Source organism: Phalaenopsis equestris, unplaced genomic scaffold (assembly GCF_001263595.1).
Source record: "Phalaenopsis equestris unplaced genomic scaffold, ASM126359v1 Scaffold000237, whole genome shotgun sequence".
Classification (NCBI taxonomy): Eukaryota; Viridiplantae; Streptophyta; class Magnoliopsida; order Asparagales; family Orchidaceae; genus Phalaenopsis; species Phalaenopsis equestris.
In genome coordinates this window covers 629,173-697,210 of record NW_018164679.1, presented here as the reverse complement: position 1 = coordinate 697,210, position 68,038 = coordinate 629,173, and the positions used below count along the sequence as shown (strand labels likewise).

The 68,038-nt window shown below is 34.2% G+C and overlaps 2 protein-coding genes and 1 pseudogene across 2 annotated transcripts in view; 2 read left to right on the top strand and 1 right to left on the bottom strand.

Moving 5' to 3' along the window:
- LOC110023945 overlaps positions 1 to 1,166 on the top strand; it is an 8,711-nt pseudogene extending 7,545 nt beyond the window's left edge.
- An 18,883-nt stretch (positions 1,167 to 20,049) lies between these two features.
- On the top strand, positions 20,050 to 49,035 carry LOC110023972 (mRNA-decapping enzyme subunit 2). Its single transcript, XM_020723653.1, has 8 exons — positions 20,050 to 20,372; positions 24,239 to 24,390; positions 28,447 to 28,574; positions 29,472 to 29,570; positions 38,834 to 38,986; positions 40,990 to 41,093; positions 41,182 to 41,249; positions 48,733 to 49,035. Exons 1-8 carry the CDS (start codon positions 20,287 to 20,289, stop codon positions 48,927 to 48,929), a joined length of 987 nt encoding a protein of 328 aa, XP_020579312.1. The 5' UTR covers positions 20,050 to 20,286; the 3' UTR covers positions 48,930 to 49,035.
- A 9,614-nt stretch (positions 49,036 to 58,649) lies between these two features.
- Positions 58,650 to 68,038, bottom strand: part of LOC110023938 (pentatricopeptide repeat-containing protein At1g71210) — a 21,209-nt gene continuing 11,820 nt past the window's right edge. Inside the window, exon 2 of the mRNA XM_020723599.1 lies at positions 58,650 to 59,304. The gene's annotated coding sequence lies outside the window, so the exon portion shown is untranslated. The remainder of the gene's footprint in view (positions 59,305 to 68,038) is intronic.

Here is a 68,038-nt window from a genome sequence, read left to right as displayed (position 1 = left end):
ATGCTTCTATTATAGAGAGATGATTTATTGAATTAATTTTACTTTTAATTCACTTAAAGTGTGATTAATTTATTGGTACATCTAATGTGTCTTGACAAGTGCATGTTTTAGGAAACTTATCAGTAAGACCCTTGAAGAACTTGGTACTAAATATGTTGTGATATTGCTGGTCATGCCTATTTGTAGGTTATTGATAATTATGCTCTGAGGGATTACATCTACACTCATCCTTCCAGCAAAAACAAAAATGGAACAATTTTTTTCTCAAGTGGAAGTCATGAATGAAGCTATGTCATTGTACAGTGAAATAGAATAGCATAATTTCTCCAAGTATCATGCTTGGAGTTTTTTTTTAATCAAAGCGGCATTTACGTACAGACCCCTCAAATCATATGTATTTGCATATCTAACGCCCAAACTTTAATTCTTGCTTACATACCACTTAGGTACGAAAGGTTTACTTTGTTTGTTAAAAGTTAAAATTGTGGTATTTTTTAATTTATATGAAACTTTTGGGTGGTATCAATGTAACAAATAAAAGTTAGTTGTTAGATATGTAAATATATAGGAATTAGGTGGTGTGTATGTAAATGTTGTTGTCTAGAGATATGAGTTTGTTAGTAAATTATTTGATTGTTTACACGTTATTTTTTGTTTTCTTTCTCAAAGTATGAATTTTGTAAAGAGATTTAATTATAATTCTATCCAATATTTGTGATTATTTTGATGGAATCATGTGGGAGATTATATATTGGTATGTTGAATGTATGTGAGCATCATTTTGATTGCAAAGGTTCAATAATTGGAGGCTTTGTCTGTAAGCCTCCGGTGGCAGCCCCGGCCCCATTGTCATCGACTTAGGAACTTTATGGCGGCAGTCGGGAACGGCGATTTGCTTTTCCGGTGAAAGAATGAATTCAAAGAAGGTTGGTGGCAGATCTCCTTCAGCTGCTGGTACTTATTTTAAGAAAGCAAACTACTTTCAAGCATCCCGTTGTGTTAGCAGTTATCCTAATCTTGAACAATTTAATGGTGACATGGGAAATTTGACCACTGATCCTATAGAGAATGATGAATGGGAAGTAGCTGGGAAAAAGAAGAATAAAGTTGGGGCTGTGGCTTGGAAGCAATGGAGTTCAAGTTCTGTTCCTAAAACATTGGTTTAGTCTGGAAATGTGAAATCTTGTACTGGTTAGGCTGATATTGCTGATTCTCAAGCAGCAGTTCTCAGGGATTAGAAATTGTGTAACTGCTATGACTCCACATTGTCTCACTGTACTGGAGTGCAAAAATACTGTTGTGTATGTGACCCAGAGCTGCATGAAACCAGTGAAGATAACAGGATTGTAAGGCTTAGAACTAAGATGCAACAGGAAGAGAGCAAAGAAATGATGGATTTTCAAGAACAATTTTTTAAAGTCTCAAATAGATAAAATGCACAAGCACACTGAGGAGAAGGAAAGGCAATATGAGAAGTTGCTTCAAGAGGAGCGTGCCAAGGGCAAATCTGCTGATTCAAACTCTGGATATGGCAGAGATTGCAACTTGAGCAAGAAGAGTGAAAAGTTTATAGAAAGCAAGGCAAAAGATGTGGAAGCATTTGAGAGTAGAAGGGAGAAGCTGATTAAAACATATGATGAGAAGAAGAGTTGGAAGAGGTCGAACTCGAGGCGGAGTTTCATGCTGAGCTCACCATATTGATGGAGGAGCATGCACCAAGTTCCTTTCTGAACTCAGCCACTGATTATCAGTTTCCATATTATGTAGGGTTGTGAGGAGGATTGGTTATTGTCACTTAAGAAGCTAAATGTGACGAGGACTCATGCAGTTTTTACATAAAATGGTGCAAAAGAAGAATTTCAAAAAAAAAAAAAATTGAAATAGATATTTCTGTTAACAAAAAGGAATCATCATTCATATTGTCAAACTGATTGAAATGTCAATTTTAAGGTTGGTTTGATCCCGTCACTAAATTATGTGTTACTCATGTGTTATTCAAATTATATACTATTGGTACCATTAGAAAGCTAACATAATTCTATTTTGATGCTCTCCTGGTTGGTCAATTTTATTAGCAGAAGAAGTTGCAAATTTTGTGTAATTTGAAACAATGATAGAAAGAAAGTGCAGAGAAATCTTAAAAGTGATTGCTTGTCAGAAAAAAAAAGAAGGGGATGTGGAGAAGGGAGAAGAAGAGGTCAGACACAAAAGGGCTAAAGCCAACAGAACAGGACTGAAGGGAACTTGTGAACCAGCGTTAAGAGCTCACAAGCAATCACCTAATTTCTCAAACACTATCAAAATCTTCATTTTCAACACTCTTAAATGCAGCACTTGACAATTATTTGTCCCTTTATTTTTAAAATAGTCACAACTGTAATGAAATAGTAGTTAAGCACAGGTTAAACATGTGGATGCCTTCTTTTATGAGTGCAATGAATCATCTTTTGATGAGCAATAATTGATCACTAAAATAATTTTTCTTCTACCACAATCAATACAATATTGTGGATAATGTGGTGGCTAAAACCAACGTCGTATCATGCAGCTGCGGCAGCGGTTTAAAAATCGTTGTCGTAGGATTTTGCGGCACTAGGTATCGGCAGCGGTTTTGTAGTGGTTTTTTAACTGCTGCTAGATTTTTATTGGTGGCTAAATTAACATGGCATTCTACACAATCATTTGATGAAACAAAGGGCATTAATTCATAGGAAACAGGAGGGCATTCTAGGAAGCAATATTTCGTATGAATTAATGCTTATAGAAACAGAAAAGGAACATTTCAATACATACCACACAACTCTTATGAAAACTAAAAGTCCAAATAATAATAATAATAATAATAATAATAAAAGCACTACAAAATTGAAATTTTTAGATAAATTATGTGATACCTAAATTTGATTAGTGATTTTACATATTTCTTTTTACATTTACACCACCCAAATCTTCCATAGAACATTGAAGATATTACTGTCTAAGGGTCCGTTTGGGGCAACTTGTGCGTTTTAGGATAAGCTATTTATCCTAAAACGCAGCCCGCGGGCCGGCCGCAGGGGTCTATCCGCGGTCTGCGTTTAGTATAAAAATCAAACGCAGTTTCGGAAAAGCTGACAAAACACGCGAACCAAACGATACGGCGGCGTTATGAAAACGCAGTCCACACTTATAAGCTGTCCCAAACAGACCTTAAATCTTCTCCAGCACAAAATTAATTTAAGATTGATTTGAAAATGTCATGCTGTAAACATCCAATTCAATTAAGATTTAAATATTTATGCCATCTGAGCATCTTTTCAGCAACGATCTCAATAGGCTGCACGACCAATAATGTAATTTTTTTTTGTTAAGTTTGTCTCTGTAGCATTATGGGGCAAGAACACCTTATGAGAGGTACAATTGAGGCAAAGGAAAATGTAGAGAAAAGTACCTGAAACTCTTTCTCTCTTCATCTCCTCTATTCATCTCAAAGGGACTCTTGGGGATTGTATAAATTGCTTTTGGTTAGGGGGTCTGAATAAACGTAGCCATTCGTTGGGATTGACAGTCCCTTATCAGCTTGAAAACTTCTATAGCCAGACTCAATCCATTGTACTTTGATATTAGTTATCAATCTTTCTTAAAAAGGAAATTTTCAATATCATTAAATACGGTGCATGAACTAAGAGCTTAATTTTTTCTTTTTTTAGTTTGTAGCCTTTATACATTTTCTACATTTTAAGGGCAAGTGTGCTTTTATGATATGTACAATTTATGTAACCTCTATGGTTCACTGATAATATATGAGTTGCTGCTTCATGAAAGATTGCTTCCACTTTCAAGTAGGAACCTCATTTTGGTAAACTAAAATGTCTAACATCTGAGTTACTCTCCAAAGTTGACAATTTAAATGAATTAGAAGAGAAAATTTTATAGCCTCTAATTTCTTTCAATGGTGCAAATCTAATATTCAGTTGTAAATGTCATGAAATAGTTGGAACACCTACTTCAAATAAACAACCTATGGAAGATTATGTGTGAGAACAAAAAAGGATGAATAAAAAACAATACTATCTAATTTCAAAGCACAAAGAACATACAATCATGCACAAGAGCAATGCTGAAATCATGAAACCAACCCTGGAAATCACATGTAAGCAAATCTTCCATAAATGAATCCTTGAGTCCCTATTAAATAATCAAATAATCATGGAGAATCATGGAGATAAACAAAGCCTTATATAGTTTCTTCCTTCGACCTTTTGATTCGAATGGGAATTGCCTTAGCATGAGAAAGAGGCTAACAACATAATCATTTGAAGCATAACTGTAACGAAATTAGGATGTACCAGAAAGTAGAGAAAATTCTTACCATCCTCCATAACCAAGAAACCAAGCGCAGCAATCAAGGATACCACTGCAATTGCGAAAAATGAAGAAGGGCCTCATACAGGTGGATGAATAAAAAAAAGGAGCAATTTAAAGCATTATAAGACTTTAGCTGCTAAAATTTTTTTGCCGATTTGCCCCACAACTTTAGCATCATCTATCCATAAGCATATCCATATACAGATCCGATAGAAAAGCAAAAATCTAAGAACACCTAACTAGGATAGTCGCTGCAATTTTAACACATTAAATCACTTTCTTGTAAAGTCGGTCAAGCATCTGAGAATAAAATTAAAGCGTTTGTAAGCCAAACAAAAAAATGAAAAAAAAAAAAAAAAAGAAATCTTCTCCTCGGATTGTCGCTAAATGTTTTGTCTGATGGCTTACCAGACTTTGAATTTTAAAAACCAATGTTAAATCATGCAGAGAATATCATTTCAGAAAAAAACAGTGGTTTCTTGCATATCCACATGCCATCCAATCTGCTCTAGCACCAATGCAAAAAAAGAAAAGAGCTTTGCAACATTATGAGCAAAGAAGCACCATCTTAAGCATTTTGAAAACAGGGAAAGATCGGATTATGAAATGTAATTCATCTTCATCGCCCTTCAGAGATAGAAAGAAAACCAGAGGAAACTTCAAGGTTAGTGGAGATTTGATTCAATTAGCATGTGAAGCAATAATACCCAAAAATTAATAAAACGTCCAAATTGAGATAAACCCAAAATGCTGAAAAAAGCTGAAAAAAAATCTATAAATTAATAAAGTATGTGGACCGCTAAAAATTCTAAAAATACACCAAAATATAAATTTGAAATCACTACATATTCAAACGTTCAAGATAAAATTCTAAGAAGTATCAATCGAACAAAGTTAAGCCCTCATTCATCCCCAAAGAACTAAGTCACTATTTTAGCTTACTCCGCATCCACCTAGACTTCGACTCCATAGACTTCGAGAGAAATGCATGAATCATTGTTGTGTTCTTCGATAATTTATCAAAAAGAATGTCAGTTTCTTCCTCTAAGAATCCTGAAATATTAGGCAACTCTGTTGTTAACTCGATAAACATTTTTCTATCTACTGAGGCTATTGTTGTACTTTTTATAACACTAGCAACTCCACTAACACTATTGAGCATCATAGCAATGTAGTCATGAATGTTGTGATCATTAGTATAACTTCTTTGTTTTTTGTTTTTTTTTGAGCCGCACCCCTTCAGGGAGATAATATATCTCGCTTCATCATTTTCTTGCTACCTTCTTCTACTTTCACTTCAGGCAACTGCATAGGAATTGATGCATCTCCTCCATTCTCTCCAAAAGCTTCAATCCAACCATAATCCAAATTTATTTGTTGGGTGTCAAGAGGAGTTTCACTTTCCAGACTTAGCCCAATCTTCAGTAGCATGACCTTCACAACATACCTTCTCCAACTCTACATAATTTGCAATGGAAATATTTAGGAGGGTTGTATCTCTATAAAAAGCATATGACAATAAACATAAATTAGGAAATTTATTTCATTTTCTTATTTGTTAAAAAAAATATTTTATTAAAAATAATACTTGAATATGAGATATGTATTCCTCGCGACTCATTAATATTAACCCAAAACTTGCCAGATTTTTTTTTCCTTTTTTTCTTGAATATGAATCGATAAAGTTCTTTGGTATCAAATTTGGTTCTTACAATTCATCCCCTCTAACTTCAATTCTAAATTTCTCTTTCAGCTTTTGAGCAACTCTTTGGTAAACAGACTTCTTAAATCTTTGGGCAATTTGCATATTCAAATCAACATATTCAACCATGATTTGTAACAAACTAATGACCCACTCAGGCTTTAAGTTCCACATAAAATTTTTTCTTTACTTGTTCTTTGAAGTAGCTGGAGTGGTTGATTGTTGTGTATTCATGATTTCTGTCAATAATAAACAACATGCTACAAATACATAACTAAAAATATGCTAAGAATATTTACAACGCCGCAATAAATTCAGGATATACTCTTTAGTGAAAAAATATAAAATAAAAAAAGTTACTTGCAAAGAAAACATATAAAGAACATAAAAGAACAAATTTCTTCATAAAAAATAAAATATTTTTTAAAATTTAAAACTATCAAAATCCAAAAGTGAGACTTTTCTAATTCAAAAAATAAAAGTTAAAAATATTTCAACTAATTGGCAATAGTATTTATGTGATTCCAGATGGAAACAGATATTTGATCTCTTTTTTTCTAGCCACACTTGAAATTCATCTAAAATGTGTTCATATATTCTTCTAGCACGGCCTCGTCTAACCCATTCACCTTATGAGATAATAAAATTTTCTCAGCTTTCAGTGGGAATCCAGTTATGCAATATGCAACAGACAACTACAATACCAACTTGGTTTTATAATGGAAAATACATCTTGCTCTTTAAAATTGCAATTTGGCACTTCATTGAACCGAAAGCACGATCCACAGTTGTGCGTAGAGATAAGTGTTGAAGATTGAATAACTCCTTATAACTTTGCTGGTATAATTCCACTAAACACTTTTAAGTGATATCTTGTTGCACGATATGAAGAGATAAAATCTTTTTTGGTTGAGTAACTATCATTAGCTAAGTAATATTTGCCTGCAATAATTAATAATTTATATCAGTTAAAAAATTTGACTATTTATGATATCCGATTTGAATGATATGAACCTAATTTATATACCTTCTGGAACACGTAAACCATCAGGTTGTTCTAATGCATTTCTAATGATGGTAGCATCATGGTTCGAACCTTCCCACCCTGCTAAAACATAGGTAAATCTTAAGTTGAAGTTCATTACCACTAACACATTTTGACTTGAATATGGTTTTCTTCCTCCAAAAGTGGAATTATAATTCTTTGGTACTTCTGCCTTAATGTTTGTACCATCTATGGCCCAAACACAATCCTATTCAAGTAAATATTTTATGAAAAAAAGCTACAAGAATGTAACATGAAAAGCTATTTGTGAATGTACCTTGCAAAAGAGCATAAACCTAGAATTTGCTTGTATTTTATATGAAGTTTGGAGTGTCGGAGGCTTAATCATTTTATGTTGCATCTCTTCAATTGCATATAATACATTATTGAAGTGCCTACAAATAGGTTCTCCTGATCTTTGAAATTTGAACTGTATGACTCGATTACAAATACTATGACCAACTATATGTTGAAACATAGCAATTTATTCTTCAATGCGCATATAGCTTTTATCAACAAACAGTCATCTTATTCGCAGTAAGTTCCACAACTTGAAAAAAAAAAATTTCTTATTCATACCATGTTTACACAATTAGAACCAGAATTAAGATATAATCTTGAGATATATATTTGATGTTGGATATTTAATTCAGGATTATAATTTGTTATTTGACTTCTTGTCTCATCTAATATCAAGTATATGTTACTCACTGGGGTAGTGACAACTGTAAAAATATTTGAATGATATATTTTTTTAATAGTCCGACAAGTTATCAAAATTGGATAACTCTTCTTCATTGTATTCTACTCGTTCATCCATTTCTATAATACATGCAAATACATGATCAAATTAGTTTATATACTAAAATATTCCATTCTAAGATAAAATATAAAATCATTGTAACGTCTCATCCAACACTTATCAAATATTTTCAACACATTCGGGTTAGATTGTAGGATGTTGTATATATGGAGTTTCTTACTATGAACAAAACTTATGTTTATGAAATGAGAAGTTAATTTTTAAAACTAATTATATGTCTTGTTATCAAGCCATAACTTTTCTTATTTAAGCTTGAAATATCTAATCAGGGAAATTCCAAAAAAAATAATAATAATAAAGTCTACTTAAATCTTTAAGGAAAAAATGTTACTTCAATCTATGCATATATATGAAAATTCACAGGAAAGTTCAAATCATCCATATTTGGTCATTTGAAGCTACACTATGATACCACTTACAATTGGAAGTTGAAAACAGCTTCTGAGATCATAATCAATAAAAAATTTGAGCATTTGGATCGCCATCTTATCATCATAATGCAGAGAAATGCTATCAAAACCAAAAAAAAAAAAAACTAAATTACTACTTTTAGAAAAAGTAATTATGTTTATCTCTTTTTGCAGCCAAATCAACCTAGAATGAGGCTGATTGGACTAAGGTGTCCTAACCAAAATATCTGTAAGATAAATTTTGACTTTCAATGACAATTTATGTGGTAAAAGAATAGATGAGAAAGTGCTAAACCATAAAATAGGAAAATATGCAAAAGATATAACACAAATTTCTAAGCCATGCAAGTATATTTTCCTCAATTAATACTTATATTGGAAAAATTAATGGATATGATGAACCTTTTTGAAAATCTTTAAAATTAACAGAAGTAGCTATATAGCCATACCATTATAAAAGAAGATATAATTTGCCTTGTAATAAATGTTGTGCTGGTTTCAAAATTATCCCAAGGACCTCTATTTGTTCAATACATTAGACAAAAATACAGATTCAAACTTAGATCAAACTAAGACAGATAAAAAAAATGAGAGCAAACTAAAATATAATGACCAACCATGGTATTACTCTATGTAAGAAAGGTCTTGCATTTAACATTCAGAAATACTAAACATGAAACAAAAGTCAATCGTCTGGAAAAAGTGGAATATCTATCATGACCTTTAAATAGATTTTGAGAGCCAGTGTCTAAGAAAGGAACGAAAATGAGTCATCCAATCACAATTATATACTCTTATAATGATACTATTTCATTAAAAATTATTTTATCTGCAAAAATATATTAAATTTAAGGAATTACAAAAAAACAAATAATGGTTGTTATGATTGTTGCAACAAGTGGAATAATAAAAGTATGTCTTTGATATGGATCTTTTCAAGGGTGTGCAACATAGGCAAGGTCAGATATTGATGAGATATTATTTTGAGAAAGGACAATAAATGCATCAAGCTATTGATGAGATGTCTTCACAGTTTAAATTATATGTATTTCAGATATCAAAGGAACCATCAAATAGGCATGATACATGTTATCTCAATGATAAAGAGTATCAAGCAACGACATTATACGTCTTACTAAATCGTTATGATGTCCAACCATTTATACACCAAGATTTCTACTAATCAAATTTTTTTTATTGAGTTAAAAGTGATATGAGTATGTTGTTAACTGTTAGTTCAGACATAGAGGATGACTATGCATAAGCCAAAAGATTGAAGTAATTTTTTTTTACATAGTTCAAATTATAAATATGTTGAAGTAACTCTTCAATTCATCAATACATAATGTAATTTTTATGCTCAAAGTAAAACTAATTATATTTTGACACTTCTTCTCATTTCATAATTAAGGAAACTAAGTTACAGATAAGAGATTATTAGATCTTTCTTGAGAGTTTAATCACAATGTCACCACATGATAAATATTTGATGTGGGTAGTCATAAATTTCACATGAGTTTCTGGTGTAAGGGGAAGAAGATACATAATTATTGTATTTCTGTCAGAAGAAACGCACACCCAGATAGTGATATCAATTATTATGACATACTTGAAGTAGTGTAGTTGTAATACATGGTTTATGTTTTGCATAATGTACATCTGTTTAAGTATGAGTGGTTTGGTCTTGTTCCTAATCAATGATCAAGAACACAAAATCTATTTGATATTATCAAAGTAAAATGAACATAAGATATGCAAAATTTGATAAATCTATTCTAGCGATCAAGCTAGCCAAGTTGATTTCCTTCTATACCATGGTAGTGCAAAAGATATAATTGTTTGGGTCGTTGTTATAAAAAATAAACAAAGATGAACTATTGAGATACAATATTATTGAACCCATCCATAAATAGCAAGAAATGCCTGGTTTTCAAATTGACGGGTATATTGAGCCCAAGGAAGACTCATAAGTTAACTTTTATATTATAGAACGTTCAATGATATTTTTTGTAACTTATATTTCTATTTCCGACCCTACCATTCTTGGCAGCTCGTCATGCATATCACTGAGATCATCATGAATAGATAGGGTTCTCCATATATATTCTAGAAGAAGGTCCTGATCGCAACTTAAGACATGTGGTTTAAGGAGTTAAGGTTAAAATAGATTATTTGAAATTATAACTATAATTTCATGTTATTTTTTATACTAATAATTGTTGACCTCACTTTTGGTGGAGGTCTAGTTTTTTCCTTAGAAGCCTATGATATAGCCATAGGACTTTCCTGTTGACTATTCCTAGAGGACTAGTGATGGAACTCTCACCAATAGAAATTCTAAAACTATTTTTTACTCATCTTGAAGTTCTTCATGTTGGTTCTATCCTCTAGCACTTAGTAGGTGGGACCAATATGGGGGAGCTCAAGAGGAGTCCTCATAAGACTGTTTGACCTTAAGGTTAGCTCTGGGTAGTGTGGTCTTGGTCAGTCTTGCACACACACACTTGCACCTGCACTCACAACCTAAAACCTAACCCAAATATGCTTAGCTTGATCCCTTACTATTACTATATTGGAAACTCATGTGGATGGTTCCTCAAACCCTTAGCCCTAGGCTAAGGTTTGGCTAAGAACAGCACATGGAGGATCCAAAATGGGATTTTCCTTGGTCTTATGGCTCAATAGAGTGACCTCATGATTAACATCCTCGATCAATCCCAATTTTTCCAAATTCCCAATTTTGACCCTTCTTGGCCCTAAACTTCACCAAATTACCAAATTGCCCTTAAATCTTAGATTTTCCAAAAGTTCCCAAAATTACCCAAATTCTCAAAATCTCTTAAAAAAACATTTCAAGCCATTCCAAATCACTTAAATTGACCAAAATACCTCAAATTTTCCAAAATTTCCAAAATCCCCAAAATTACCAAATTACCCTTTATACTCCAAAAATTCCAAAAATTCCCAAAATCTCCAAAATCACTCCAAATGTCCCCAAAATCAATTTGAACCACTTCATTGAGCCCAATTTGACCAAATTGACCATTTTGACCGAAATCCTCAAATTATCCTTAAATGTCTAAATTCCCCAATTCACCCCCAATTTCCACCAAATTGACTTCAATCTCACCCAATTTCAATTCTAAACTCAAATTCATCATATTCAATCCCATTTGAAACCAAAACTAAGTCCAACTGAACCCATCTAAAGCCCAATTTCAATCCCAAATCCTAAAATCCCAAATTTGCACTTAAGTCCAAATCTCCCAAATTGAACCTCATAACTCCAATTTTTTTACCGAATTGATATCGAAAAGTCTTCATTAAAAACCCTTGGACCAATTTGAACCATAAATTTAGCCTAACTTAGACCCTAGCCCAATCCAAACCCAAGTCTAGTCCAAATGTCCCAAAATTGACCATGAACTGAATTCCACTAAATTGAACCCCCAAATCAATTCAAAATCCCCCTATTGGTATCCAAAACTTCTTATGACAATTATCCAAGACAATTTGATCGATCACTTGACACAAATCCTAGCCCAAACCCAAACTAGACACAAGTTGAAACAAAACCCAAACTTTAGACCCAAACACCAAATTTGACCAAATCAACCCAAATTGACCAACCCAAGCCCACCACAACCAACATTTTGACCTTAGAAACCAACTTAGATCTACCTAGCCCAACCTAGTTGATCCATGGACCAAGGGTCCCATAAAATAGGGGATTTCATCCCGTTTTGGGCTAAACCATAGATATCTTTGCCACCAGCCATCCCCAAGCCATCTTATTCACCATTAATCTTCCTCTGGCTCACCTGGTCCCCCTAGCTACCAACTCAGGCCTGACCGGCCGGCCTAGTAGCTGGAGAACCCCAAAATCGAGAGCCACCCCATCTTAAACCAAACCCATTAAACCCATCCAATTTGTCCAGCTTCAATTGGTCATTGGCGCTGCTCAGCCCTCCACACAAGCAGTTGATTGCACCTGAATTGAAGCCCAACCAGCCACCTTAAGCCCCTCTATTTAAGCATCACCCCTCCACGACCAACTAAGGATAAGACACAAAACCTAGGGGAAACTTTATTAAATTTCTTCCAGAGACTCTCCCAGCCTTCCTAAGCTTAACCAAGCCATTTTCCAGCCACCTCCATCACTGTCTGAGCTCAATTTTAGAGCTCAAAATCAGGCCAAAAACATGACATCTCACCACACTCCACCAAACCTCAAATTAACCATTCATGAGCTTCACTAGAGCTAGAGAGGAAGTTTTCCACTGAAAGCCCCATCTCCTTGCACCTCTACACCAGACTTTCTCCTCAGCCTTCCCTCCTGTAGGAAGAACTCTTGCACAAAAAATTCACCAGAGCCCAACAACACTTCCAGGAGCTTTGTCAGATCCCAATGAAGCTTTTGCAAGCACCTGATTGAGGCAACGCCTCTCAGGGAAAGGTATTGAATTCTTCTCCTCAAATTGAGCTTGATTTGGTATTTTATGAAGAAAATTTTAATTTCATAGTTGATAAATCGTATGGATATGTTTGTCTAGACTAGATAAAGGTGTAGGAACAAATTTGAAGTGAGTTGGTTGAATCTAGGTAGAGATCCTAAGGTTTTAAGATGGACGGTTCTAGGGTTAGGACGATTGGGGACGATGACAGAGAGTCATTGGATCACGCTTGTATCGTTTGGACGGCTGAGATCGCGATGGACGGAAGGATGAAACATGAACCGCGGGCCGCGTGGCAGCTGACTCGGATGGCAGCGACAAATCAAATGACTCTGCGTGGTCTTTCGGAGCCACCGTAGGATGAGTTGGCGGTGACTGTGTTAAGTAGAAAATTAAGGGATTTTTTATTTATTTTAATTCTAGAACTTAGAAAATGCATAACTCGGTGTACAAAAATTATAAAAATAAAATAAAAATATCCTCTTGCTCAGTGAATAGAAGAAAATAATGTGGAATAAAAATAAAATTTTTTAATGTGTCTCTAATTTTTAATTAATTAAATACTCTTTGTAATGTTTTCCTTTTAATTAGCTAAATAATAATCACCATGACTTGAAGTTTTAGGGGTTGATTCCTCATGTTAATAGGGATATTCTCTGATTTTTCCAAGGTCAGAGAACATCTCTATATTTGAATGGTTATTTTTGCTTGAAATAATTTTATTAACAAAAATATAAATAAAAAAATTATGGGATTAATTTTGGTAGGTTTCCCTAGTTATAGAATCATACGAAAAATATAAAACAGATTTAAGTAATTTTGTGCATTTTTATAGTTAATTAAATGTATAAAATTTATAATAAATTAATTAAATAATTTTTTATTCAAAATTTAACAAAATTAATTTCACATTGTAAAGAATAATTACATTAACTCATTGTAAAAAATTGAAGTATATTTATCACTAAAGTTGATTTTCTAAGTAAAATGATATTTTTGTATTAAAATAATTATATTAAATTAAATATAATTAGGAAGATTATGAAAAATAGTTTTTTGAGTTCCTTGTGATGAGGAACATTTAGGAATAATAAAATTTATATTAAAGTAAATACTTTATTTTTGAGCTTATTTTTGAATTAAAAATAATTAAAAATCTCAAAAATACAAAAATAGTCTAAAATATTCCTAATTGCTTCTTGATCACTTGAGACTCGTTAAAATATTTTTCCTAATTTTTATAAGTTAATTAAAACTTTATAAAGGCTAAATATGTAATTTCTCTAATTTTCTATTAAAATAATTATAATAAATAAACCAAAAAAAAAAAAAAAAAATTTTTTGAGTTTTATGGACTCAAGGTGATTTAATATAAAAAAAGTGATTTTTAAAATTAAAACATATTTTATATTTTAATTAATCACAAAAATCAATAAATAATTATAATAATTAAAATATAATTTCAAAAATTATGACATTTTTTTCAAGTGGTCCTTTGACCTAGGCGAACCTCCAATAATTTTTCCATGAACAAAGATTTTATTATAATTAGTTAAATAAATTAATATTAAAAATATTATTTTTGAGTTAAAATAATTATATAAATTAAATAAAAATTGCAAAAATCACATTTTCTCCTTTGATATTTTAATTGACCCATGAGTGGGGTACCATATAAATTTTAAAGTCATTTGAGTTATATTTGATGAGTTATGAAGTGAGGAGCTCTAGGGACAAAATAGTAATTTTGAATTCTCAATGCCTTAATTAAATTTTAGGATTGATTAAAAAGGGTAAAAGGATAATTTTGATTATATCAAATTCTTTTGGATGATTGAAATATAAGGGACTAAAATAGTAGAAACCAATTTCTCACTCTTTTGCAATAAAATTATAATTATAATTTTCCTTAATTGTTTTAATTTGGACGTCAGTTAAATTAAGTGTTTCTAAGGTGGTGTGCTCGTGTTAAGAAGATGATAATTCACTAATCTAAAGCCCTTATTGGTGATTTGATGATAAGATATGATTTTGATAAAGAATTGAATTTCACCTAATTTAATATTTAATCACTGTAAGTTCTTTTTAAATGTTGGACCCTAAGGGCTTAGTAGTGCACTAGGTTCAACTTGAATTTGCTTAATGAGGATTAGGAAAGAAAATATAATTAACATTTTGAAAACACTACGGGCCCAACTTTACCTGTGAGTATGAAATTCTTAATAACCTAATCTTGCCCTTAAGGGCACCCATTTATATAACTCTTAAATGAAACATCAATTAATTAATTGAGTACCCTTCTCATGAAATAATTAAAATATCAGGCTCACTAAGTATAAAGTGCATTAATTCATTTAATTCATTTGAAACTAAATTTAAAATTTGTGATGATTGATTGAACAACATAATAGGTTCAAATGAACTCAACACATTTCAAAAGGATTTAAAGGTTGTTAGGGATTTCTCCCCATAACACTTTTATGACTTTTTGAATATTTTTGAAGGACAATTGAACTTATTATTCTTTGCTCAAGAAAATCATTCATTAAAACATTTAGGGACTCATCAAGTCCTGACTTGGGGTTTGGTAACTACACCTTCAACTGATCTTCTTTTTTTCTTAGTCCTGCAAAATCATATATATGCTGCAAAAGCTAATCTTTCAGCAGGAGCAGGAGTGCGAGAAGATGACAGACACGCATTTACATTTGGTAATGCAAATTTTGTTTTCTTTACAACACTTTCTTGCTTTACCTGTTTACTTTGCTCTGCAAAACTTGAAACAAATCTCCATGAGACATCAAAAACACAAAAGTAACTTTTTCAAAACCAATCAACTCTTTTTTTCAAAATTAATAAAAAATTTTCAAAATAAAATTAAACCCTTCCAAAGATAACCATAATTTTTTTTGAATTTACGGGAGTCCCTCGAATGAGGTAACCAACGGTTGCTAACGAGATCTCCCCTATTTAAATGGGTTTAACAACTCGTTTAAGCTAAGTAAATTCAAAAAAAAAAATAATGATACCAGAACGAGGGAACCGTGGGATCCTAACCGATGTCGCCCTAATCAACTTTAACCCCCCCTCTCAATAATGGTTGAACTGAATTTGTCATTTAAACCTTTGAACCTTTAGACTTTAGGACTACTACTTCGCTGAGGAGCTTGGAGCTAACTCTGTGAGCAGCCTTCTACAACAACAAGTGAATCTACAACAACAAATTCCCTTAGAATAAAACAAGTCATAGGACTTCGAGGTTGTCCGTCTAGTGCGACGTAATTCCTCAACTCATCTTTAGGTTTTTGCATGATCATGTCGTGCAATCTAAGCCCTATCTAGTTTTAGAATTTTGAGATTATTATTCTTTACGACATAAACCCTCCTATCTTTCAGGCTATTTGTATGATTGTGTCATGCAAATGTAAGCCCTAACTAACTAAATTAACATGATGAAATACTCAATAATTTTCTTTTTGAAACTGAAGCAAAAAATGTGACAACTTTGGAAGTCATTGAGGTTCTCCTCAAGATCTATGAGACCCCCTAGTTTCCTTCCTTTGGATTTCATAATAATGTTCCAAATTTGAGCCTCTCCCATTTGACACTTATTGGTCCGATCTTTGAAAAGTCCTATCCTTTGGAATTCTTGGAGACAATATTTTCTAATCTAAATTGAGATATTTCTTAAGTGACCTCGATCATTTAAGATGTAATTAACTATAAGGGGTTGACTCTATATGGAGCTTTAAGAACCCGGGTAATATAAACCTTACCTAATCTTCCATTTTAGGTAGAGGAATTTGTCGGTCAAAATAAAAATGATTTTTTTCAGGCTAAAACAGATGTCATAAATTCTTTAGTCTAAAGAATTGAGCACCACCAACAAGTAGTCTATCTATCCTTTGAGGCAGATATATTGCTTGCGGTGTTGTGCCCGTTCATTTAAACAATTGCAGATATGAGATTAGTTCGGTATTGTATTTTCAAAAACTAAAATATTAATTTTCTAAATTATATATATATATATATATATTAAAAATCAAACATCTTTTAAAATCGGGCGTCAAGATATCCATTTCGGAGACCGACAATTTCTAATTTGGCAACCAACAATTTTCTTGTGACTTCGCTGGGGAATAACTCTACTCTCCATTATGATCAGAAAATTTTGTTTTCATATATCGGTAATGTGTTCATGTCCCTCATGAACCATATTACCCTCCTTCCGTTGACATGTTTTGATTATTTCTTTCTTGGGCAAGTACAGTCAACTCTTCTGGATTCCAGGACCGTCTATATAACCATCTTTAAACAGAGAGGTTCAAGAGCCCTTTAGGAATTTACCTTTTTGTGTGGGGTCGGACCCCCAATAGGTGTGTTGGTGGACTAGTTCCGCCAGGGCGATGTGCATTATGAAGTTGGTTCTTTACTGGGTCTTAAACTTCGCCATTTCTGCGTATCTTTCGGGTTTGGTTTACTATTCTACAAATCAAGCCAATTTGTTACGTCTCTTTGCCCTCGTTTAATTTTTTAATTGAAACTATTTAATGCTATAATCATAAATAAACAATAAATTTAAAAATTAAAATAAGAAAGGACGTACCCAGTTCATAGAATGACCTTTGTCAATTTTTAGTGTTCGCAGTGAAATTACAAAGTGATGGCCGATACTAACCCTCAGAACTTTTTCTTTGAGGCTGCTACGATGGTGTTCCCAACTCTCACCATCTCCTGCAATTTGCCAACCAACTGCAATGCCCGCAACATCGCCCCCACGATCAAGTTTGGTGTCGGATATAATAAACTTGAGGTTATCCTCGGAAAAGCCCCATTTTTCATCATGAAGGTTGCCTCCCCAGAAGTACAAGAACCATCTGTTGAGTTCAACTTGAACTGCCTCCAAGATTTCCCTTCTTGCAAGAAGGCGAAGGTCACCGTCCTCCTGACATCTTTTAAGTCTGCATTCTTGTGCTCGTTCGCTTGAGAGTAGTTACACTAACTGCCGCTGGATTCACTATTACCGTGCCCGCCGTACCGTCTGTCAAGGGAAAGGAAAAGGAAGTTATGAGTATAGAAGATCCGATTGACGGATTTACTACCCCGTTGTCAATATTTGAGATTGGTTCCAATTTGAAGACTGTACCATTAACCAGACCACAAAAAAACAACTGTAGCTGATGGATTCAAAGGACTTTTTAAGGCCCAAGTTACAGAAATAACACCCGTTGATGAGATTCCTCACCAAGAGGAACTTGGATTGCCTGAGACCTCTCCTCTCCTTCGAGGGAGTAGGATTCATCCATTGATGGATACCATCAGATATGAGAGAATTCATAGGATTACTGCTGCTCTGTCATTACCCCATGGTCATGGTGAGGGAAGGGAGAAGCACACTCCTATCACCATACTTCGTACATTATTTGAAAGATTGACTGCTAAGGAAGGGTGTTCAGTCACTGAGTTACTCAAGCTGGTAGGATGCGCAATATAGCCTTGGATGAAGAAAGAGATTGTGAAAGATGTCAGAGCTGCCTGTCAGCCCCAAAGATCAGTTGAGGTTCCGCCAGCTTGTATTCCTATTAGATTCCGCCTGAGAAGCTGAGTAAGCACCGTTTCAGATACCGCTGCTATTGCTCCAGGCCATGTAGGACATCAACTGATCAAGTGACATCTGGGTCCAAGAATACTACCTGTTCTTGTTCATGAATATGTTCCGAAGAAAGATAAGGGGAAGAAGTCACTCGATGAAGTACTTGGTCTGCACCGCATGGAGCATGCCTTTCTTCGACATAACGATACCTCTGTCGAGAAACTTCGTCTTAAGATATCATCGTCAAAGAAGAAGGTATGGATACCCAAGGTTGTCACACCAATACCATTTGACGAGCCCGCAGGGCGAGTTTGTGGAATGAAGCAAAGGTCTGAAGTATCAAATGTTGTCTCGTGGGCTCGACTTCTAGGGGCATGACAGCTTCTCATCGAATCTTACCACTTGGGCTTGACTTTCAGGAGTATCGTAACTTCCCATTGAGTCTTTCCTATTGGGCTCGACTTATAGGGGCATGGTAGCTTATGATCGAGTATTGCCTTCTGGGCTTGACTTTCAGGAGTACCGTATCTTCCCGCCGAGTCTTGCATGTTGGGCTCGACTTCCAGGGGCATGGTAGCTCTTTTTCTCAAGGGGGCTTTCTATATAAAAATTCAAGGTGTCTCCTCTTGCTTACTTCTCTTATTTTATCTATGCGTGTTGAATTCTTGTACAAAGCTAAAACTATAATTTGTTACCATACCACCGCAGATTTACAAGCACGCATCAATGCTATAAGAATGATTGCAGTAAGAGAGCTACCACTTTGTTAGCATGATGATAAAAACTATTGAATTTCTAGTTTGACTTAATGTGCTAAATGATTTAAATCAAGAGCTTTCTGAACAAATCAACGAGTAAAAAAAAAGTCGAAGAGACAACCACAATTCAAGAAAATAACCGTGCTATTAAACAAGGAGATCTCTACATGTATAAGCTTCGAGCCCTTAACAGCCAAGGAAGAATAATTCAAAATTTATAAGCTTTAATAAGCCAAGTTAGAAATTGCAAGTCTGTCATGGCTCAGGCTTGAGTATGACCCGAGCAAAGTCTAAACATGATTTAGACATGGCTCGTGCAAAATTTCAACAATATTCAAAAATGATTTGCAGAAGTTGCAATATAACGAGCATTTAAGATTTGCTTGCTTGCTTTTATGAGTAGAATCATATAATTGACTAATTTCGCAATTAACTGACAAGTTTTCATAGTCGAAACAATTAGGATTTAGCTCTAGCATTTCCTTACACTTTTTTTGTCTACATTATATTTTACGTACATTTGTTTTTGTCTGTCAATATGTTATAAGGCATGAAACATCTCATTCTAGTACAAAGTGTTCGGGCTACATATGAGAAGAGAAAGAATTTGTGTGACAAAACTAGCTTATAAAAACAATGAATGATCAAAGATGTGAGATAAAACTTGTTAGGTTCAAATGATAGAATTAGAACAATTCAACTTTTTTTCAAATTTTTTTTTTCTAAAGTGTTTCAAAGGACAATTTATGAAAATAAGTGGGATAATTTCCTATCAAATAAACTTTCAAATTAATTCTTTCAAGAAAATAATTGATGAATTTATCTTTCAAGTTTTAACTATAATGAGACATATAAAATTAAAATTTTTAAATAAAGATCAATATTTCATTAGGCCTATTTTAGCATAGGTTGATCACGAAACGTTTGCCTCAAGCTTGCGTTAGTGATTTGTGTTCATGTCGACAACCCCGGTGGGTTCACTCCAGGTGTCGTGAACCTTTTGATTCTCACTGACTCTCGCAGCCACCGTCGCCAACTCCGGCGATCTCGCCTTCAATAGCTTCTTTGGAAACAGAGGCGGCCCGGAGCCCTATAAATCAGATTCCTTTCCTAGTGATCTTCGCTTTCTAGCCTTCGACAGGCCTTGAAGTTTAATGGCTGGCAACACTATCCATCGGACCTCCAGCGCCCCTATGAAAACAATTCTCCCCCCTCAAGAGCTCCTCGACGATCTCTGCAGGTTAGTCTATTTCCCCGCCTTTGTCTCCACTTTCCACGTTTTTTTCGATATTTACGTTTCAATTTCAGCGAGTTCTTTGATTCTTTGATGAAGTGCTTGCTCTATGTTTGCACCTTTATTTAAATGAGAAGGATTGTGCATGGCTCGAATTTGAATGTTTCTGTGAAGTTTCCCATGACAGCAATGATGATTTCTCAACAAGACACCTGTATCTTGTCCCAGAGATTCGAAACTGCGATAAATGGTTCACTGTGAAGCAATTGACAAGGGGCATGTCGACTCATCTTAAATTTTATGCTTCAAAATTTATCTCAAGATCCTAAAGTCATTAAGAGATTTTGGAATGTTCGTATTCCAACTTTTTTGACCTAGTCAGATTGTTGTGAGAAGTAGGATAAAATTATCAGGATGTCATTTGTAAATGACGCGCTACAAACTTAATCCATTGTAGTGAACAGAAGGAAACTTTAATTAGGATATTGCTTTCAAATGATGTATCAAAACTTATCCCATTTGTGATGAAAAGTGTGAAAGAGTTGTTGATCTATAAAATTAAGCCTAATTTTGCTGCATGTTATTCTATGGCTTTTAAGGTAAGCCAAGATATGTAGTGGGGAAAACAATTAGAAGAAGAATCGACATCACTTTTTTCCAAGAACTAAATGGAAAGTGAAGCAATGACTGAATTCTAGGTGAAGTTATAAGATATTTATGTCAAGCGGGTTAACCAAAAGAGTGAAGTCGATATAATTGTGAATATCGAGTCAGAAGATAAAGTGTTTTATGTTAATAAAGGTATTAAAATGGTGATTGTTACTTATGCTCTTCAAGTTGAATTTGAAGGTAGTTAAAAAAGAAAAAAAAAAAGAAGACATGGATGAATTATTATAAAACATGTTTGTTGAAGTGAGTTGAGGCAATTTAAATAAGCATATATATATATTCTATTGGATAATATATGAGAGGATTTATGGTCGGCATGAACTGATTTATGATTGAGAAGTTGTATGATTAAGTACCATTTGAACTTATTTATGTGTGAAATTAGTAAAGTTATATATAATGGAGCTTTGATTAGTATTAAAAATAGTTGTAGAGGGACTACAAAGATCTTAATCATGATAGATTTATGTTAATGATCAAAATTAATGCCTTTTTTATTCTATTGATTATTGAGATCCACATAAAAGATATTCATAGAGAAGCTTTTTATAGGTGATATTTCTAATTGGTGATACCCTTATTAAAGTAAATGAAAATTTAGAATTGTGGAGAAAATCATAGAAGATAGAGGAATCAGTTGAATAAAGACAGAATATATGATATGCAATCTTAGTCGACGTGGTAGTACTAAGTCTAGAAGATAAAATGATATTTTGTTGTGATTTTTTTTATCTCTTGTATTTATTTCAGAGAGTAATGTGGATATAAATAATGATATAATTTTGAGAGCTAATATTGAGTTGTTAAAATGGAGAAGCGCCTTATGCATCTTACTCGATTAGAATACCATGAGAAGAAAGTTTTGTTTTATAAAACTATAATTAGTTAAATTTTGTTTTATGGATTTGAGTGTTTATTAGTAAATAACTTATCAATAAAGAAGTCGAGCTCGGCAAGAAATGAAAATATTAAGATGGTTGCGTTACAAAACTATGAATGATAGATTGAAAAATGACTATACATGAGGGAGAATGTGAATAACATTTAATATGGTGAAAATTGAATTAGGTGGTTTTGCTTTGTATATGGAAGGGTAGAAGACACACTAATAAGATTTATTCATGAAATTCATGTAAAATAATTGAAAACAAAAATGAATTAGCTTTATGATACCTTGTACATAATCCCATAAAGATTTTTACAATTTTTTTAAGTGTCCAAGGGCTAGTGGAGTCTTCAATGCTAGTACGTGTATTTGACACTTTATTATTCGTCAGTCAAGTTATCATTTATCATTTACATAATTTTACTCTTCAACTTTCCTCCTCAAGCTTTCATGATTAATAATTCATCAACAAATTGTTATCCTCAGCCACGAACGTCGAAGCATCTTGAGCAAGAAACATTTCAAATTCAAATTTAAGACCATTTGGCAAATTTATAATTAAATTGAGCTTGTTGACAAGATGAACCTAATGATGTTGAAAATGATCCAATCCGAGTTTAAATCAATCAAGATTGAACACTTAAAGACTTTGATGCATCAGTTAGAATGCCAAACAATATTAAAATTTGACATGCTTATAGTCAAATCGAGTATCTTGATCTGAATAATCCAACGAGTTGAAAACTATTCAATTTTGATGTCATTAAGACACTTAAATGTTGAAAAAATTAACTATGATCAAATGAATCAATGTAAACTGTCTGATAAAGTTCTTTGAGAGATTTATCATATTTACCGAAATGCCCCTCTTAAAAACTATAGATATACCCCTATTCTGCACTTGAGAGGGGGGAGGAGTGAGGAGAGGAGAATAGTGAGCTCACTACTAAAGCTTAACTCTTGAAGTCCCGACAGTTGTTGCCAACCACCATAATCCACGGCCAACTACCAGAGTTTGCTTTAGACCACCACCAACATTTGCTAGAGCCAAATATGACTATTATAACCTCCAACTACAAATGTTTTAGCCTTTTACTATGGCATATGCCTCCAACTACAGCTTTTGTTAACACCAACTATAGCTTTTGTATCCAACTATGAATATTATAGCCCAACCATGAATTTTGAAGTCAGACTTAAAATTTATAAACAAATTATCTTTTTTAAAATTATATCTGTTTGGTTATTATTTTGATTTCAAGGTTATCTTGTAATCCCATCTTCTCTAATTTAGGTGAAGATTGGACTCTATACTCTTGATTACATAATGGATTATTGTAATTGTCATACCCCATGGTTTTTTTTTTTTTCTTTTCAGGTTTTTTTCATGTATTTTCATGTAAAAACCCTTGAGTTCTTCTCTTGTTACTTTTCTTTTATTTGTATGTGTGTTGGATCTTTGTGCAATGCTATAACGTTAAATTATCACTTAGTCACTGTGAATTTTCTAGGACACAACAATGATGATAACATTGATTGTAACACATAATGGGGAAGGCACATGCCCCTTGTTTCCAAAATTTCTATCACTGTAATTGGGACTTTCTTCTAGAGTTTTTATTGGCTTCAAATCTCATTGAGTTAATGACGCATGAATTTCTATATCTGCATGTACTCTTTTATTGCTGCAGCTTAAAATATTTAGCTAGATACTTTGCAAAAAAAATTTGTATTTCACTACTATATGGTTATTTTGTTCCTTTACTTTCTTATTTTAAGGATTTACACCTGAATCTAGTAAGTTAGACGACTGCTGGGATGCTACATCAACACCAAGGTCTTCACTTTATGTTGAAACTTGCCATTGCTTATGTTCCCTATTTTTTTATTTGCAACAAAGGTGGGTATAAAATGAATCATCTGATTAAGGGGACCTTTGCAAATGCAAATTAAGCCACTATGACCCAATGCTAAGCCATTGAGTTTTGATGAAATGAAAATTTTAAATATCAACTAATAATTTCTAGAAAAATCAGTCAATCACAAATCAGTTAAATTTGAGAACAATTATCAAGAAAATTACTATTTTAAATCCACATGCATGTTGTATTCCGACCAAAAAAAGCATCATTACTCTTAAATATTGCTTTGCAAAAGGGAGAGATAACACAAAATCTGATATCAAGCCTAAATTTTGCCATAGAAATTGTTTTGGCTACTCTATTAGAGCAAATTTTTTTTTCATACATCATATTTTAGGATTTTTCTTGTTCTTTATCATCTATTATTGTCATTGAAAAGTTTGCATCTCTTGCAGCCGGTTTGTTTTGAATGTTCCACAAGAAGATCTGGAGTCATTTGAGAGGATTTTTTTTCTTCTTGAACAAGCACATTGGTTTTATGAAGACAATTCAGTGGAACAAAATCCAGCCCTGAAGTCGCTTTCCTTCAAAGAGTTCACATCTTTGATTATCCAGCTCATTAACTTATATTTTTTCGTCATGAATACATCCTAATTTCCAAGATGCACTGCTAGTGTTTATCATCTTATTTTTTTGGTTCATATATGGAAATGCAGATTAATGTGAAATATAATAATTAATCCTTACTCATAAATGGCATGATCTCAAGTGAAATTGGATACTAATACGATGCAGATCATATTCATGAAAAAAAAGGATGTCGAGGTTATTGTAGATAACAAAATTTACATTACCAAATTCTTTTCAGAGCAATGATAACTATCAATATTTAATTACCATTTCATTATAATAGATGATATTTAAATTGTGGGAAATTTTCATGATTTTGGTCTAATGTAGCTTTTCAAATATAATCTTATTATTTATGTGTGAAATGACCACTCATGAATTATCAATCAGTACAAGAAATGCGAGTGATTGCTTATCGGCATTATTAATATCATCACAACAAGCATAGTTCTAACTAATTGGGCTTGGTTTAATGAATCCTTATTTTCTATTGTTTTTCGTTTAGTGTTGCATAAGATGTTAAAATCTATTATTCACAACGTCTTTAAACACAACTTCTTCTATTGGGTCTATCCAATTCTTTCTTAATCTTTCAACCTGAATTTTGTTTGTTCATTTGATCAATTCAATTTTTACATTTCTGTTTTTTGTTTCCAAACCATTTAAGTCTATTTTCAACTACTTCACCTTCAATATCTACCAACCCATTCTTCTTGTTATACAATCTTTCGTTAATTTATATTTGCTAATTTTTTATACATTGGTTTGTCTTGATATTCTTATTTCCTCTTTGTTTCATTGACCTTTTTTGTTTAAATTTACCTTTAAGTATCCATAGTATCCTTTGAGTTTCCATAATTCTTTCAAACGAAAGGTTTGTGGTCTATTTGAAGCCACATTGCAGATACCTCTTCTAAATACTTTCATGAAAAATAATCATAACACTAACATGTATCGTCCATTATGGTAATTAATGATAATCAAACCGTTTCACAATAGCTGGAATCACTTGCTTTCTTTTAAGCTTGGTTGGCTTAGTTGCTGTTCCCGATTGTCAGGTAATGACAATCTGCCCTACTTTTTCCAGTCTTATACTTAGGTGGTATAATTATAAAAAAAAATATTACTTTAGGTGTTAAATATGTAAATAAATAGAATTTGGGTGGTATGCATGTAAAGTGTTACATATTTAAATATAAGTATTAACAAAGATTTGTAATTCAAAACATGTTTTCTTTGTAAATAGAATTCTTGTAATGATTTATTATTTTTAAAGGTGGTTTGAATGAATTATTTTTAGTTTAGTAACTTATATCAAAATTAAGAAGCTATAAATATAATTATTTTGTATTTAAAATTCATATAAATATCTATTTTTTAAAATTTTAAACTAGAGATGAATAAATTTAAACTATATCACACATCTTCATTTTCGTACGACTGACACTTTATTTTCATTTGTTCTACTTTGGATTGAAAGATTTTTTCTTTTGAAGTAATTATTTATTTATCACCAATGCACTTGTTAAGCTTACATTACAAGTTGTGAGATGTAAATATGAAGGACGACGGAGCAGGGAACCAGGACTACATCACGGGTGGAACTAGGTTAATCCCACATGGTGAGTTAGACAAAAGTTTTTGTGAGAAAAGTTTTTTAAAAGAGGAAGGGAAGAAATTTTTTGACAAGGAAGTTGTGCGGTGTGGATGTGTTGTGTGAAATCCAAAACATATACATTAAAATAAATTTTTATTTTACTAATATTGATTTAATTAATTAACTCTTTTGGCCATGTTTGAATTAAATTCGAGTTGAACACGAGCCTAATTCGAACAAATAAATTTGAATCGAGCCCAACACGAATAAGCTTCTAACAAACTATTTCGAACACGAACAAAAAAATAATTGAACAGGCAGGACACAAGCAAGCCTTAGGCTCGCTCAAGCTTGCCTTGTTTAGATCCCTAGGGCTTGGATAATAAATCATGAGCAGGTGCAGGGAAATTGTAATAATTGGGCTAGCATCCCACGAAGGAATTGATTCTAAGGCAGGATCCATAGTTGGTTCGAAGTTTAAAATACAAATTATATCAGAAGCAATCAAAACTACGACCATCGCATTAGAAGACTTTTATTTCGATTGAGATTCTCTACTGCCATGATTTTGAAATTTTGTAGCTCTATGTATGCCTTGAAGCATTCTGAAAAATTTTGATAAAATATTTTGCAAGAAGAACAATAAGAAGGAATACTATCAAACTCAATCTTCTGACAATATCCATTACATGTGAAATCAAGTTAAATTGGTTTCTCTAGAGCGGTAATAACATACAATTTGACGGTAGCAGCATCCACTTGAAGTTGTTTACCAAAAATTAACCATAAATGTGGATTAACAATCTCAAACAGAAGTACTAGAGGGTTGCACAAAGCAATCAAAATGAAGTGACTACAAACATACGTATTTGGAACCATCCATTTAGTATATTATCCAAGAAAAGAGTCTAGCAATTAGATTTTTTGTGATAGTTTGATAAAAATATGAAAATAACTGATAAGTCCAACATTATTATAATCCCTAATCAAATGCAGTCCCGATTGTAATATCTAAGACACCTCCAATTTGGGATTGATCTTAGAGAAATGTGTTACCGAAGTAGTGAAAAAACGACAAAGCCAATTCAAAAATTATATGCGGATTGATTTATCTTGAAAGGAGGATGGTAGCATGTGAGGAGTAGTTTCAGGTCCTTGTCGAGAATGTGTGGGAGAAATAAGTGGAATTAATCATAGGATCGTGATCCTTGTTCTCCCCTAACAGCCTTAGCGAAGGATCAGGGAATGCACAACAGTGATCTTATAGAGGGAGAAGCCCTATGAATGGGAGCATTGATAGGATAGCAGTTGTTAACATAGATGGAATGGGCCTTGGGGAAAGAGTAGGAGTGAGATAGCATGCCTTGGAAGCAAGAAGTGAAGCATAAATTGATAAGAATTGAACTAGGCAGAAATAGCATGGGTGTTATCCTTGGCTCTAAATTTGAAAACGGCGTGATCAACAATATAAAATTTTTTAATAGAAGTTCCAATTTCAGACCAGTGTTCAGAATAGAATGATGCTGGGAGACACAGGGAGGTGCAGTTGCATTGGGACGTGCTGGTGGGGTGAGTTGGGCATGAGCTGCAATGGGACAATAGGACGCACAAGGTCACACTCATAGGAAGCATGTAAATCTCTTGCACATGAAGTAAAGCGTAAATTGATAAGAATCGAACTAGGCAGAAATAGCATGGTTGTTATCCTTGGCTCTAAATCTGAAAACAGCATAATCAACAATATAAAAAAATTTTAATAGAGGTACCAATTTCAGGTCAGTGTTCAGAAACGAATGATGCTGGGAGACAGAGAGGCGCAGTGGCATTGGGAGGTGCTGGTAGGGTGAGTTGGGTATGATCTGCAATGGGACAATTGGACACACAAGGTCACACATATGGAGCATGTAAATCTCTTGCACAAAACGTGCTTACATGGAGGTTGGAGAATTTCTTTATGATGAGATGCTTTCAGGTTTAACACCTAATATATTTTACTATTCAGAAAGCTTTTTTTTTTTTTTTGGTTAAAATATCTTAGCGTAATTTAGTTTTATAATTCAACTCCAGAATTACCATCGTTTTAGGAGTGGGGCATTGCACTTCCAATTATTATGCATTGACATTTTTAGTTCTACTTTTGAAACTTTTCTATTGTATTTGATATTTCTTTGAGAGATTGAAATACCCATTCATTCCAAGTACCTTTTATCATGTGAACATTGCAGGTTGCTTCTAACTGAGTATTCTTTATGCAATACTTTATTCTTCACCTGCCTATGAACATATTAGTTTATTTTTATGATTGTTGCTTTCAGTAACTGAATGCTAATATCTTATTCTTGATGGATATGCATTGTTGTCATTCATTAGATTGCTTGAGAATTTCTTTTTTTCCCAACCTTTCTTTGTCTTATTGTCTTCCTTAATGGTTCATAGTGTTTAATAATTGTGCTGCTTTAAGACCATATATCAATCATATTGATGACATCTACAAGGACTTTACTACCTACAAGTTTCGAGTTCCAGTTAGTGGGGCAATCATATTAGACGAGTCTTATGAAAGGGTTAGTTGATCTGATCATGAAAAAACTTTATTCTTCATTTCTTTTCATAACTTTGCTAATCTGTCTTTTATAGTGATCTCCGGGTCCTCAAGTCTTAATTAATTCCTTGACATAGTGATTCATACTAGAGGACAGAAAAAGAGAAAGACATAGGAATACGGGAACTGCATTGATTTTCCTATTTTTTTTATACTGAAATTATAACTTAGGCATTCATTCATTAACGCAAGTCTTATGTTGTTTGCTTTCTTTGGTCACAGATAACCATGTATGAATTAAGACAAAAATGTTAACTTGAAGTCTTGAACTATGTAGTGCCGTTAAGTTTGATGTGGAGCATTGTGTTTTTTTCTTATGTAGTTAGCCTCTCAGATTATTTAAGTTTCATTCGATGATTGAATTGAGTATCAAAGTATGTCAAACTTTGGCATGTGTAGAACTCATCTTAGAATGAGTCTGAAGAAAAGAGGGACTACTTCTAGGTCAATGGAGGATCTTAAATAATAAATATTAAATTTATTCAGAGGACTTTAAGGACACTTGATAGAGCAACTATGCAAGAAGAGACATGTGAGAGAATAAGTTTTTCTTTTTAGGGTGGGGATTGATTGTAGGTTTTGGAGGGTGAGGATAGTAGGTCTGACTACTTACATTGTCAACCTGTAACTATGTTCTTTTAAACTATCATATTTTCTTTCTTTTTAAATTCCAGCTGTTCTTTTCATATTTTCATTTCTAGATCCTGTTTTATAGACCCTTGTGGAATAGACAATATGATCCTTTAATTAGCTTTGTATATCATTATGCTTAGTTCTTGTGGAACTCATAAGAAGCATTAGACCTATTCTATGTATTCATTTATGTCGAGTATATTTACATATGTAATCTCTTTTGCAGTGTTTACTTGTCAAAGGTTGGAAGATCGGAGCTAGTTGGAGCTTTCCTCGTGGTAAAAAGAGCAAGGATGAGGAAGATCATACGTGTGCATATCGTGAAGTAATTTCTAATGACAATTTCCCAAATTATCTTCTTATCACATAAATGATGCTTTAGTACAACAATGTAATGTATTCCTTGTTGTTGGACTCGTGCGTGAAACTGTGGTGTTAGTTAGGATATAACCTTTTTTTTAGGAAAGTTCCCATCTTGTTGGTGTTTTCATTAAAATTGTTTGTCTTGATTCACTATTATATCTACAAGCAATTATACTTTGATAAACCCCTACATATTATCATTTTTCAGTCCTCCTCCCAAATTTCTACTGCAAGATCTTGTGATTTGCATGCTAAACTAGCTCTCATTGGCTTCAATGAAGTTGGTGTCAAGTCAAGCTCCTTCTTGGCAGTTAGAGAGAGTTGCGATGCTAGTAGTTCTAAGCTTCTTCTGTAGTGGAAGGGCTATTATTTCTTCATGACGTTCCTCTTCCCATGGTGCCTCTATCTGATGGCCAAACTTAGTTAGGCACATCTATGACCAGGAGCTTGACCATATTAACATGGAGGCATGGTGTGCCTCATAAGCAAAGGTTTCTTTGAGTAAAAAAAAACACTTTTTTTCATACCTCGCCTATAAAATAAGAGTAGTTTATGCTATAAAAGTATTTAATAATTATTTTTAAAAAAATATTAGGATACTCCAAAATTTTACCTGATAAGTCAGATATTGATCTTGTTGGGAAAAGCTAGAACCATCACTTAGGATGGGTGAACTCTTTTCCTTACATCAAGCATTTCTAATTTTAAAGATGTCTATTTAGATTTTAGAGAGGTCAAGGCTCAAATTGTATTCGCCTTTATGATTTTTCATTGATGGTTGAGTCGAAGCATGTGAATAAGGCATGTCATGCATTCTATCATTGGCTGAGGAAAATATAATGATCAATTTGTTCTTCTCTTTTTTTTTCCTTTTTTTTTCTGTCTTCTCAACCATCTTGTTCTTATTCTAGAGTGCCCATTTCTTCTTTGGTTTTGCATATTGTTTTTTTTACTATTGTTTTTCTTCTCTTGACCTTCTGCTGTCATCTTTTTTGTCCTTTGCCAAACAAATAGTTTGACTCAGCTCTAGGCGTGTAGTTCAGTGAAGCCAACCTGTAAACTTGTTTGAGCTTGACTTGATAAATAGTTCTTGAGCTAAGCTCGATGGGCTAACAATTCAAACTTGATTCAACCTCAATTCAATTAATTAGCTCGTGAGCTAACTATTTTAAAAATTTTAAATATAAAATTCTCTTAAAGTATAAAATGTTTTTAAATTATAAAGTTAAAATATTTAAAAGATTAAGTACCAAAATAATCCCTTAACCATTCATATGTTGCCAATTTAGTCTCTTGATTATACCAAAAAAATGATTCAAAATGACCCCCTCATGTAGAAATTGTGATACAAAATTGAGTCCAATTTAAACCATAGACTATACAAAGTCATAGCTATTTAGTCTTTGAGGGATCATTTTGAATTAGTTTTGTATAGTCGAGGGATTAAATCGGAAAAGTGTGATATGCTGAGATTAATGGACTATGCACTATCAGGTAAGAGACCATTTTGCGATTTAACGCAATTTAAAAATTATATCGTTTATATTATATTACGTAATTTTGTATTATTTCTCTTTCAAGTTGTTAGCCTTTTTTCAATGTTATCACAACAACTATTTGAACCAAAATTAATTTTTCTTTTTCATAATAAATAAACCGGCTTGTGAATCAACTCAAACTGATAGAATTGAACTCAACTCAAGCTCGAGCTTGATCATACCAAGGATCAAGTTAAAGGCAGCTTTAGCTTGATTTGTTGTTTACACCCATACGTTTTTTATTCTTATCATGCATGATGTTCTCTTGATGCGAAGTGATGAAAATATGATGGAAGTGTTTATCTTGCTAGATGGTAAGTTCTCACTTTTATTGGTCTGGCCGAGTCTCTTTTTGATTTGGAGAATTCATTCTATCAAAACCCGATCGAAGCTAATGTCCTGGATTCCTTGCTTCATGCAATAACTGGGTGGTACCTTTTAGGCAACATACTTCATGAGACTGAAGTAACAAAAAGCTAATCACACATATTTGGATTCTTAAGCTGAGCTAAGGGTCCTACCTTTAATATATGATGACCATGAAGGTAAAAAGAACCTAGTGGATATCTTGGAAGGATAACTATCTTCAGCTTTAAACCAAGTTTAATGGTTGGAGATGACATGTAGCGAAACTTGGGTCGAGTTTATTCCTTTTTTATGATGTCAGTATGATACAAGTTCAAATTGAAGCTCAAATAGAGGTTGTTGTCCGTAATATGAGCTTGCCAAGATTTTGAGAAAATTTGAGTTGGAGAAGTTGGCTTGTATTAAGGCTGAGGAGATGTTTATGCTGAGGATAGGATGGCTGAGCTAACTTCCCTTGACATTAAGAAGGTCATTGAGTTGAATCGCAAGAGTACAATGTATGAAGCAAACATGAACTTGCTAGCCAAGCATGGCTACAAGCAATTGAAAGAAAGCATCTTAAGTGTCAACTCGTTGATTCATTTGCACTTGAGCAAGTCTTCTTTGATGGGATCTATGCTGATGAGTTTTTTGAAGAGTAACTTAAGTGTCATTCTTGCTTTTTTGCTTCTCATTTTTTTATATATCACATCAACTCCGGGTTATATTTCTTTTCTTATTTACACTTAAGTTTGTTTGAATGTTCTTGCTTGCCTAGCTTCGTATTTCAATTATACTAAATGCAAAATATCTTTAAAGCAATTGACCTACTTGGGTTACGGCCAAGGTTGGTACAACTCTATGAACTAACATGTACTTATGTAAGTCATTTTAGTAAACCTGTAGGCTTGTATTTGTATTTTGTAATCATACCTTAGTGATAAAACTACACATTTGGTTTGACCACTCGACTTATACCAAGATGACAAGACACTCACCTTTCGAAACTGTACTTTTTTAACTCAGCTTGTTGCAATGCTACTTAATAGATGTATTGGGTTAGAATGTCATAATGAATGCTTCATGGGAAGATGCTTAATAGAAAACTATCTTGCAAGCTAACTTGGTTTGGAAATTACTTTTTAAGAGTGAACTAATATAAGAATTTCAGTAAGTGTTTTTAGGCTTCCTAGGCCTTCTCAAATGGTCGTAAGTTTTTCCAGTTATTGACAACATTATATAGTATGTTAAGCAGCTTGTTCTAAACAATGCTATGGTAGCACATTCTCAACTCAATCAAGCCTCCTTATATTGTGGCAATGTCGAGCCGGTTTAAAAACTTGACTACAATTGGTAGGCAGATAAAAAACATAAAAGTTTTGTGGGGTGTTGTTTCCAATATTGTTTTGTATGTTGATGAGTGCCCTTGGCACTATAAGTTTGCTTATTTTGACTTGTGCAGCATTTTCCACCTCATAGGATCATGAGAGTAACAAACCTACGGGTACCCTTGTTTCTCTAGAGAAGGCATCAGGGTACCCTCATAGGGATCCATATTCTTATCATGTTACCCAGTTCCTCCAATTTGTGGAGGAGATTTAAATCTATTGATCATCTTAAGTTGATGAGCAATCAATGCATCTCAAAATTATTTGTCTCTGCTTTTATGAGCATTTGTGCCACATTATCGATATTGTTATTTGGCTCATTAAGTTGTGCTTGGGCTGCAAATACTACTCTAGAGATTCTTTGACAACTCAGTAAGGATTGGACCATTTGGTGAGGCTATGATAGCCTAGCCTCCTCATTGACTCTTGGTCTTCTTTTTATTTTGCTCATAATATCTCAACACAAGCACAAACATTGTAAACATCTTTTGGAATGCTTAAATTTCATAAGGAGATTGATGTGCATGTCCTTTGAACAGATGAGAGATGCAAAGGAAGGCAGAAACTGGATATCCCAAGGCCTTTTAATGGCGTCGCTTGAACAAAGAACCCTTTCATCTTAGGGTTCTCTTAGGATCACTAAAAAAAAATCCCTCATAAGATATTTATAAATATAAAACATATTTTTGCTGAATTTTCTCCTTTAATTTTAGTGATTATTGGTTACGAACTTAACCTAACAACATTCTTGAACTGTCATTGGCATCATTTTCACATCTGAGTAGCGAAATTCTTGAGGGGAAGTCGGAAACATCTCCTTGGATGCTAAAATTGTGAGCAATCATTTGATTCATGCTCTACATTGACCTACTTTGTAGATTTTCTCCTTCCACATTTGAGTGTCTTGATTTTTCTCCATCATTAGAGAAGCATCTTCATCTGGACGAGCCAAGTAGTGAGAATTTTGAGGCTATGGGAGGTTGACTTATTTGAGTCCTTAGAGCTATTCTAGTGCTGATTTTGATTGCTGAGGGGGTCAAGGTATGTTAAAGTCAATTTGATTCTTCATGCTGAGTGGAATGTGGTCCATGTTATCGACTTGGTTTGGCATGACTGATCTTCCATATAATGCTAGCTCGGTTGAACTGAGTCAGCCATCATTGAGACTTCGGTGCGATAGTGCCACCTGCATCGCATTGATTGCATCTTGGAAAGGGGACGATCCTATGACCCCAAGTCTCGTAGAATATCTTAGAATATTTAAAGTCGTGGTGTTCTTGATTAGCTTTGAATATTTTAGTGTCCAACATGCCACCTGACACCACACAATGGCCTTTGAGAACTGTTTTATTTCATTTTAGCTTTAGTGGAACTCTTATTTTTTCTTCCTTGCAGGATTTTGATAGTGAGGATTATCTTTGACATTTTCATTATTCTATCCGCCTCATACTTGAAAGCATGGCTAAAAACAAAATTTTACTATAATATAGAAGAGAAACTTTGCAGCTTCGTCTTTAGCATTATTCTAAAGGGAACTTTACATATGTAGCACACAATTCTTATGTATTTACATATCTCAAACCTAAGCTTTCATATTTACATACATAGTACTTTGGGGTTTTATGTCTATACATGAAAAGGTGTTTTTCACTTTTAAAAAGTCATAATAATGCTATTTTTGACGTGATATTATAGATTTGAATGTTATCAGTGTAAATATGAAAGTTTAGATGTGAGATATGTAAATACATAGCAATTGTATGTTATGTATGTAAATGCCCCTACTCTAAATCACGTTGGGTATTGTTCTTCTTCTACCAAAACACTTCTCAGTGTTGTTATTTTTTCATTCTATTTATTTATAAGAGTGATACCGACAATTGGTATAGGTGCAAAATTCAACAATAAAGTAATAAAAAAAACTAGGAGATTAACAAGAAAATAGAGATACGAAGAATATAAATCGGAAACCAGAAAAGTTGAAAATCAAGGAAAATATGATAGAAAATACAAAGGAGACACTAATCAAATAAAAATATAAGATACAAAAGTTTTCTACTCTGTAATCGATCAGGATACAGAAATCACCACCTGAAAGATTGACGAAGGAAGAAGACCCGACATGCTACCACCAACTACGAAGGGATATAGTTGCCACCACTTGACGTCATGGATGCAAACACATTCCCATCGAAGAACCTACGGAGCCCAAATCTTTCACATATTTCTACCTTATTATAAAAGTCTCAACAGGGATGATAGCGGCTCAACAGGAGCAGATATCTACCTCCTGGAACCGAAATCTACAGTTGTTGGCAACAAGCGTCGGTGCTGGATAGCAAATAATAGGCACCACAAACACGCCCAGGGAGGGTTGAACTCTAGTTACAGACCAAACAATAGGTTTCCCTAAGAAAACCCCACTCTTTGCATCAAGGAAGAGATAAAAATGATCTCCCAAAATTTCCCCTTATCATTAAAGTAGCTTGCCTTATGTAGGAGAAATGTAGGAATACAATTGGATAGTCCAAAAAGACTGCTATACCCTTTAAAAGACAAAAAAACACTAAAAACATAAAGAAGACTAAAAGAATACTAGGACTATCCTAGATTGCTTCTGCATCTTTCTTCCGGGGTTGGAGAAGTCTCTTCTTTTTATCCAATGTTTTAGTCTTCTGCATAGTGAGGAGTCAAATCATATGCATATATTAGGGCAAACAAGAGTAGCTTCATGTAGATGAACAAAAGGAAAAATCCAAAGATCCCAAAAATAAAAATGATATAGTTGCCTAGTGAATTCCAGTATTAAATAATTTATGACATGAAGACTGATTCAAGGCATACAATCGAGGGCAACTAAGTAATGCATGGGCCATGTTGGTGCTCCTTATTGCCAATTTTGAAGCTGAGGGTGTCTAATTGCAACACGGTGTATAGGACACTTAACAATGTTAAGTTCACACAATCAACCTTGTTGTATAGATATCTTTTTTTTTTTTTTAATATTCTAGGAAAAGTGAGCCCAAAGGGCAATGTATATGATTCGAAACCGCGACCTTAAGGTGAGAAACTCCATCCTCAACTATTATGTCATAGGTAAGTGCACTATATAAGAATCACTTGAAAATAATTACCACACGAGGAATTATAAATACTTAAACTGTCCTATGAATGAATTATAAAGACTTAAACTGTTTAATGGAAGACAATTAATCAAAGCTTGGAAGAAGCCATTAACAAGTTGTCCTTTCCCCAGATGTAAAGTTTCAAGCAATGCCATTACTTTAAAATTAAGAATGCCGACATCAAGCACTCCGAATAAATTGACCTCAATTGCATTTGAATTGTAGTGACAGGGCTCCTTTGTTGACCTCTTATAGGATGGAGGGTTAGGAACGATCGAACCAGGTATGAGTTCAATGCGTGTTGTATTTCTCACAAAGGAGGTAAACTGGCTGGAATTTTCTTTGGAAAAATGTCTGAAATTTGTTGTAACCATGGCTCTATAGCTGCTAGAATATCTATCTAACAATCTCAATTTTAAGAAATCAGCAGGTAATCCTTCCTTGTATCCTTCATCTCTTGCTGTAATAACCTAGCAGCCAGACTACTGCTTGTAGTAGCTCAACTACTGTTTGCAACAACCAGACTACTATCTTCAGCTTTGTTTCGTGCCTCTTTCATTGGAACCAAAGTTGTTTGTCTTCCATCCTTAGCAAAAGAGTTGGTGTTGGCATACCTTTGTAGTCGGTCCGTAGTCATATTGTTAGGGTCTTCGAAGCAACAAATAACAAGCATTCATGGGAATGACGTCGCATTGAACTTCCTCATAGAACTTTAGGCCAATAGAAATTTGTAGTAGACATTGTCTAGCTTCTTAAGACATATAAGTTGATAAGGATGTGGATGTGATTGTTGATCAATCAAATTTCTCTACCATTGTAGCAGAAGCTATGTTTTCACAATTTTCACCATCGAAGATGAGATTTCAAACTTTATCCCCCACCATGCATCATATGCTAAAGATATTGTGATGATGCCATTTTGGATTAAGAATGGGCTCAATAGTCAAGAGCCTACGAAGGACCAATAGTTCCTTTCATCCATGTGCAACACCTGCTCTCCTATAGGGCCTCCGGAACTTCTTCCCTTTATGGATTGTTTTCTTCCACCAACTAAATGATTAGGTGGTTAGGACAATTAGATGCTATATGTCCAAACCCATGCACTTAAAACACCTTCTTGAAGAAGGGTTTGCAAACGTTTTTGTTGTTCCTCATGGCTGAATGACAATTTGACTGCTGCTTGATTCGCTTTTCTTCTCACTTAGTTGGACCCCAGTATGTCTAGTTCTGGACTGAATCGATTTCTCTCCCATGGGGTGGTGTAATCATGCAATTTTACTCCATTTCTGTTGTCGTTCAACCTTGACAGCAAGGTTGAGGACATCTTGGAGGGTCCAAAAAGGTTGTAGTTATATCATGTGGCCTATGATTGGCTTTAGCCCACCCAAGAACCGTGCAATGGATTGCTCTTACGGTTCAATTATGTTGCAATTCAGCCCAAGTCGTTCGAATTCCATTGTATATTTCTCCATTGTTAAGTCTTGTTATTGGAGATTATATAACTTTAAGAAAACCTCATCTATAATGTTCTGACAAGAATATTCTTTGTAATTCTTTCCTCATTTTATCCCATGTTGCAATTTTTGATTGCCCCTCTCTTTGCCTTATTCTCTTTAAGTTCTCCCATCAAAGTGATGAATTCTTTTTGAGTTTGATTGCCACCAACTCGATCACATGTTCTTGTGGAACTTCTTTGTAATGAAGAATTCACTCCACTGTGTGTAGCCAATTGATGAATTTTTCTCAGTCTAATCTTCCATTGAAATCAGGAATATCAGCCATAATTCCAAATTCTGAATTTTGGCAAGGTTGTCTCCTTCTATAGGTGTGGCTTGGCCTATCTTCCTCACTGAATACTTCTCAGAAAAAAAGATTTTCTTCCTTTTCTTCAACTGCCTCCTTGCCACCATTTTTTTGGTTTCCAATTTCCAGAATTTTGCTGTTCAAGAACATCAGGCCTTTCTTGCAAATGCCAAATTTCTTGCTGCAGTCCTTCTACCATCATTTCTTGATTGTCTTGCAAGATTTTGACAAGGTGGCATTTCTAGAAACTGAAATAAGTACAACAGTGGATGGAACAACAGCCTTCTGCTAGTGGACAGTGGACAAGAGGGAGGATTGCAATGGAAACTTCTTGCCACGGTAGAATGCACCGGAGAACACTTCCAAGAACCAGGATTCGACATTGCAAGAAGAGTTTCTGCTCTAGCCAAATAACCCAAGAAAAAAAACTTGCTCTAGTACCAAGATGATAGCAGCACAAAAGGGAAAACATCTGATTAAGCAGCTATCTCCCACCTGGAACCGAAATCTGCAGTTGCTGGCAGTAGACATCGGTCTTGGACAACAGATAACAGGCCTCACAAACACCCCCAGGGAGGGCCGAACCCTGGTTACAGACCAAACAGCAGGTTTCCTGAGGGAACCCTACTCTTGGCGCAAAGGAAGAGATAGAAGTGATCACCCAAAAGTCTCCTTTACGTTAAAGAAGCCTGCCTTATATAGGAGATAAGTAGGAATACACTTGGACAGTAAAAACAAACCACTATACCCTTTAAAAGCAAAGAAAACAGTAAAAAACGTAAAAAAAAAAGTCTAAAAACAAATACTAGGACTATTCTAGATTGCTGCTGCATCAAGAAGGGCTTATTATCTTGTTGAATCTCATGTTCAAACATGAGCTATTAGTTTTTTACTGTGGAATATATTTAAATATCGCAGAGATTCCTTATTGTTTTGGATATTTTTGGTTTTCTTAACCATCTTGCATGTCTGCAGGGTTTCAGATTTGTCTAAAATGGCCTTTTTATGCCATATAATTGATGGCAGGTATTAGAGGAAACTGGATTTGATATTTCAAATCTCTTGAATTTGGATGACTATATTGAAGTTGTAATTGGAGAACAGAGGGTTAGACTCTACATAATAGCAGGTGTGAAGGAAGATACTGCATTTGCACCTCTGACCAAGAAAGAGATCAGTGTATGTTGTGTGTGTTCATCCTGGTCATTTCATTGTACGGAAAGTTACATACACGCCACACAATTCAGATGTATTTACATATTTAACACCTAACTTTTGACATTTACATTTGTATCACTTTGGTATTATAAACTTATGCATTAAAACGTGTATTTCACTTTTAAAAAGTTTGTAACTGTAATATTTTTATGTTATGTTAAAGATTTAAGAGGTATGCATGTAAATATCAACTTTTAGATATTATCTATGTAAATATGTAAGGATTGCGAGGTAGGTATGTAAGTAAATGCCCCTTCATAGTATTGAAGTACATGTGTTTGAATTACAATAGTTGCACTGCTTTTTCCTGTCGGTATTTTTTGCTCTATTTAATTTTTGTTGATCATCCTTTTTTTGTTGAGGTGTTTCAGTTTTGTCTGAACCTGCAACTTCAACAGTTTAGTTTGTGTCATGTCTCAAAAATGTTCTGCAGATTTAGATATGCTTCTTGTATTGTCTCTCCTTTTCTTGTCAGTGAAAAAAATACCTAAAAACTAACGTTGTTCCTCATTGTTGGTACGGATTTTTGTCATGAATAAGAAAGAAGCCTGGCTTATGTTTAACTTAATTATTAGGAATACAAACTACACCTTTAAGGTTTTTTTTTGGATACTGAAGTAGATGCATCAGACCCTTGACTTATGAAGGTTCATGTGAAACTAAAGTACAGAACGCATCCCTTTTTTTTAAAGCATGATTGTCGAACTATAAAATGATATTAGTGCAACAAGGGAGAGTTTGAATGGAAAAAAAAAGGTAAAATGGGGATCATTAACCCCCATTTTACCTTTCTTTTTCCCTTAATGGGGGGCATTTTCTTTAATTTATGCATACATACAATACATATTATTATTATTATTACATCATTTTGTACATACAGATTTATATGCATGTGTGTGGTCTCTATGAATTCTATCTATCTTTCTTGCCTCTCCTTATAAACAAGCTAATTTTCAACTCTTCTACAATATTAAGCAAATGGAAGGCTCTATCTGTTGGTTGACCTTTCATTACAAGCTATGGATGGATTAGTATCTGCAATTGTCCCCTAGGTCTAAAATTAGTCTTCTCTTTCTACTCTTCAAGCGCACACTTTTTAATTCTAAAACATTGACTGGTTTCTGTATAACTTTTCTTTGACAAATTTTTTCCACAACTTGAGCAAAATCAAGCAATTCCTCTATTTGGTGACTGGTTCTTTCTTGATTTTGTTGAAATCAAACATAAACTTTTTTCCACGAGAACAACTTGTGTAGACACCTCCCTTCCCTTCTTTCTTTTGCTATTCTACATTTATTGTTGTATCTCAATCATGTCATTCTCAATTAATCTTCTTTCTTTCTTTACCAAGTTTTGACGGCTATCAATGGTTACCTGAGATTATCACGTATTCCTTTCAAAAATATATAATTTTTTTTTGGAGTGCTGATGAATTATACTGTATCTTATCAAAGTTGGTTGTAAGTTACCATGGTCAAGATACTTTTAATCACTTAATAGTATTGTCCTATCTTAAACTAAGTAGCATTCTTCACTAATTTGCTCGAAATGAAATATGTTTAGGAGTGCATTTCAGTGATCTTTATTATAACTCTGAAAATTGGGATTGAGTGACAAATTTTGGAGGGTTCATATCTAACACCTAAACTTCACTTTTTTACATTTATACCACCCAAATCTTTCATATTACATAAAAAAAAACCACCATTTTAACTTTTAAAAAGGGAAATGCACTTTTTCATGCATAGGTAAGGTGGTATATTTGTAAAAAGTAAAGTTTAGGTGTTAGATATGTAAATTTCCCCTTTTTTTCACTTTAAGAAAAAATAGTGGGGATTTGAAGGATTCCAAGTTGGGGCAGATCTTATGTGAATACTTTGCCCCACATAAATCCATATAAAAGCATTTCTCATGCTTCAGATTTATAGCTGGTTTCTTTGCATTGATTTGTCCATTCTACGCAGGAAATCTCATGGCACCGACTCGATGAAATTCTTCCAGCAAGCGATGAAGTTTTTTCACGCGGAACAAATGGCTTGAAGCTTTACATGGTTGCACCATTCCAAACGTTAGTATTTCTGAAATTTTGTGGCATTGTTTGATTTTGAATATTGTTTCTCCTGCTAATCCTAGCCCCCCCCCCGGATTTTCTGCAGTGCATTAAAAGCATGGATTGCAGCTCATCCTCCTCCCCCCGGCCAGAAAACGGAGGCATCTGCAAAAGGTTACAGTAATCCTCCTATTTTCCTTTAAGGGCATTTACATACCATCAATATCCTATGTATTTATATATCAAACGCCTAAACTTTATCTTTTACATTTATACAACTGATCTTTATATCACATAAAAAAATACCAATATTTTACTTTTAAAAAGTGAATACACGTTTTCATGCATGAGTAAGGTGGTATCTATGTAAAAATTGGAGTTTAGGCGTTAGATATGCAAATACATAGGAATTGAGTGGTATGTATGTAAATTTTCCATCCATTTTTATGCTTTAATTTTCAGTTGGTATGTTAGCTGTAACTCAACGGGAACGCTTATTGGACAACTGAATAACTTTATAAAGATTTAATTTTCACCAGTTTAAAGGAAACTTTTAGGATGTAAAGCCTTGAACCAACCTCAAAATATGATGCATGTGCTCAGATGTGTAGCAGTGGTCGGAAATAAAGTGTAGAATCCCATTGGATCAGGTTCAAGTGCTCGTCTTGCCTGAATTGATAATAATTATAATAAAACTTAAAAAAAAACTTGAAATATGCTACATGCTGTAGCAACTTCATCGTAAGGTTGATTTAGGGTTTAGCCTAACTAATGCAAACTTGTGGGTCTGGCTGACTTTGAGGTGCCTTCTTTCAAGTTCCTGTTTCTTTTGTGGGCCTGACCATTATTGTCTTATGAGATATGCTTACATTTTTTGTATTAACACACATAAATCTTTAGTATTAATGCATACTTTTTATCTGATGGCTCAATCCTGCTAGGCTTATTGTTTAGAACTTCATCCATGTAGTAAGAGTTTGTTTGGGGCAGCTGCAGCTTATTAATAAGCTGATATGCATCAACTGCCCGAGAAAGCTGCTGCGCAGAAGCTGTTTTGGATAAGTTGGTTGATCGTTTGTTTATTGTTATTTGAAAACAGCTGTAATACAACTGTTTCTAAACAAATGATCATTTTGTCACTGTGTAGTAATATTTTTTGCAACATAACTGGTATAACAATATATTTGATATTTTAGAAGCAAAAATCACTTCAAAATAGTGCAAAAAATAAGGCTCTGTTTGGGGCCGCGTATTTCGCGTGGCGTGGCACCAAATCGCGAAGCTGATAAAAAAATTTCTGTTTGGATGTGCGTTCGCGGCCGCTCGCTACTAAAATAGGCGGAACACGGGCCGCAGGATCGACCCTGCGGCCCGCGTTATCGATCGGCTTTTCCCTCTTTTACCCCGTGCTCTCCAGTCTCTCGCGATCAAGCAAAATGTTTTCTTTGGTGAACGAGAGAGGGAAAGTGAGTGAGGCAGAGGCGAGGTGAGGAAGAAGAAAAATAAGAATGAAGAGGAATACTCTCCTTCTAGGGATGAGTCGAATGCGACGACGTCCCTGATCGCTGAACAGAGGAGACGAGGTGTTAGCGTTCGGCGTGGACAACAAAGATTGCTATTGATCCAAATGCTTCCGAAATGCTTCGAGAAGTGCAGAGAAGAAGGGCGAACTGGCTACGTCGGTGCACCTGCAAGTGAAGGAGGAAGGGACGACAGAAATAATTATAAGCTGTTTTACTTATAATGTAATTTTAATATAGTAAGCGAAGGGTGAACTTAGGGAAAAATAAAGTAAGCCATTCTATAGTATTTAAGTTGTTTTACTTAGAATGTAATGTTAATATTTTTAATTAATAGTTATGTATATATTTTATAATATGATATAGAAATATGAGAGAAATAACATTTAATTTACTTTTCTTAAAAATATATTGTATTTTAAAATATATATTTTAAAAAATGTAGCTTACACAAGTTACATAAAAAATATACATTTTTTTTATTTTATACAAAATAATAGGTATTATTATAATTAGAAAGAAATTGTAAGCACTTTGGGGGCTTACTAAAGTTCCAAAAAAATGATTGTTATACTCTTCTTTTAAACAGTTTTACCAAATAAGGGCAGTATGGCCTTTTTTTCATAAACAACTGTCCGACAGCTGGTTTCACACAACTGCACCAAACAGACATTCAACTTTCTCGCAGCTGCTTCCCCACAGCTGCTTCCTGGGGCAACACAGTTGCAGCTGAAAAGCTGCAGCTACGCTAAACAGAGCCTGAAATATATATCACTTAGCAGTGAGTATCATCATTACTAAAATAAAGAGAAGACTATTAAATAACATTTAATCATATAATAATATTATTTTTAAAATGGAGACGGTGTATGTCACGAGTCAGATGTCCTCCAGGGCTACTATTCATTCCCGATCACTCTCAACAGTGGAATTTGCTAAGCCTGTTTGCCCATCGGAAAAAGTCGCTTGTCCGTGATTTTCTGCTGACATCTGTAGAACTGTTTCCCGTAGTTATGTGTCTGACGTGATGTGAGCAGGGAACTTAGTCCGCAGTAGCATAGCACACCTCGGGAGGTTCCTGAAATCCGTGAACTCATCTTCCCTGAATACTTCAAAAGACAATCCATTAGTCATAACATAAGTAGAAACTGATAAAAGAAATAAGTAATTACAGTTTTGTGCAAGCAAGAGGTCTTAGTTTACTCAGTATACGAACCAACGAATCTGTCACTACAAAAAGGCAGCAGACCTTATAAAACAGGAGTTTTTGGTTGTCTTTAACTCAGGTAATACCAAACTCGTGTGTGTCACATATGCTTATAACCCAAAAAGACCATCAAAAAGAACCTTAAAAATCGTATCGCCGAAAAAAAAGGGAAGAACTTGGTTGTCTTCAAAAAGATTTAACATGTGACACCAACCAATGCTGACAATCAGACGATCCAGAAGAACCCATAAGACCTAACATCTCATCATGGACCTCTCAACCCCACCGAAAGAAAAACAAACGAAAGGAAAGAAGGAAAAAAATACTTACAAATGCAGAAAAAATCCTAACAATCATAATCAAATGTACAGGGAATGAAAATAAATATGAACTGTATAAAATAAACAATCAAAATTGACAAACGAAGTGATTAATTATATTATTGGATACACGTCCATTCACTTTGGTTCCCTTGATTGCTTCAATACAGTTCAGACAAATTAAATAAAGTTATGTTAATTACGCTACTTATTTTGACTTCTAAATATGAGTAAAAAAAATTTACCTTAAAAAATGGCATATACCGCGGGTCATCTAAAATTTTTTTTGGAGTTCTCTTGAATGTTGGATGATCTGTCTTAATAATCTATGTCGACAAACTAACAAGAGCCTTCAACCCTACTGAGAAATATCTGGCGATGGTCTTCGATGAATGCTGAAATCGCTTCATCGCTCATCTCATTGATTCATTCTGTGATAAAATGTAGAAGGTTATTGCTAGCACTTCTCTGGTTGTCATTCTTAAGGAGCCATGAAGTTCATGGTTCCTATGTAGTTCATCAAACAGTTCCATAAATATAGGCTGTCATACGAAACATGTTAATAAATTTTGTAAGGTGTCCTTGTAGTAGCTCTCCAACCCATTTATCATCAATGTAAGTAGATTTCATGATGGGAGTTTGATCTACGTATGAGTTGTATTCGTACAACATACAAACTGCTGTCACAATTTTCCTTTTGCGACTCTATTTGTGAATCTATGCTAAAGAAATGCTCTGTTCAAGTATTACATGTCAATCAAACAACATTAAAAAACAACGAAAATCGAATCACAAAGCGTACAATAAGAAAACATAAATATAGAATAACATATAGATTGTTCATACGAGAAAGAATAAACTTCAAATAAGAAATCCGATAAAAATATAAGAAAATAATTCCAAGTAGTACAACAATAACTACATAAAATCAAGTGTTCTGCTGTCGAAAAAAAACGCAAATAAGTAACCTTGCGATCAAAGGCTATCTTCATGAAGATCTGTCTACTGTTGGGGTCCTCCATCAAACTTGAAGGAGTTCAGATATAACATGTCTTCATAAATTTTGGGAGTTTCCTCCAGAACTCGGATAAAGTCGTCTACGGAGGTCGCATGTGAAGTTTCAGGTTTATTAGTGCATGAAGCGACCATTTTTGATATTTGACTTCTGATGAAAGCAGCTCATTTTTCTCTTTTTTCTCCACCCTAGGACACTTTGACCTGCATATGGATTTCAATTCATTTTGTTTTAGGCTTGGGCCTTCACCAGAGCTAGTTACCTGCTCGACATCCAAGTCCTTTGGTATGCCTGCAGCCCCATGCTCACTTGGGGTCTAAGCATGAGACCCGTTGCCACAATCCCACCAAACATACAGTCCATTTTTTCTTCCAGCTCAGGTTGAATTTCGTTGAATTTGAATTTGTTGGCGGTTGGAACTAGGGGAGTAAACGAGCCGAACACGAGCGAGCCCAAGCTCAGCTCGTGTTCGGCTCGTTTATATTTCGAGCTCAAAAAGTGTGTTCGTGTTCGGCTCTTTTGCTTAGCGAGCCGAACACAAGTCGTTCATGAACAAAGAGTCATTTTGACAACCCTATTCACGTAGTCATAAGATTTTAAGGAATTGGGCAAGATTTAAAACATCATTTGAATCTAATTTAATAATTTTTATTCTATTTTCTTCATTAATACTTTTAATTGATTATAACTCTTTGTAGCCTTGTAGTTAATTAAATTTTTTTAAAATACTACTCATCAAAGATATATATATAATTGATTAGAAGTATTTCGAGCCAAAACGAGCCGAACACGAACGAACAAATATTTGTTTATGTTGTTTGTGTTCGGCTCGTTAACTTAGCGAACGAGCTGAACACGAGCTGTTCGCGAACAACGAGCCGTTTTGATAACCCTAGTTGGCACTGCCTGCGATATACAGGCAATTTTATTTTTTCAAATAGTTTAGGAGGATAAAGTCATGAAAATCAAGTCTTTCATGGACAAGTTGCTATCTCTAATTTTGCAGTCCACCATTCCTCTGAAGCATCAATAGTCCGTTTGATTGGATTCCAACCTAAGCCTATAGGTCTTTGTTTTAATTCCTTTCATATTTTTCACTCATTCTACTAATCCCACTTGTTTTTAAGTTACAACCTATCGTACTCGCTTTCTGTCATTTCATTGTACTTCATTATATTTTGTCACCCTTGTTAAAATAGGTGGTGGGCTTATTTCCCAGCTTAATACCCTAAGACGCAGGTAGTAAAATATGAGTTTGACTTCCCTATCACACATGACCGATGCATCGACTTCTTTAGTCTTAACCATTGCGTTATTAGCCCAGAAAAAATAAAACATTAATATTAGACTGCAACCACAACACACATTAACCACCACAACCAAACAAACACAACTCACAACCACAATCACCACAGTTTAAAACACAACTCCACAACCACCTAAGCCACTACCACCACACCACAACCCATAACACAATCAGAGCCACTACAGCACAAGCAAAGCCACCACATCACAACCAGAGCAACCACCCATTTATCAACCATCACAACCCACAACACATCCAGACCCACAACCACCCAGACCATAACTACCCTGACCACAACCACCCAACCACACAGCCCACAATAACCACTCTACAATACACAACACCACAACCACCTAACCCACGGCATAGCCAGCACAACCACGCATATCACAACCACAACACCTGAAGAGAATTCTTTGTAGACTTATTTGATTGCTTAAAGTTAGCAAAATATGCTTTGAATTTCCACTAACAAAATGATTTTGTTTTCCTGTTGCATTTTATTATTCTGGGGATGTATAAGAATTTATTTGCAGCCTTCTCCTATAGATAATGATGATGATGTCTACATGTTATTGATGATAATCACTAAAAAGTACTTTTTGAATCTTTCCTGAAAGAATTTATCAAAGCAAATCAATGGACTATCAAAGCACAATACAATTTTCACCACCACACATAACACAACCAACACAGCCCACAACATAGTCATCACAACCCACACACACCATAACCGCCCAATACCTAATTGCAATATTCTCCTAGTGATAATGAAGATGGTGTCTACATGTTATTGATGATGATCACTGAAAAGTATTCTTTGAACCTTTCCTTAAAAATTTTGTCAAAGAAAATCTAGGGGCTATCAAAGCATAATACAATTTCCACCACTACACATAGCATAACTATCACAGCCCACAATGCAGCCACCACAATCTACACACACCACAACCACCCAAGAATTTATTTACAGTCATCTCCTGGAGATAATGAAGATGATGTCTACATGTTATTGATGATGATCACTGAAAAGTACTCTTTGAATATTTCCTTAAAGAATTTATCAAAGCAAATCTAGGGGCTATCAAATCACAATACAATTTCTACCAACAACACACCACAAAATCACATGATTTGCAAAAACTAACATCGCATAAATTACAAAATCCAACAGCAGTGAACAACTAATCAAAAATCACCGACCGAATTGAGCTCAGAAACCATCGCAAAATCATATTGTCAGGGAAAAGTTTGAAAAAAAACGCAGGCCGAAGGAGAGCGAAGGATCCAAGCAGAGACAAAGCACGGCTCACGGATCGGACGGGAGGAGGGGTGCAGGATCTTACCTCAAGGGTGAAAAGAGAGAGAGAAGCTCGGTCACGAGAGAGGGGAGAGAGAAGCTCGGCTCCATCGCGAGAGAGGGGAAGGAGAAGGTCTGTCGCAAGAGAGGCGAGCGAGGGGATAGGGTAGCAAAAAGCGACCGAGTAGTTAATACAAGACATTGGCCGCGGAGTTGAACCCGCGGCTCACGGTTTGTTCGATTTTATTAAAAAAGCCACCGCGGCGTAGTTTTCAAATGAACAAAAAAATGTAAAACGCGGTTTGGGACCGTGCCACGTGAAAAAAGCGCCCCAAATGGACCCTAAATCTTAGTTTCCAATTCCTTACCAATGAGCATATAATCTTCTACCTTTCAGCCTAAACATATATCCTAGTTGGAAAATTTGCAAGAATACCACACAATTCTTACATATTTACATATCCAGGTCCTAAAGCTTGTTATTTATATATATGAATATTTCTTGTGTATTTATACATCTAACATCTAAATTTCAAGTTTTACATATATGCAACCTTACTCATATGAAAATGTGTATTTCACATTGTAAATGTTAAAATAATAATATTTTTTGATATGATATTAAAGATTTGGGTGATATAAATGTGAAAAAATAAAATTTAGTTGTTAGATATGTAATTACTTAAGAATCGGGTGGTATGCTTGTAAATGCCCCTTATATATATAACATTTTAGTGTCATAATCACGTCAAAATCTATGGACGAAAAGGTGAAAGAGCAATTCAGGTAAGAATCATTTAAATACTTGATATTCTTTGGTATCCTAATTTGTGTCCTATATGTATTATAAAACTCTCTCTCTCTCTCTCTCTCTCTCTCTCTCTCTCTCTCTCTCTCTCTCTCTCATGTTAAAGTCTTAATTGCCGAAAACTGATTGACCTGATATCAAATATTTCGATACTGACAACCATCAAATCGAACTTAAGCAGCTATGTGTGTGTGGAAAGTGAAGAGCAGCAATTTAGGTGGTGGCGCTTCCACTGCTGATAACCAATTGCAGAAAGCAGGATCTGATGCTCAGGATGCCGCTGATGTTAGGCCTGGTAGAAGCTTCAGAAATTTCAGATTTGATGTTCCAAGCATTCTGCAGTCCATTGATGCTGCTTTCTCTGCTAATGAGAATTAGATTGGGTTTCTTAGCATGGATAGATAAGAGAACTTTGTATGTGGATTAGGAGAAATGAAATGGTGAAGACTTTTATGAAATGATTTCTTGGTTGCACTTGCTTCAATATGATCTTCTCATTGGTTGGGTTTACTGTTGTTCTTAAGGGTACAAATATCCATTTGCCTGATATGGTCCAGAAAGATGAGTTTCTAAGTTGTAGTATATCTTTTTGGGTGTTTTGGTTGATTTTCATGCATAACACAATTCTGTATTTGTATGTCTTGACACCCAATGGTCGACAATACACTTTTAATATACGTTTATACGGTGATACTGATAAATATTATAAATGAAATAAATTAAAATAAATGAAAAATTGATTTCATACTAGTTTTTTTTTTTTTTTACTGCTTACAATTTTTTTTCTTTTTATTGTATTTTTATAATATACTTTTAAAATGGGAATTATTGTAATTTTAAAATATTTTTTCACTAATTAGTTAACTCATACCTTTAGTTAATATTTTTAAAGAAAATTTGTTTTAGAATAAATGAATTATAGAGTGTGTACAAACGCCGATAAGCTCAGATTGGTAGGCAATATTTCATTTTCTTTGTTTTTGTCGGTCGTAAAAATTTCAAAATTGTATGAACTATTTGCAAATTAAAATTTTATAAAACAAAATTGCTCTTTTTATGTTTTTTTATTAGATTTAGTAATGAAACAAAAATATTTAGATAGTTTCCTTCGTCATATTGTCTATTTCCACATTATTATTTCAAGCTATTGGGTCGCAATAAGAGTGGTATTAGGAAGAAGGCTATCTAAAAGAATTATTAGGAAAATCATTAATTATTATTAAGAAAGTTAAATAATAAATCTAATGTTTGTAAAAAGGACAATGGATATGATTTAGAATATTACAAAGGTGAACACTAGGAAGGCTAGAGTTGTTGGATAGTAGAATATGCACCTTCATTTTAGAGTCCTCATGAATGCATTTACTCAAATGATGGTTGTAGTGACACGATTCAAGATTCTTAGATCTAAGCCAATGGTGGTGGGACAACATCGATAAATAAATATCTGAAGTTGTCTAGGATATTAGATTGCTCTTTTTAGAAGTTAGAGGGTCAGTGGAGGTTAATAATTGGCTATTGAGGATAGAAAAAGATCATTGACATCATGTGATAGAAGAGTTACATTGGTCACCTTCGTTTTTGGGGGAGAAACAAAGAGGTAGTGGCAAGAGCAGCTACTTAGAAGTTTGGGGGACACAATAGTTTGATCCAGTGGGAGAATTTGTGAAGATCTTTCATCTCGTTTGTTCCTTTATCAGCCAAGGGGTAAATGCGAGATAGATTCATTGGGTTGGTGCAAGGTGATCATTCTATTTTGCATATGAGGGACACAATAGTCTGATCCAACAGGAGAATTTGTGAAGATCTTTCATCTCGTTTGTTCCTTTATCAGCCAAGGGGTAAATGCGAGATAGATTCATTGGGTTGGTGCAAGGTGATCGTTCTATTTTGCATATGAGGCTTAGTTTGTGATGCTCTCCATATATGCATCACAACTAATCTCCAATGAACAAGAAAAGTGTCATAATTTTCTATTTAAATTAAAGGATGTTATTAAACAACCTTTAATTCCTTTGGGCATTGAGTATTATTCAATTCTAGTGGAGAGAGCAAGGATGATAGAGATTGACTTATCATATTTTCAAAAGAGGAAGGGTGATGAGAGGCCCAGATTTGAGCCACCTAATCTGTCTAGTCTGCGCAGTCTAGCTTGAAGATGTGTAAATCTAGCAACAGTGGTAGTGGCACTATTAGTAATAGAAATGTGATGACTTGTACGAAAAGTGGAAAGATGCTTAAAGGGGAATGTCTGTTGGGAGCCAACACATGTTTTTGTGTCATCAAGTAGGAGACATGGCGAGCTTGTGTCATATTTTATGTCAAAGGCATATTATACAAATCAAAACTAGTGCTCTACCTCCTTAGGGAAGATTTGGCATACAGAGAACCTGAGTCATCAAAATCAGCTCCAGCTAAAAGTCGGACCTGCCAAGGAGCCTCGAGTATATACACTGAATCAACAGGAAGCGAATGACTCACCTGATGTCATTATAGATAATTCTTTATTTTTGTGAATTTGCCACATTTTCATTTAGTATTAGATTTTTTTTTAATCTCTTTATTATGCATATCGTATCTATCCAAAATAAATAGTTTGAATTTCATTTGATACTTGAGCATCATATTTTTTTCTTTGAAGAATTTGTGAGAATCGAGAGACTGAATACAATAAAGAATCCTGATGTATTATCCATTGCTTAACCTATTAGGCCTCATATAGTGGTTGATAGAAATTGTTGTATTTATTATCATATGTAATATAAGCTTGAAAGTGAATTTGATAGTGTTACCACAAGCTAAATTTGAAGTGATCCAAGAGATGGATTGGCTATTCAATCACTATGCAACTATAGATTGCTCCAAAAAGATAGTGGAATTCAATATATTTGACGTAGAAGAATTTAAATTTATGGTAGATGGAAGAGTCTTATTGATACCGGAGTTAAACCAACCAGCAAACTTAAAAAGAAAAATACAACAACACAACACCAGTAAATTCGAAATAGTAACAAACATGACAAACACTCAAATTAGGGTGGATCTTCGGATGGTGCATGTTCAGCGAGGGTTTAGTTCTCTAAAGAGGTAGCAATGGGTGGGGAAAGGGTTAGAAGGTGCAGCAAGAACAAAGGTGTCTGTGTAACCATGAGGGGTCGGGAGTGGCATGTGGAGGATGTGGAAGGTGATAGGGAAAATAATTACCATCTTAAGAGAGAGATACAACCGGAACACCACCCAAACCCTTGAAGGGAAAAAATGGATGTTGGTAGTTATCCTAAATGAACTCACACCAAAAACTGACAAAATGAAATGAATGATAATAAGTAAGAAAGCATGAAAAAGGAAAATGTGACTAATTTGACCCATCTTTCATCTTATGCGCCCCTTTTCAAAATTTTGCAGAATGTAGGAGCATCTCCGCGTGTCAGTCGATCGGGGTTGGGGGAGCTTCAACCTCACATATTGAAGCTTATAACTTCTCATGATATGGTGCCAAGTCAAGCATGCTAAGGTAGCGAATATATTGTAACTTCTAGTAAGTCAATCACATCGGATTTATAATTCTAAAGCATGTCCTGTTAGAATAAGTATTCATCCTATTTTGACGCAACCCGAGTCGACACTATAGATAGATGAGTATTCTTAAGAATCGGGTCTCGAGCCACTACATCTCTAAACTGATTCTCCCACTTCTAGTGCTTTGCTGGGAGTATTTGATACACATGAATGTAAGAAGGATTTAACTTTAGGATGAAATCTATGGCAGAATGAACAACTTTCATTAGCAACCATTCAGGAGAGGCCTCTTCTTATTCTCTGATAAGACTTGGATCCTACTATAGGATTTTTTTTCCTACCAAGCTCCTATAGTAATTCCAAATGCTATGGTTCATCTCTCTTGTCCGACCATCTATTGGCGGATGCATGCTAAACTGAATTTAATATTCAAATAACTCAATATGATTTTCTAGAAGTGGCACAAAAGATTTTCATTTTTGACATGTTGAACCTCTCTCAGTTGGGGTAACTTAAGAAGCAAAATATATATATCTGAAAAGTCTAAAAATCTCTTATTCGGGGTTGTTATATGTCTAGTGTTTGTGTCTCAAACTTAGGACTATCTTGGACCACCAATGTTAATTTTGTTGGAGTCTCTCTCATGGGCTCAACTTTAACTACGTACATTTCTCCCTCAGCAGTTGGGATCTGATACTCCTCCTTTATGTCATCACCTTATTTATTGTCTAATGCGTCATTATCTATTTCTTAAAATAGCTTCCTGCTTAGTGAAATTGATTGTACCCTTATTTGGGCAATTTGTCACACTGTGCCCAAAACTGTGACACTTGACACACTTTCTAGCTGGGAAAAATTTGAGAATGCTTGTTAGCTTCATTTGTTCTTCACCCTGAATTAGTTTCTCCTTTAGGAGAGGCTTGGGTGTTCTTCTGGGTGTATTCATGTTTACTCGATTCTATGTTGAATTTTACCTGTAAGGTATGACAGTCATCAGATGATTTTGTTGTAACTGGTGAAATCTTTCGAGCATATCCTGCTTATAAGATGTGGGTAGTTACCAGAGATCCATCTTTCATTTCATCTTAAACAACCTAATGATGTTATCTTTTCCTTTATGTTGTCATAAATGCTTCCAATTTTCTAACCAAAATAATGAACACTTCTTTAAATTGTTGGCGACTAGTTTCACTATTTTGTCTAATGGGATATCTTGGTACATAAAAAAAGTTTCACAGTATGAAGTCACTCGATGAACTTGTTTGGATCCAAGCTACCATCACTATATTAAAAATCAATCTTTACTTCAATATCCTCAATTCTCAAATATTTTATGCTAAATATGTGGGCGGTGGTTCTTCATGTCTGAAATATGTATGCTAGGAGAGATTCACTGCATTCTTTCGATCAATTGAGTCATAGTTGTGGCTATGAGTTGCCCTTTTATATTTTCTCATCTCAAAAAGAAGGTAAGCCTTTATTGCACTTGAGGATTTGTGTTGCAAATCCAATATAAAAGGTTCCCAGTCATTCTCATAAATGTCATTATGACATTTCCTCCCCCAAATTGGTTACTGAAAATTGTCTATTTAGTGGCTTTTTTGCATTTTGGGTGTGGGTAGGTGGGAAGGCGGGGATAGAGAGGTTGTGGGGTTTTGGGGTAGCCCGTTTGAAAAATCAGCAAAGGGAATGATTTTTGTGTGGAGGTAGGGTTGGGTTGTTGGTGTATGCTAGAAGCTCTAAGATATGAATAAGGTCATACTAGCTCTGATACCAAATGATTTTTGAGTAAAACTAAATAATAACAAACAAAAAAATATTATTACTGAAAAAGCCTGTAAGCTCTTATAGCTAACATATTTGATAGGGAAAATACAACAACATGACACCTAGAAATTTGAAATAGTAACCTAGATGACACAAACACTAAATTTAGGGTGGATCTCGGGGTAATGAAGGTGATCAATGAGAGTTTGATCCTCTAAAGAGGTAGCAACAAGTGGGAGCAACATCTAGAAAGTGTGACAACAATAAAGGTGTGTGGGTAAATGCAAGGGGACTAGTGTGAAGTTGTAGGAACAACAAATACAGTTGTTGTCCTAGGTGGGAGAAACAATAAAGATGGTGTTGGACAATGAGTAAGTGGTTAGGAGATGATGTTATAGGCGTGATAGAAAGGGAGGAGGACATCAACAATGAAGGTGAGGATTTGCAGCAATGCAAAAAGTTAGAATGAGAGAAACATATGACTAGATTGTTAGAATTGCATGTGAACAACAAACAAACATTGTTCTGGGTGGCGTCAGCTAGGGGGAATGTCAACGATAGTGGAAAAGGATGTAGGGGACTGCAAGACATCAAGAGGACAACTGTATGAGGTGGTAGCAGTGAGGACATGTGGCTGGAATTAGAAAAATTATAGTGAAAATAATAATGACGATTGTTTGGGGGCAACTACAGCAATGGAGGGTGATAGTGAGCAATGTGGGGAGAATGTGAAAGAGGATATGGAAGATAATCACCAAATTTGGAGAGAGATACAATTAGAGGGCCACCCAAAACTTCAAATAGATCCCTCAAAGAAAGAAAATAGACACCGATGGATGTCCTAAACAAACTCACGCCAACAACTGACTTCTGAATCATAATACAACATATATAGGAAAAGACTAAAAAAATGAAGGATAATAGGAAAGAAAGTATAAAAAGGCAAACAAGACTGTTTCAGCCCGTCTCTCATCTTTGTTCCCCTTTTGTGATTCCACGGAATGCAAAAGCATCACCTCATTTCACTTATATATGATGATATCTAATTTGAAGACTTTCAAAATGGTAGCAAAATATTAATAAAATTTTCTAGCTCAACTTAATGACACCCCAAAAGGAACAAAGAAGTTGGAGAATATAACACTAGTAAAGAAGTACACAGGTCTTTTTAAATGATTTGACAAGTGTGCCTCCAAGAAGAGATATAGATTTCACCATTGAATTGATTCAAGGTGTAGAACTAGTAAAAATGCAACTTATGGGATGAAAATCAAGGAGCTACAAGGACTAAAGAGTCAGTTGCAGGACTTGTTGAAAAAAAAGATTGATCATACCAAGTATCTTCCCATGAGGAGCCCCACCTTTTTTGTTAAGAAGAAAGGGAATTTAAGGTTATGTATTGATTATAAGAAAATAAAGAAGCTCACAATAAAAAATAAGTATTTGTTGCCAAGGATTGATGATTTTTTTATCAATCGTATGGGAATTAATTGTTTTCAAATATTTATTTGTTCTCAAGTTATCATAAGCTAAGAATTAAATTAGAGGACATAATAAAGATAACCTTCAATACCATATATGGGCACTATGAGTTTGTGGTGATGCATTTTGGGTTATCAAATGCACTTTGCATTATGAATATAAGTTTTAAACCATTTTTTGATAGATCATTGTAATTAGCTTTATAGATGACATTCTAATCTCTTCTAATGATGACGCTCATCATGTAGATCATCATTGCATACTTATGCAGACCTTGAAGGAGAATTAGTTATTTGTGAAATTATCTAAGTGTGAATTATAGTTGAAGATTATAACTTCCTTGGGACTTGTCATTAACAGTTAAGGTACCTTAGTCGACCATAATAAGGTTAGAGCAATAGTTGATTGGCCTAGAGCTATTACAAGAGATTTGTTGGGTTTGGAAGGCTATTACAAGAGATTTGTTGAGGGGTTCCCTCAGATTGCAATGTCTTTGCTCAGATTGACTTGGAAGGCAGTGAGATTTGAGTAGACAAATTTTTGTGATAAAGCTTTTAAAAGTTGAAAAATATTTTTGATGATAACTCCAATATTGATGATCCCCTTAAAGTCGTAAGGGTTCAAGATTTATAATGATGCATCCCTTAGAATACTTGGATGTGTGCTTATGCAAAATATCAAGTTAATTGCATATACTTCTAGTCAAGTAAATAATCATGAGAAAAATTATCCTATGCATGATTTAGGGTTATCAAGAGTTGTACTTTCTTTGAAGAGTTGAAATCATTATTTATATGGAGTCAAGCGTGAAGTGTTCATAAATCACTAAAGCTTGAAGTATATTTTCAAACATAAAGAACTGAATTAAGACAAAGGCGATAATATGAGCTCATTAAAGACTAATTTGAGTATACAAATTCATCCAGGAAAAGCAAATATTGATGTGCATGCATTAAGCAGAAAGAATGGTGACAATGCTAATTTAGTTATTACACAACAAGAAGAACAAATTAAATATATAGAGTGTTTGTAGTTATCAGCAGTGGCTCCAAATGATGAAAATTTTGCACTATTGAAACATATGTTAATTTAGTTATCGATAGAGGACAAAATACAGGATAAATTATCGTAGGATACTAAATTCCATAAAAATTAGACCGAGTAAATGCATATCAAGTGGAGGAATGAGCTTGATGAAGAAAAATTATAGAGATACAAGAGTAGAAAATGCATTCATGATGTTAATGATTTATAAAAAAAAATCTTGCACACGACACATTAATTAGGAGATAAAAAACATATAAGAAGCAATAAGATGTATGATGAGCTCAAAAGTTTATTCTGATGGTCATGATTGAAGCACAATGTAACAGTTTTTGGAAATGGGCATTACTTATTAAATGGTTAAGACTGCACATCAAAAATCTAGTGGGTTATTGCAATTGTTTCCTATACCAAATAGAAAATAGGACATTGCTATGGATTTGTGGTTGAGCTACCAAGATCAAAGGTTGTGTTGTAGTATGGGTGATTATTGATCATATGATCAAGTATGCACGTTTTTTACCTATCAGCGAGTAAGTTGGTTGGTCATAATTTATATAAATGAAATTGTGTGACTAATTGAGCCCAAAGTCAACTGTATTAGATCAAAACAATAGATTCACAAATAGAGTATAGAAGAAAGTTCACGAGGCATTTGGTAAACAACTAACATTCACTAAAGTGTTTCATCTTAAAATAGATAGTCAGTCAGAAAGAACTATTCAAATATTAGAATACATGCTTAGACCGTGTTTTTATGTACTTGATTTTTATGAAAACTTGGAAATGCACATAGCTTCCATTATGTTGTGTGTGTGTGAGTTTGCACGTGCATAATATTTAAATTTTAATAATTCCTTTTATACAACATTTCCATGTTATAATAAAATTAATGCATAAACATGAAAAGTTAAGTTTCATTTAAAAAATATAATATTAGATGTAATTTTTCTATTATGTTGAACAATGTCTTATCTTAATAAAAATTAATATATATGTGTTATATGATTGCATAAGAATTATGATATGAATTTGAATCCTTCCATTTTATTTACATTATGTATGGGATTATTTGGAATGATAAGAAGCTTGGGATGCCTTTAATCATGTTTTATTCAAGTTATGGTAAATTTGAAATCAAAATTCTTGGGGTTTGAACAACTTCAAATTGGGCTTATGAGTTGTGGAAGTTACGATATTCTAATGCTTAACATTATTTGATCAACTAGATTGATCAGACCATACACTGTATTATTTATAAGAAAAAAAATTGCATGATGGAGCCAGAAAATTATATTTATGGGAGCATAAATTATTAAATTCAAAAATATTCTCAATCATTTTCATCAAATATATATATAATAAGTTACATGCCTTGATAAAATTTCAATAGGAAAAAATGCATAAATAAAATATAAGTTTTGATTTATTAATTTATTTGATAATCTTCAAAAAAAAATTATTAAATTTGATGATTATATGCATTTTTTTTTTTTTTGCTAAAATTAAAATTAATCAAATATAATTAAATAATTAGATTAAAATATCAAAACTAATTAGAATAAAAATCTATGAAAAACTTTATGCCGATAAGATGTAAATATTTAACATCTTAATATTGCGATATTTTATTAAAAATTTAAGTAATTATCTTTATATTGTATGTATCATCCACAAATTTTAATGATTTTATATAAGTTTTTAAATCTAATAAAAATACTTATTTTAATATCATTAATGTGTTATATATCTAATACTGCTAATACAAATTTATCAAATTTAATATAATTATTATAAATTTATATCCTAAATAATAAAGATCACAAATAAGTTTTTTAAGATGCTCCATTAAAATTCAAAATCAACATAAAATTCACTAACAAAATGTAATTAAAAATATCATTTGATTTAATTAAAGTATGCTCAAGTTTTCGTTTAAAATAGACTAAATTTTTTACATTATTTAATAAAAAATTATAAATTAATTAAAAATAAAATACTTAAATTTAATATATTTTAAATATATTTTATATTAAGATTTTTTAAGTTGAATTTAGACTAACTTTAGCCTTTATTAGTTTGTCGAGCTCAATTCAAAAGCCAACCAAATTGAGCCGGCTCAAGAGTTAGCTTCTCACACCATCCATACACATCACACAATTATCATATATTTAATATCTAAATTTTAATTTGTATATTTATAACCCAACAATGTTATAAATTTAAGCAAAAAACTATTTATTTTAAACAGTATTTAATGAATTCAATACAGTGTAGTTACAGTTTACTCTTTTGACTAGTGCAGACAATTGATAGTACACAATTTCCTGACTTACATATTACCATTAGAAAATTTCTGGATCAAAATATTCTAACCAAAATTTAATTCAAAATGAATCTCAAAGTCACAGATGCCTTGAAATGTGTGCAATATACATACAATCAATAATTGAATGATGGCCTCAAAATCTGATCTCAAGCCACTAACATTTGATGAGGAAAACATCACAATCCCATTTATGTGCCCCTCTGAAGTCTAGAGGTGCAATCATTGACAAGCAAAACCGCAAGGCCATCATCTTAACGAAAAACCTTGCTCAGGCTCTAAAAGTCGGAACCTTGCTAAGGCAATAATCAATGCAATTAAAGCAATGGTATATTATAAATATTCGGAATTGCCTATAACATTCAAAGATGATTTGTATAAGAAAAAATTCCTATGTGCTCCTGATTAAATTACTGGCATGTGATGTGTACAAAGGACATTCTGCTTCTTACCTTTAAGCCCATGAACTGAAACCAAGGGGAGGATATGTAAATTGGTTCAATCATGTGACCTTATCAAAGTGGCTTGAGAGGTCAGAAATGTAACATTTCCAGATACTTCATCAAGAAAGTGCGCCGCTTTCATGTCAATTTTAGAAGAGGATTTGCAAATTGCCTGAAAATATCAGGGTAAGCACTCCATCAAGCATGTAATTTAGCATATTAGATGGTACAGAATAGTTAAAAAATCTGCTGAATAACAATCCATAAAATATATGCTCTTCGCCTTTAAGAAAAAAATTAGGGAGATTTACATTGAGTACAATTCTTATGTATTTACATATCTCACAAACTTTCAAATTTACATGCATAGCACATTCATGTTTTAAACCCATGCATGGAAAGATGCACTTCACTTTTAAAAAGTGGTAATATAAGAAAAAAATTAGGGAGATTTACATTGATTACAATTCTTATGTATTTACATATCTCATGTTTTAAACCCATGCGTGGAAAGATGCACTTCACTTTTAAAAAGTGGTAATAGTGCTACTTTTGATGTGATATTAAAGATTCGAGTGCTATATGCGTAAATGTGAAAGTTTATGGTTGACACATGTAAATTCATTAGAATTGTGTGGCATGCATGTAAATGCCCCGAAAAATTATGCTTTATTAAATAACCTTGGTGCTGCTGAGTTTGCTTTAGAAGATTTAAATGGGAAACCTAATACCAAAAATACCTTTAGAGGTTGCCAATACATTTCTTGTTATATATGGTGTCTGAGTTTGTTTTAAATTGATAAAAGATGTAAGAAACCTAATACGGTAAACATTTCTACACTTATGCTTCATGTATGTTACAGACCCAACTCAACCTGGTCAGATCAAAATACAGTTTGGACAGGAAGTAACATTAAGCCAAAGTGATGCAGGATAAATCATATACGCGTGAACTGGATTGCTCGGTTTTTTTGGGGCTGCTCTATTTTTTTCTATTATAAACTGTTAACATATAGTAGTTTAGTGTCCTTCTTAATTAAATGTTATCTTAATACATGATTAGTTAGTTGCTTAGGTATGTCTCCCACTACTGTATAGTCAGAGAACAGATTTTCATTTTTCCCTCTTTTTCCAATTGCCGAAGCAATAGAAATATTTTTCGTTTTTGTTTATTGTTTCTAACTAGTGACAATCTTGGTTTTCACCAAGTCCGTATCAGAGCGAGACAATGGTTAATGGAGGCAATCAATTAGTTAGGAGACCATTCAGGAATCTCAAACCAGGCTAGCACTAGTAGAGAAGCCTGCGCTGGAGTTTCAACAATGCATGGTGGAAGTGCAGCAAGAGTTCCGTGCTATCAAAAATGGTCGAATCCTTTATCAACAACTACACTAGTTGATCTGGCAACCCCACACCAGCGATAGGTGATTCCAATGCAATGAGCAAGAACAAAGGCAAACCCAATGCCTTGATCCACTGGCATACTCTGAACTTCCCGAGTTCGATGAGAAAAGAGTTCCTCGTTGAGGAAGCCTATACACCAACTCAGATTCGGGTGAAGATTCTGTGATATTTTAACCTACCCACCAATGACGACAACTATAGTTATTTCAAGATAAAACTTGGCATTCCCTTCTTCAATGTCATCTTCTCATTGAGGATTATCTTGGATTGAGAGCAAGAAGTTGAGTCATTCATCGATTACATAGACAACCTGCCAAAGAAGCGTCTTATGTGGTTTGCAAGTTGATCTGAGGTTCTAGAGCATGGTGGCTTCAATTGTCACAAACTCATCAGAAGAAGCAGATGTTGTGCAATCACTTCCTTCCGACTTTGAGAAAATGCATTATCTACAATATCAGTGGTGTACACAAGATAATCGTTCTATTAAGATCTACACCAATTTTTTATAGAGTCAGTGCTGGAAAAAATTTGTACAAATCGAATAAACAATTAGTTGGACATTATATAGGTGGGTGTTAGCAGATATGAAAGGAAAAAAAAAAGAAAGAGATAGAAACACAAAATCTCATACACATAAAAAGAACATAAGAAAATTTATGGGGTTTGGCATTTTGCTCAAGTCCATGGCAACACTAGGATCTCACTATATTTTTCTCTTATAAGAAGCTTATGAGAAAATACAACTAGTTAGGATATTCACCGATTGATTCCCTCCCCTTTTATAGGCTAAGCTAGAAGGGTAGGTATAGAGGAGAAATAATTTTAATTGGCCATCTAGCCATCAAATTTGAATTTTAAGGGTGAAATCATTCAAATTCGGTGGCTTCCAAATTTTGACAAAAAATAAAAACATGTAAAATTTGACTCCACAATTAAAAATCTCCCACTTGAAGTCAAACCCTCATTTTTTTAATACAGTAAATGCCATGCCTGAATGCTTCTATAGTTGTGCTCCTTCATGTGAATCCACTAATGTCCGAATGCGGCGCCTCCATTATCATGATTTACGGAGGCCAATTAAGACCATACAAAACCTTAGTATTGAGATTGTGACTACCTTAGTTTTGAGATTGTCACTACCTTAGTTAGCATGCCTGCAGGATTTTTTGTTCCATGAATCTTCTCTTACCGTAGGCTTTCATCATCAACCAACCCTATGATGTGATGATATTGTAGTTGTATGTGTTTTGTTTTTGTATGAAAAACTGGATTCTTTGCTAGGTGTATGACGCTTTTACTGTCACTGAAGAAAGAGTTCATGCTTTGCTTTTCTAATGTCCTAAATTTTTTAGGCAAGTCATCTCATTGCCCGCTCTGACTCTAACGTATACTCAGCTTCAGTGATGGATAACAAGACACACTTCTACAGTCTGGACATCCAATTAAATGAAGTTCCCCCAAACGAGAACGCGTAGCTTGAAATACTCTTGTGACCATCTAAATCCCCTACCAAATTTGCATCTGAATAGCCCTGCAAATGGTTGTATTTGAAATACCTTTCAAAAATCTTATGATCCACGTCACAACTTTGTAATGTTCCTCTTCTGGTAAGACATAACCCTTCTCACAACTCCCACTTCATGAGATATGTACAGTCTAGTACACACCATGGAGTACATCAAACTACTGACTGCATAAGTTTATGGTAGCTTGTTCATGTGCTCTTGCTCTTAATCAAACTTTCTCAACAACTTTTTAGATAGCTTGAAATGACCACCCAAGAAAGCCTCTCTGGGCTTTGGCATTTTGAGCATCAAATCGGTTTAGAACCTACCGAATTTGCTTCTCTTGGACAAATTCCAAAACCACTTTATATTTATCGTGGATAATCCTCATACCAAGTATTTGTTTTGTTGTTCCCAAGTCTTTCATTTCAAACCTTTTTATTGCTGATTTTTCAATTTATTGATCTTTGTTTGTGTGCTCCTGTAACTTGCATATTATCAACATAAAATAACAAAATAATGTGAGGCTTGTCAAACCTCTCAATGAAGCAACAATGGTTCATCACATATCTAATGAACCCATTTGTATAAAAAAAAAAATTTCAAAATTTTTGTACCATTACCTTGGTGATTGTTTCAACCCATATAGACTCTTCAGAAGCTTGCACACTAAATTTTCTTTTCCTAGAACAACAAACCTTTAGCTTATTCCATATAGATCTCTTTCTTAAAATCTCTATGAAGAAATGCAATCTTAACAACTAGTTGTTCCAAATGTAACTCTTCAGCCGCAACAATGCTTAAGACTATCCTAATAATAATCATCTTTACCACTAATGAAAGCACCTCTATGTAGTCAATCCCACATAGTTGTTGAAATTCTTTAACCCCAATCTAGCCTTACATTGTTTGCTCCAATCAGACTCTTCTTTTACTTTATACACCCACTTATTCTGTAAAAATTTTTTGCCTTCAAGTGATAGTTCTAGCGTTCAAGTTTTGTTCTTCTCTAAAGAGATCATCTCCTCTTTGATGGCTCTCCCACTGGATCGAATCTCCAGCCTGCAATGCTTTCAAGTAGTGTTTTGGTTCTCCATTATCTATCAATAATAAATCATATAAAGATGGAGAATACCTTTGTGTTGGTATAGGTTATCTGGTAGACCTTCTCAATAGTATTTGACTTGTGAAGGAGCTTCTATATCAATGCTAGGATTTTTTAAAGTTGAATTATCAAAGATGACTTCTTCGTAATTTTCCTCATGCCTTTTACTTATTTTTTATTTCTCCTTAAATAGTCTTTGCTCATCGAATGTCACATCTTTAACTCTTATGACTTTTTTATTGTCATTCCAAAATCAAAAACAAAAATAATAAAGTAATAAGAGAGCAATAGCCAATGAAGTAATGCTGCTTCGCTTTTGCATCAAGCTTATCCCTGAATTCATAATTAACACGCACATAGGAAATGAAATCAAAAACTTTTAGATATGAAAGTCATATCTTCTTTCCACTCCACTCATCATCAAGATTTTAAAACCCAAAGAGACTGATAGTCATCTATTACTTAAATAAATTAGTGCATTTGTTGATTCATTTTTAGCGATGTTTTGTTTTGAAGTTCCTGGAACAGTCTTCAGCATGCGGATTCCATGTTATGAGCAATAAGCTTGAAATTCATTACTATCATACTCGCCACTATTATCAAACTTCACACACCTCACTTTCAGACCTGTTTGAGTCTTCACTTCTGTCTTCTACTTCCTGAATATAGCAAACATATCAGATTTATTTATAAAAAAAACTCAAATAATTTTTGTTGAGTCATCAATAAATGTGATGTAGTACAATGAGCCACCAAGGGATTGGATTGGATCGGAGTTGATCCCGAGACATCAGAGAGCATCAATTCCAGTTTTTCAAGTTTAGAAGTTCTTGAATTTTTCAAGAAATTGACCTTCCTCTACTTGCCAAGAGCACTATTCTCGCACAACTCCAAGTTATCGACTATAGATTTGGAAAGTTCCCATTGATGACATGATCTTCATTCCCTTCTTGCTCGTGTAAAAAATTCATTCATGCCATAGTCAAAGCAATTGTCAATAGGTCTTTATCTTCTGAGGTCTTCTATAATGTTCTCCTTTTTGTCACTACCGCGACCAATGTTCCTTTCAATACATTTCAAGATCCACCACCAAACACTATGGTGTATCCACAGCTGTCGATCTGGTCCATTGATATCAAGTTTTTTGTTAGGCATGGGACATGATTTATCTCCTGTAAGACCAACTTCGCTTAATTTCCAATTCTAATTTAAACTTCTCTGCATGATCTTCAACAACTCATCATCCGCAAGATAAACTTTATTAAAATTTCTTGCAATATAATTATCTAATAACTCACAGCAAGAGGTAGAAGGGAACGACCCAACTAAGTCAAGGATTCAAAACTCAATAACGACCTTAGAGTCTCCTTCAATCACTGCATTTGTTGATTCATCCTTTTGTTGTTTTTTTCTTCTTTGGACATTGCAGTAGCTGAAGAAATGTCATTTATTTTGATGGTTCCAACAAATAAGATCCTTACGACTCCTGCACTTACTCCTGGACTTCAACTATTGTTATTTTTGTCTTCTATTCAGGCCGCTTTCTCTACTCTTGATGCTTAAAGTAGAGTCTGAGATAGAACATTCTTCATACAGTCTTCAACAAATGTCCTCACCGAGAATTAGAATCAAATATCATTCAGCTTCAAGTTAGTGTTATCAGTGAACTACACAAAGCAATCACTATCTCAAACCAACTCTCTGACAAGGATGACAACAAGATTAGTGCCTTGACGTCCTCATAAAATGTGATGTCCATGGAACTCAATTGAGTTGTGATCATTGAACGCGTTGAAAATGATCTGCAACTAATACACATTCTCCTATCTTTAACCAAATAAAAAATGTGCTAAAAATATCTTATTCGATGATGATGTCTTCTCGTACATGTTGGATAGAGCTTTCATCATATAGGTCATCTTTTCCTTAATTCATCTTCATTCATAAGATTGGTCGTCCTCTTCTCAATTAGTGCATTTGTTTATTCATTTTCTTGTTTTTTCTTCTTTGGTGCATTGCATTGACAGGATAAATGCCCTTTCTGTTGATAGTTTTAGCAAATAAGATCACTGCGGCTCTCGAACTTACTCCTGGACTTCAACCTTTGTTAATTTTGTTTTCTATTTTGTCATCTTTCTCTATTCTTGATGTTTAAAGTATAGTCGAAGATAGAAAATTCTTCAGTGTATTTTGCAAATGTCATCACCGAGAATCAATCTCGAATATCATTCAACTTCAATTTGGTGTTACTCAATGGAAAAATTATTCCATACGGACAGCATATGCAGAAATGCATATGTTGCCGATCTCCACAGTTCATCAGAGCAAATATGTATTTCGGTGGGCCCCATTTTTAATTTTTTTTAATGATGGACTGCGGAGACCAGACAACGTATGCATTTCTGCATACGCTATCCATATGGAATAATTTTTCTACTCAATGAACCACTCACTGCAATCACCATCGCAAACCAACTCTACAACAAAAAGGACAACAAAATTAGTGTGCTGACATCATCATCAAATGCCATGTCAACACAACTCAACTGAGTCATGTTCATATTGAATTCATCGATATGATCTGCAATAGATGCACCTTCTCTTATTTATAAATTTATGCATATCCTATCTTTAAATTAAAGAAACGATGTATTAAAAATATCTTCTTCAATGTTGATGGCTTCTCGTAGGTGTCGGATAGAGCTTTAATCAAATAGGTTGTTGTCTTCTCCTTAATAATGTTGAAAATAAAATTTATATTGTTGAATCCAAAAGCACCCGGAGAACACGCCCAAGGACTAGAGCATTAAGAGAGAGAAATATGGGATAATCGTAGGGAGCAATAAAGAGAGTGTAATCTTTATTCATATCAAAGATCCCCCTATTTATAAGCATAAGTCCTATCATTATAACAGTACATATTAGTCCCCTCATCATTAACTTTTCAGATAAACTTTTTAGTAACTATATAGTTATTCCCACATAATAAAATTGAGATGCTGATTTGAACGAAAAAAGTTTGTCATTGTTCGATAAGCCTCAAACTGATCGATATTTAATCAGAAAAGATGCTTTCTGTTGATCGACTTGAGGGCCGATCACCTCCCTGCGGGAAATCTCCTGGTACATTCCAATGATCGCCCGAACAAGAAGCCTCTCTTGTCATCATCCAGCCTGAAACGGTCGTCAACAACTAAGTTCGAACAGTCGCTTCTTCCTCCAAAGTCATTCATCTATCTTGAGATTCGTGGTAACAAATTTTATATGTACATATTTAGTTTCTGAATTCTCTTACTCCTTGGAAGTTGCACAACACACAATGATAAGAGAATCATTTTTAACATGCATGAAAAAATTAAATAACATTATTACGTAATAATGAACTTTCCTAAATTTTCATGCCCGGACCATTTAAATAGGAAGAAAGATCTACGTCGTTTCCTTTCCTTCTCATTTCTTTGATCTTCTGTCTTCTTCTCTGTATCTGTCGAGATGTCTAGTGAGGGAACAAGGGTGGGGGCTCTGCTTAAAGCCATGAGTGACATGCGAGTGGGGGCTCGCAAACCTGTCGCGAAGCGGAAACCAACGAGCAAAGTTTCTGTAGGAGAGTTGAACAAGAAGAGGATCGTGTTGGAATCGCGAGCGAGGGAACACGAAGATCGAACTGGGACTTCAGACTTTCTCACAGGCTCATCACAGGGGAGAGCTGTGAAGGCAATTAAATGGAGGGTATCTCGGCGATCATCGGTGCGGCAACAGAGGAGGCACTGTGGGTGCTAGGTGTTTGTTGATTTTCTGGTGCACTGCCTTGCTTAAATGAAGGAGCATTTTCTTCATCTCTTGGTACAACCTCGGGGGGTAGTGATGAGGGAGTTGCGAGAACTTGGAGAGAGTCGATCGGGTGGAACAACAAATTACTGCACTTTCTGGAGGTTGTTTTTTCAGCATGTTTGGACAAATTTCTTATTGCCTAAAATATTCTAGACGATGGTGATGGTACATCTTCTTCGGGGCTAGAATTCCAAGCATCCACTAACTTGGGATAAGAGTTTATCATCTCTCCAGTTTGCATTCAATCGTGCGATTCACAGTTCCACTCAGAAAGAACTTATAGAGGCATGGGCTACTTATTGCGAAGTCCCTTTGACCTGTTTGGTGATGAGCCGAAAAGAAGAGAGAGGTCATAAGTGTCTATACCATCAAAGAAATGCTTGTCAAAAGCTTATGTTCCTTTTTTTCAACAGACCATATCGAGGAGCGAGAAAAGAATTATATTCAAGTGCAATCATGAATACTGATACAGATAAAGAAGATTTAGCAGAATTTTTTTTTTATAAATAAAATTCATGATCTTATTTATAAATAAGAATCATGAATACTCAATGATTCTGTAGAACGTCATCGTCAATCATTTTTTAAAGTTAGTTGTTTTCTGAGGAGAGATATTGGTTGATCGTGGAGAGATGGCACAACTGTGTCGGAGCTGTCGGTCGTTAAAGAGAGTTTCGCTGCCCAGTCGAGGGATAATCAGAATGACCTCTTTAAGGTGGGTGAAAAATTTACGTATGAGCGTCTGCGTCACAGAAGATTTGTCTCGAACGAAGCCACAAACGACCACCTAATTAGATTTTTTCTTTCTTAGTTGTATCTGAGGGTTTAGTATGAGGTTCCCCTCTTTTATAAATAAATAAATCACAGTTTTCTATTTTTTGTAATGATTACTTTTCCTCGAGTACTGCGTGGTTCTTGTCACACCAGTCTTATCGGCGACGTTTCATTTTTTCAAACTAATCTGCATGCATATATATATATAAATATATATACCTATACATCTACATTTATATCTACCTCAATATATATATATATATATATATATATATATATATATGGAA

Coding starts and splice junctions, on each gene's coding strand:
- LOC110023972 (XM_020723653.1), top strand. CDS start 20,287: ATGGCTGGCAACACTATCCATCGGACCTCCAGCGCCCCTATGAAAACA. Junction 20,373..24,238: donor CTCCTCGACGATCTCTGCAG/GTTAGTCTATTT, acceptor CATCTCTTGCAG/CCGGTTTGTTTTGAATGTTC. Junction 28,575..29,471: donor TAGACGAGTCTTATGAAAGG/GTTAGTTGATCT, acceptor TCTCTTTTGCAG/TGTTTACTTGTCAAAGGTTG.